Source organism: Notothenia rossii (assembly GCF_949606895.1).
Source record: "Notothenia rossii genome assembly, contig: scaffold_278, whole genome shotgun sequence".
NCBI lineage: Eukaryota > Metazoa > Chordata > Actinopteri > Perciformes > Nototheniidae > Notothenia > Notothenia rossii.
In genome coordinates, this window is record NW_027639889.1 from 1 (window position 1) to 53,872 (window position 53,872).

General features: G+C 42.0%; 2 protein-coding genes across 2 annotated transcripts; one reads left to right on the forward strand and one right to left on the reverse strand.

Moving 5' to 3' along the window:
- Positions 1-7,984: 7,984 nt before the first annotated feature.
- LOC307027287 (uncharacterized protein) lies at positions 7,985-16,507 on the forward strand. Its single transcript, XM_079695501.1, has 2 exons — positions 7,985-12,096; positions 13,359-16,507. The coding sequence occupies exon 1, from the start codon at positions 8,551-8,553 to the stop codon at positions 10,192-10,194; it is 1,644 nt and encodes a 547-aa protein (XP_079551627.1). The 5' UTR covers positions 7,985-8,550; the 3' UTR covers positions 10,195-12,096; positions 13,359-16,507.
- A 12,184-nt stretch (positions 16,508-28,691) lies between these two features.
- LOC307027289 (piggyBac transposable element-derived protein 3-like) lies at positions 28,692-31,629 on the reverse strand. The gene is made up of 2 exons (XM_079695502.1): positions 29,869-31,629; positions 28,692-29,705 (listed from the first exon to the last, which is right to left on the reverse strand). Exons 1-2 carry the CDS (start codon positions 30,920-30,922, stop codon positions 29,389-29,391), a joined length of 1,371 nt encoding a protein of 456 aa, XP_079551628.1. The 5' UTR covers positions 30,923-31,629; the 3' UTR covers positions 28,692-29,388.
- Between the last annotated feature and the right edge of the window lie 22,243 nt (positions 31,630-53,872).

The window sequence follows — 53,872 nt, forward strand, 5'->3', positions numbered from 1 at the left end:
CCTGCCTGCCTGCCTGCCTGCCTGCCTGCCCTGCCTGCCTGCCTGCCTGCCTGCCTGCCTGCCTGCCTGCCTGCCTGCCTGCCTGCCTGCCTGCCTGCCTGCCTGCCTGCCTGCCTGCCTGCACTGGTAAGGTAAAACTAGGGTAATTAATAAGATGTGAAGTGTTTTGTAACTTTGACCCGCTTGAATGACTACACAAACAATTTTGAAGAAAGACTTATCTCTGGGACTACTTCGCTGCCAGCTGTAGCCCCCCGGGACCCGAAAGTGGCGTGGCCTAAGTACTTCAACATCAATACATAATAATAATAATAATAATAGATTTAATTTGTTAGCGCTTTTACAGGTGCTCAAAGACGCTTTACAGATAATAGTGAAGAAAAAAAGAAAAGAGAAGAAAGGAACAACAAATAAATATATAGTTAAAGTTAAAGTCAAATAATACAAAAACAATCACACATGAAAAGCCAGATTGAAGAGGTGAGTTTTTGTGAGTTTTTTGAAGGTGGTGAGGTCGGTGCAGTCTCTGATGGGTTGTGGGAGTGAGTTCCAGAGGGAGGGGGCAGCGACGGAGAAGGCTCTGTCCCCCCAGGTCCGGTGATTGGTGCGGGTGGGGATGGATAGGAGGTTGGCTTCTGATGAGCGGAGGCAGCGGAAAGGGGTGTGGTGGTGCAGCAGGTCTGTGAGGTAGGGGGGGGGCCTGGTTGTTGAGGGCTTTGTAAGTTATGAGGAGGACTTTGAAGTGGATTCTTTGACGGACGGGGAGCCAGTGGAGGTTCTGGAGGATGGGAGTGATGTGGTCTCGGGAGCGGGTGTGGGTGAGGAGGCGGGCAGCAGAGTTCTGGATATGTTAGAGTTTATTGAGGAGGTTGGATAGTATGCCATAGAGGATGCTATTGCAGTAGTCGAGTCGTGAAGTGATGAATGCATGAATCAGGATTTCAGCAGCAGAGGAGGAGAGTGATGGGCGGAGACGGGCAATGTTTTTGAGGTGGAAAAAGGCGGTCCTGGTAATGTGATTTATGTGGTGGTTGAATTTGAGCTGACTGTCGAAAATGACTCCGAGGTTGCGGATGTGAGGGGGGGGAGATAGAGTGTGGCTGTCAATGGTGAAGTTGAAATTCTGGATGTCTTTGATACGGGATGGGGGGCCGATGATGATGATGTCTGATTTGACACTGTTCAGTTGGAGATAGTTTGTTTGCATCCATGCTTTTATTTCTGAGAGACAGTTGGTGAGAGTGGAGTGTGTTGTGGGGGTGATGGTTTTTGTTGAGATATAAAGTTGGATGTCATCGGCGTAGCAGTGAAATTGAAGGTTGTGGCGACAAATTATTTTGCCAAGGGGGAGCATGTAAAGGATGAAGAGGAGGGGGCCAAGCACCGAACCCTGGGGGACGCCTTGGGACAGAGGAGTAGTGGAGGAGGTGCAGTTGTTGATGTTGATAAACTGATGTCTGTCGGTGAGGTAGGATTTCAGCCAGGAGAGTGCAGTGTCACTGATGTTGAGTGATGATTCGAGGAGGGACAGCAGGATGGTGTGGTTGATGGTGTCGAATGCTGCGGTGAGGTCGAGGAGGATGAGGATGTTCAGGTTGCCGGAGTCAGAGGAGAGGAGGAGGTCGTTTGTGATTTTCAGAAGAGCTGTTTCTGTGCTGTGTTTTGATCGGAAACCGGATTGAAATGGCTCAAAGAGGTCATTGGAGCTGAGGTGGGATTTTAGTTGTGAGGCAATGACACGTTCAAGTATTTTTGATAGAAAGGGGAGATTTGAGATGGGCCGGAAGTTGGACATGATGTCAGGTGTGAGTCCAGGTCTTTTGAGAATGGGTGTGACAGCAGCCAGTTTGAGAGAGGGGGGAACTGATCCAGATCTGAGGGAGGAGTTAATGATGGTGGCGATGAGCTGGGACATGGCAGGGAGGCTCTCTTTAACACATTTGTAGGGCATTGGGTCAAGTGTGCAGGTGGAGTTAATTCCAGTCATGAAGTTGGACAGTTGCATGGGGGTCACAGGGGAGAAGTGGGACAGGGGCTGTGAGGTGAAGGGGGGGGAGCCAGGAGAGGAGGTGGGGGGTGCTGATGAGGGTGTCAGATTGCTGTAAATGTTGCTGATTTTGGTTTGGAAAAACGAAAGGAAGGAGTTGCACTGTTCGGTGGTGAAGGACGAGGTGGCGTTGTCACAGGGTTTGAGAAGTTTGCTGATGGTGGAGAACAGACGCTTGGGGTTGCTGGAGCCAGACTGAATGAGTTGTGAGTAGTAATTAGACCGGGCTGCTTTGAGTGCATTACTGTACTGCTGGAGATAGTCTTTGTAGATTTGAAGATGGACTGTTAGTGTGGTTTTCTTGTGTTGGCGTTCAAGTTGACGTTTCCTTGATTTCATTTGGCGGAGTTCGGGGGTATACCAGGGGGCGGAGTGTATGAAAGAGACATTTTTAGTTTTTGTGGGGGCCAGTTCATTGAGACAGAAGGAGAGGGTGCTGTTATAATAGTCCACAAGTTCAGATGGGTTTTCAGAAAGTGGGGGGGGGGGAGGCAGACATCTTGCAGGTAATGGAGGCAGTGATTGCTGAAGGTGAGATGGATTTGAGGTTTCTGTAGGTTATTGTGCGTTTTTGCTTTTGGGCGGGGATGGGGATGTTGATATCCATGATGATGGCCAGGTGATCAGAGATGTGGAGATTGAGGCCCATACGCATGTATGTGCTCGATATAGGCTGTATTGAACAAATAAACTAACTGTATCATTATAACATAATGGTCATAAAGAATCCACCTAACATACCGCTGTTCAGTGGCGGTTCTACAGGGTGGCACGGGGTGGCAGCTGCCACCTCAGAAAAATGCCTTGCCACCCCAGCTGCCACCCCATTTGGCAGCTTTGTTTTGAAAGAAAAGTTGTGGCTCACCGGACATTTATGAGAGAAAATCTCTAATGTCCGAGTGCAAGTGAATGCAGCACAAGACGCGAGCCTTGTAACCCCTCCCCCCCCCCCCCCCTGGCGCGAGCTTGGAAATATGATTGGCGGCGATTTCATTTGAACGGGAGGACAGCGCAAAACGAGAAGCATTTTGGATACAAGTAGACAGAAGGAATGAGGTATTTGCGGTCAGGGTATGGCTGGGGTAGGCTACAGCAATACCAATAAATGGCTTAGCCCCATCATGAACAATGATGTTAAAGTAAGCAAAATAAAGTCTTCCAACTCGCGCGGAGTAAATTGCACAGACAGCAGTTAGTAAGATTGATTTCAGTAGCCACTTGTCTGGAAATACCGAAGAGAAACGGTTTTGAAAACTTTTGTCACGTAGTGATCGTCTTCTCAATAGAACATCTTTGATAATGTCTTCTGGTCAATCAGAATCACGATAACGGCGTTGTGTTGTTGAAGGAAGTCCCGACGGAGAATACTTTTGCTGTAGTACATATCGATATACATCGGTACAACTATAAGACCCCACGGTTTGATGATCGATAGGTGTGTGGGCTGTCTTTCATTTTGACACACAGAACAATGGGGGCTATCCACCCTTATTCACAATGTAAAGTAATTCACACAGCCTCTTCCCTCTCCTCTCTGTGAGGAGCAGCAGGTTCAGCTTTCAGAACAAAGTAACACAAAACTAAAATGGCATTCATTTTTTAAAATACGTCGTGTAGTAATATATATTTATTTATTTTTCTTCTCAAGAGAGCACCAGAATGTGTATTTGATGTTAGTATTTCAAAAAATCTCCTGGGGGAGAATCCCCCCAGACCCCCCTGCAGGGGTTGGGTTTTCAACTCTTTCACCTGTGGGGAAATTGCAGGATTGGCTCCAGGTCGCCCTTTTTATTTACTACAAGACAAATGTGCCTTTTTATTTCATACAGTTCAATTTGGATTGAGACAGGGAAATAATCTAAACCTCACGCGTGGCGTTTCACTGTCAAGGGGAGCGTGTACTGTATGTAATTACATTGCAAATACTGACTTGAGCCCCACCACTGTATGGGTTAGCCCTACCACAGATTACCCAACACAAATACTCTGGCGCCGCAACTGTTTGCGGTCTACTATGACAAAGAAGAGCCTGTCAAGTTTGGCTGTACTCAGCATTGAATCAAAATGTACCATAGCTTTAAATCTTAATATGTTTGTGTGGCGTTTTGCTGATCAAGATGGTAATCGCCACATTCAGCTGTTATAGGCATGCCAACTTGATGCTCTGCTCACGGATGAGTCGATGAGAATAATAAACTGTTTAAGAAGATGAACTTACATGTGTAAATATAGGTTTCTTCTTTGTGGGGGTCTGCCCCCCCAAAAAAGTTTCAAGTCCTGAGAAAATCAAATAAGACGGTGTGTAAAACTTCACAGCCCAGCCAAAAAAAAGTAACCACTTTGATTTAACTAGGCCAGTAGGTACGGGCATTCCACTGGGTAATAACTGCAGCGATGTATGTTTTAGCTGAATACACGTTTTTTTTAACCCTAACTGATGCAGTTAGTCATTTCTTTAATGTTTGTTCTTTCTGATGTAAAGTCAAGGTTGTAACTGTTTGCAATGAAGTTGTGGGGCGCTGAACTGTTCCTTTGATTCTTTTGAATTATGATAGTAATTACTGGTCTTTCAAATTTGAAGGAGGGTGAGCAAGCATCTTGAGGAACGTTCATCATTAACTCCTCCAAAAAATATAGTTTATTTAATAATAACATTGAATATGTGAATCATAACAGTGATTGACAGCTGATAGGAATAATATGATTGTTAATATTATCATATTCATACAGACACAAATCGATGAGACAGTTAATAAATGTATTTATTGCAGCACTCTGCATATTTGGTACCCCTGCTGGTCTTAGAGTTAAACCAACTCATTCGGTTAAAATTAATTAAATCACGTGTGCCACCTTATATATTTATATTTAAGGCTTTACTGATGTGCCACAATGATGTCACCTAATTTATTGAGTCAAAATATCAATATTGTGGCTTTCCAAGTTAACATTGATTGATATGACTGCAATTAAATCAGCATATACTTCTGCCAGGGGATGCCATCCCTGAAATTCTCCTGCCACCCTCTTGCCACCCCATGAATATTTGTCTAGATCCGCCCCTGCCGCTGTTCATTATAGTAATACAAAAACGGGGCAATAACCCTCTTGATTCTTTTTTAGATGTCTCCTTAAATCACCTTTTAAATGTACTTGTTATACACCCCGCGTGTGTTACATATCAAAATGTTCTGGACAGTCTCTTTTCTTGGTATAAAGTCACTCACCTTAGAGCACTGTGTGATGAGATAATTAGCTCTAAAGCAGAACATTTGACATCCGATATTTTTAAAGTCTTCAAAACTCTTGTGAAAACTCAGACTTACTCATGTCATCCATTTTTCTCGTGTTTTAGATTTGGTTTACCAAAGTCTTAGGTTCACAAAAGTAGTGTAATATATGACTAACACTGTATACATTTGTAATTCATGTCTAAAATGAAAATGTTTAAATTCGAATTTTGAGTAAAATAGTAAAACTATTTGCATACTGTTAGAAATTAAAATCAATGTTTTAATGGGGAAATGTAGTTTAAACATGCCGTCAGTTTTAATGCTCTTTTATACTGAAACAAATTAAATTCTTGTGCACAAGCAGTTAAGCTTTTATTCTGAAAATCCTTCATCTACGGTTAGCATTTAGCATGTGGCTAATATACGATTTCCTAAAGAGGTGAATTTAGTAGCGAAATGATATGGACTGGTGCAAACCGAAGCCCTACTGATTTAACACTACAACTATAGATTTCGAGATACTACCATGCTGAATATTAAATGAAGGTAAAGTTTATTTGAATACATTATTGTTTACAGACGAGAGTAGCATGTGACAACATCCGGAATGACCGGAAACCAAACGAGCCGAGAAGTATTTTTTAGAGTATTGATTACAGCGTTTAGAATGTGTTAAATGAAAAACCATGAAAGAGAATATGAGGAGAAAAGGCGTGTTAAGCATATATTGAATGTGAAAAGAACCAATCCTCTGTTTAAATGCAACAACGGACATTGGAGACGAGGCGAGCCGGCAGGCGGGGAGGAGCCAGCAGAGGATATATAACAGCACCGTAGGAGAGATCCACTCTCTTCTCTTCCCTAACGAGGAGCGGATCACAGCTGTTTGTCTGACTGAACAATATCATGCTTGTGACCAACCCGCGCTTTTTTAAATTAAAGTACCCAATTGAACTTTCACAGAGACTCCATTTAGTCTCCTTTTAAAGCTTCTCTCCTGGACGGGAGACTAACGAACACAGTTTACAATCTGGTGAGTTCCCCGACGTGATCCCGCTGACCGAGGAGAGAAAACCAACCGGCTGTTTCCTGGAGACGCTTGCAGCCATTCGACACACAAGAGCTCAAATCAATCGGTACGAAGAGGCCTGTTATGACAAAGATTCTTCACTAGTTAAACTAGGCAATGTTAGATTTGTGTGTTTGACGGCAGCCGGCGGATCCTGAAAATAGCTGTGCATTTTAATGTTAAAACAACCCAAATTGATAAAATAATCACTCTAAAACAACGAGGCGTTGTTTTGTCACAAGCAGGGTGAGTTCACACTTTCTTTTGTTCCATTAACCCTGCATGCTATTAACCATGTGTGGGTGTTGAATTTTAAATATAAATGTGTGTGGACATTGTACTTCGGATAGGTGCCTTGCTGTTTTCACATAGGTGTCTTTTGTTACATTCCTAGTTAGTTAGCCTATGACGTAAGGGTATATAGCCCATTTGACGATTTTTGTTAAGATCTGGAGACATAGCGAATCGGTTAAGGGCCGAGTAAGTGAAAACCAGCAGGGCATAGTGAATCAACTCAGGGTTAAGTAACCGAAGTCAGTGCTTTAAAGAAAGTCCTTTTCAAGAAAAGGCTTGGTTAAGGTCTAAGCCTTTATCAGTGGTTAAAACTGTTCTGTTTAAAAAAAAGATATTGCAGGTGGGTTACGGTAATCGGAATTACAACAGCAGTGCAGTAATAAGACGACGGTCTATTATTAGTTGCTGATAGGTCTCCATATTGGTCCCGGTTTGGCGTGTCCAAATAGCAACAGTTAACCATAGTCGACTATAAAGTCAAATATTACGTGAACAGGTTTATAGCTAGTGCGTAAGGGTTCCTAACTTTAAGTGATGATATCAATAAGATAAAGCCCATAGTCGACTATAAAGTCAAATATTACGTGAACAGGTTTATAGCTAGTGCGTAAGGGTTCCTAACTTTAAGTGATGATATCAATAAGATAAAGCCCATTTTTTTCATAGTAAACTAGATAGAAATGTTGTTATTTTAAACTAAGTGTTGTTTTGGCTTGGATTTCAGGGTTTATAATACCACACCAGTGGTTTACTTTGTTACGGTTCGTTTAAAGATCACCTCGCCATTGTTTAAAATCCCACCTGAGAGCCGCATGGACAAATCTCTTTGTCTACAGGTCAGAGTGCGAAATAATCGGGTGCCATCTTGTTTACACCCCACATGTGGAAAAACAAAGACAGGGCAATCGCCATTTCGTGAAATGCAAATTCAAAGCACTCCTTTCTTTGTTCTTATGCAGCTGGTTTCACTCCAATGAGGCATTTTCCTGACCTCCATCTTGTGAAGAACGAATAATACTTCTGGTCACAGTTGGAACTAGAAGGCTGAATCAATTTTTGGATATTAAAGGGAAGGATTGTTGTATTTTCAAAGTTTTGAAGTATTGCTGCTGGCAAAAGTGTATTGGCGGATTATCGATCTAATTCTGCTGGCAAATGTGTTTTGGCGGTTTTTGAAATATTCCTGGTTGCAAATGTGTTTTGGCGGTTACTTGCTGCGTTGTTTAACCATAGTGTAATGTTCTTCCTATTTTAAAGATATTTTTAAGGAAAATAAGTTTCTCCTTGTTAAAAACAACTCAGTTTTGCAACAGCTATTCCCTAGTGGATTAAGCTAGGAAATTAAAATAGCGCACTCTGGTTGTAGTACAGAATTATTTACACAAATAGAAAAAACACCATACCATGTGAAGTATAATTTTAAGTGTTATAAATAAACATACGCTTGATCACCAGAATAGAATTGCAAAGTGGTTTCTAATTATAAGATGAGAAACTTTACAAAATAACATAACCTAGACTGTAGAATATTCAAACACCACTTTATTGAAGCTAACACAAGTTGAGACATTTGCATAATTTCATACACTTCGGTATGCACTGTACACAGTGGATTTAGATTTTTACCGCAGATTTCTATTTTCATATTTCAAAGTCAAAACCATACTGTACACTGTACAATTTTTAATTTTTAAACAATTTAAAATTTGCACAAATTTTATATTTTAATTTACTTTAATAATATTAACCCCAAACTCAAAAAAAAAACAAAAAAAAAAACTAACCTAACCTGATTTAAAGTTAAGATCGGATGACATAGGATATTTATCAGGAACAAAGGTGCTAGTCGGAGGATTAGTGCTTCAATCTTTGATAACTTCATAATTTCATTCAAATAGGAAGAGAACATGCCACTTACAGACACTAAGTTGAGACCAGACGCAGAGCCATGCACAACTGCAGATATTAAGGAAAGGGTAAAAATCAGATCAGATGCTACAACAGTTCCAAATCTTAGACGGAAGACATGGACCCAATATGAGAAACTGTTGGAACAGTGGCAAACGAGAGGACTGTTTCCAGCAGATGATCAGCCTGGACCAACGAAAGCCCATAGAAAAGCTGTAGTTGAACATGAGAATGCTGAATACCTACAACAGGAAAAAGCATGGATCAAAGCCGGACAACCCTCTTGGTATGGACCTGAAAACATTGCTATGAACAGAGCTGAAAAAAGAAAAGTTATGGTTGCAAGTCTGGTATTCCATCTGGAAGATGCCAGCCAAGGATTGACAAACAGCTTACATGTGGAAGAACTCCGCAGAAGATTGGAAGAGGAGACCAACAGAAGAATGGACGAACTCAGAAGAATGGAAGCAGAACTCTGCAGAAGAGAGGAAGAATCCAACAGAAGAATGGAAGAACTCGGCAGAATAATGGAAAAGGAACTCAACAGAAGAATGGAAGAGCAGCTCAACAGAGGAATGGAAGAGAGACGAAAGGCAGTTGAAGCCCATAATGACATTATTGAAGAGAGACGAAAGTCAGTTGAAGCCCATAATGACATTGTTGCAGAAAGACAAAGGGAGGAAGATAAAAACCAACAACTTCTGGCGGAAAGACGACAAGAAGATGTAAGATTCCAGGATATGATGGCAGATAGACAACGGAGAGAACAAGAAGAACGAAGAACCGGTGCACATACCTCCATGCCATTGATAGCGGCTGGAAGAGGAGGATTTCAATACAAATCATGGACTCACAGAGACATGGAAGCATTAGCGGCAAAACTACCTCCACTTACACAAGGAGGTCAGAAGTGGGTGAATGATCTGGAGAAATACACAGTCCAAGACCACCTGTGCTTGGGAGACATGAGGGCACTGCTTGGACGGATAGAAGGAAGACTAGAGGCAAGAGCAGTGGATTCCAAGGCCAAATGCACCAACTCTCCAGATTACATTTTCTTCAACAAAGTCAGGTCGAGGTATTGGGCTGCCATTCGTCAAATCTACCCAACAACACGGAGTTTACATGCCCTCAACAGCCTGAGAAAAGAACCGGGGGAAGACATGTATGCCTTCCTGAAGAGATGTGAAGGAGTTTGGGAGGACTGCACTGGAGAACGACATGACGTTTCACCGTCTGTCGTAATGCTGTGGAAAAACGCGGTCATTAACGCCCTTCCCCAATCAGTACAGGCAAGCCTGGGAGATGTGGTGGCATTAGATGCTATACCCATTGAAGAATGGAGACAACATCTCATTTACCACGATATGAAATACCAAGCAACCCAGAGGGAAAAAGATGAAGAAATTAAAACATTACAACTAAGACTCTTGAAGATACAAACGGCGGAGAAAGATACCGAAGCTAATAAAAACAAGAAAGCGGCAAGACAAATGGCAGCTACATCAGAGAAGGCAGGGCAGATTCCTCCAACAATTCAAGCTCAGGAAGAACCAGAGAATGCAGTGCAGACATCTCAAACAGTTGAATCTCAGATAGTGCCAGAGAATCAGATGGAGAACCAACAACCAGGAGGTTTCTGAGGAGGCAGAGGCAGAGGAAAAGTTCTCCGGTTCGAGGGATGCTACATATGCAATCAGCTGGGCCATTGGGCTAGAGATTGTCCACAACAACAAATGAAATACCCACCACATGCACCAAACAACGGCCCACCATGCAGTTTCCATGATGACGACGGAGGCAGGGGGTCCCAGAGATGTCAAAGACGCACAGGATTTCCAAACATGAACCAAATGCCACTGACAGCCTGGTATCATCCACAACAATGAGGAAACTTAGAGGACCAGACCATCAGGTGATGCATCTTCAGCACTAGAGTATTTAGAAAACCAGCTACATCGAGCCACATATGTCACCACAGGAGGGAGAGGTTGAATTTTATTTAAAAGATAGTGAGTAGAATATTGCATTTACACAGAGCATCCACAGATTAGAAGTAGCAGAGTAGAACATTTAGCAGACTATTTTTGTAATTATGAGAAGGATACAGATTACAAGTGATGTTGTTCCTCCACACAGAAAACTATTGTGTCCACACAACTAGTGAGGTCAAGAAGACGGGCTTCCACCCAAAATATGCAAGGGGCGGCGATACACCTGACGTGAAGCTGTCCAGACCTGAAAACAGAAACTCGATTCTGCTGTGGTGAAGTCTGGCTACAAAGGGAGGTGTCCGATAGGGTCGCTTGTCTCAAACCAGTGAAGAAGTCAACAAGAACCCAGCAGAACTAGAAAGTGACTGTTAGTGGGAGAACTGTGATGGAGCGACAGAGACTAGCCCAACATTTTCCAGCCAGTACATAGATAGACCCCGTCAGAAGACCGGGGCTGTGTTTACAGGGGAACTTCATTTATTCTTAGCCAGAAGTGCAGTTTTTAATCAAACAATTATGTGATTTATGGAGTCAGATTACATTTTTCTCATAAACACAATTTTATAATCGGTCTGAAGTGTCTGTTTTAAGGCATGAGCCGCAGATTAAATAACATAACACTGATTAAGAGCTTGGATGAAGAAGTTGTAGGGTTTTTACAACAGTTTCAAGAATCAGTCTTTATTTATTTATTCTTGAGTAACTTTACTGATTTATAGTGTAGTGCGTAAGGCAATATCTCATTCGAGTGAGGGGCACCAGCCCTTCATGCAGGTCACTCTCTGTGAGAATAGTTCATATTTTCCCTCCAGTTTGGAGAAATATTATTTTATCATATGTTAGTTCAGCAGTGTCAACCAATCCTCTAATCCTAGAGTTATTGAGACGCATTAGCGACACCAGGGGTATTGTTTTTCGCAGCAACGATGATTCATAATACCATTACAAAAGCCATTATTGAAACAAGTAAACTATTAGAAGTGCTAATGGGAAATGTTTTGTGAATATGCATTTATGCCATCAGAAAGCCACACATCATATGATATTTTTGTACGCCTTGTGGGTACACGGAGAATTTATATTTATTTAATGCAACGTTGTGGGATTTCCATGTCCTGTTCATAATACGGTAATCATTACAATATTAATTGAGCATTTTATGCTCAAAGGAGGGAGTGTCATGATTATACAGATATGTTGATTTCAGTGACGTTGTAGTTAATAAATAATAACATGTAGTCAACAATAAGTCATAAAACAACAAGAGGTATGCCGAAGCTTGGGCCTTCTCCAAGGAGGGAGTGGTCCAGTTTTAGATATTAGACAAATAGAAGTGGATGAATATGTCAGAACTCTGAGTAATATTATGCAAGTTTTGTCTACACAGCAGGCTAGGAAAACTACAGAGACACCAGAAGAGACACCAGAAGAGACTACTGTTCGGCCAGGTGATTGGGTGAGGGTGAAAGTTCACAAAAGACAGTGGGCTCATCCCCGGTGGACGGAAGCGTGAAAAGTTGTAACAAACTTCACACGCGCTCCGGTTTAAAGGTAAAGAAAAAGGAGCAAATTGACACCACCTCACACATTGTCACCCTTCACTGGCAACTTCCAGAACATTATTGGGAGTTAGGACTGATTTGGCAGAGCTGGAACAAAACAATAAATAGAAATAAGATAACGATAGAAATAGCTCAAAAGACAAATTGTCTATAGATTTTTATAGATTGTACATTAATGTGAAAACCTATTTTTTTTGTTTTACATCTGAAAAAGAGTCCAATTTTTTGTATGTTATTTTTGGACTCATTATTTAAATTCTGTAACAGACACAACCAGGGATAAAATAGAGATGATGACGAGAACAAAGCCAAACCAATTGTGGGGTCCCCTAGGGATAAGAGTCAGAATAGCATTGTTGATTGTGCTCATTACACTTGGCACCTTGTTGGTTGGATGGGGAGTACAATATCAAGTAAAACATGGAACCATTAGTTCACTCATAGAATGCCCACATCACTAACAAGACTCCAGCTGTGTTTCACAGACTTTCACTTATCCTCAGAGCCAAAAGATCAGCTGAGCAACAAGAGGAGGAGTTAGAAATACTCGGTCCCAAACAAGAGGCGGTTATAATCAAGATGATTCACCCCCCCTATATGCAGTTCTTGTATCAAATGATGAGATGGGTTTAAGTGATCGGGATATGTAAGTGATGGGGATTTACAGATTAGGGGAATCTCTAAATACACTGGATCCATGTTTTAGTCTGTACCAGAAACACCCCCTGTTAAGTTTATGAACAACCGACCGGTGACCTGAGTAGAATTATTGAAAATGATTACAGTTGAAACAGGCTACTAACCCAAAAGTACAGCTTTGTACGTACAAACTCTATGAACAAAATTTCCTAGCAGACAGTGGCGACTTTGCAGATATGACCAGTCACCAAAGTTACTTATGTTCTAAATAACAGTGAGATTTAAAGTGATGGAGAAAATATGGAGACGTTCCTTTATAGTTTGTGAAATATGTGGTGTTTGAAGCATCTAGGTATTTAAATTTATGGAAGAAAGTTGTTTCCTGAAAGAGTTAATTGGAGTAAACATGTTACAGTGGGTGAAAACAATGTTTAGGGATATGGTACAATTATTAGAAAACATTAACTGGGCTTAGATGACATTTAACATCAAAGAAAGATAGTATGGTTAGGAAAATAGAGTGGGAAAGATTGGATTTATTTTACCTCAGTGTGTTAGAATTAACTATAGATAATGCGTCCCGAGATCTCTCTCTATCTCTCCGCCTGTCAGAACGCTACGACCCCAACTTCCAAGCAGACAAAAGACCTCACCACGGAAGACTCCTCCTCCTCCATCGAACAGACAGAGAAGCAGAGCTGAACCATCTCCACCTGAGGAATCCAGAACTACAGGTGACATAAAAGGCACACTCTCATCGGTCCCCCACAGGACATGAAGTTCCAAGCTGAGCCACAAGATTTGGACACAAGAGCAGAGTGTGGGACATGAGAGCGGAATACGCCCTCCATGCAGCAAAGTAGAGACTGTAAAGGAGGAGATGAAATGCAAAGCAGATGGGACACTGAAAAGAGTTACAGCGGAAGGATCCAAGAGCAGATGGACTGAGGAGAAGGTGGACGGAGGAGAAGACAGGCCGGAGGAGTTGGCATGGTCCGGCAAAACGTGAGGGGGTCGTGGCTTGACAACCAGAGGGGGAGAGAAGGAAAACGGGAGTGAGTGAGTTTACACATAAACACACTTATTCACCAACGAGAAATACGGAAAAAAAAATATTTATTAGCCATGAATTAATCAATTGGTTAATTTATAAAGAAAGAAAGAGGAAACTATTAAATAACCCTAAAAACACACTGAGGGTAGAACATATTATTCAATCTTTTCATCATATGAACAAATTATTCTTTAAGAGTTTTTTTTTATTCATGTGTGAATTTGGGTAAGATTTAATTTGTTACAGTATAGACCTACAGTTTAAAGGGATGGTGTTAGTAACCACTCTATAAAAGCAGACACATTTTTATTTGTATGGAAAATGTTAAAGGTAGAGCTAGTACCAAGCCAAAGATAGTATTCCAATCTAGAGTATTGATTTCTCCATTGTAGCATGGTTATTACCTCAGGAGGGAAGATTAAGGTGGAAATAACAGTTGTTTTTCGTCCAAGATGTAGAGTTTTAAAAAGACAAAAGAGAGATTGCACATTTTAATAAAAAAAAACTAATATAATTGGGAGTAATATATGCGGGGCCTTGGATCACTCATTGTGATGGTGCATATTTTACAACAAATATCGTTCCGGGAGAAGGGGTCGCTCGACCCACCCTGCAGACGTTTTAAATCTTACTTGCAGCTTCAGAGGGAGCGCACGGCACCAGAGTATGAGTTTTAGAAGACAAGTGCCACCAGCTCCTAATGGTCATCCATTCAATCAGTGATGACCTGACATTTAGAGATGTTATTTAAAGGAGAAACATATCTGCCATAAGTGTAAATTCCTGAATTGAACTACAAACCATTAATGAAATGACTTCTGTTTTTAAAATCCTTGTTAAAGGAGGAATAATTATCACATGCTCGGGCACCCAAGGTTCCACACACTGTTAGAGGGGTTAGCATAGCATAGCATTTAAGTAGACAAGAATTGAAAATAAATTAGTATAATGAGTTATTGATATTCCACTGGTTCTCACACCATTTCAGGGACTTTATCACTGCATTAGAACAGACCACCCAAAGGTAATGAGAAGGAACTTTTACGTGATGAAACTCTACAACTGTTGTAACTGACCAAAATCTTCTCCCAGAAATGATTGTCTAGAATGCCGTACCCCAGAGTAGAACGTACCGATTGATCACGACGGCCCCTTCTAGAGAACATATTACTTTCATACCTTAAATGGTATGAAAGGAGGGAGGGTAAATTTCTCATGAGGAGATAATTACAAATGCTAGCAGAACAAGACGACCCACCCCGTATACAGATGTTGATGACAATGATGAGTTAGTTTAAATGATATGGATGTTCGGAGATGAGATTGATCAATGAATGTCCAGCTGATGTGATTCTTTACATTATGAAATCATGTGAAGAAGTGAGCAAAATAAAATGCTAAAATGGAGTGAATCCATTTCAATTTACTTTACACTATTCCAAGATAGTTTATTTTTATTTTTCAATTTACTTTACACTATTCCAAGATAGTTTATTTTTATTTTTCAATTTACTTTGCCAATCCAAGATATTTTATTTTATTCTTTATTACTTTATACTATTCTAATATGGTGGATCTCATGTTGTAAAAATCATTGCTATTCTAAAATGGTTTGTTTCTTTTCACTTTGTAAAAACAAGTGCCTTAACACTGAGCGTGGTATGAGAACGGTTTCTGTGAAAGGAGGGACGAAGAAATGTTCTGATACCAAGCCATTGCTGCTATTTTGAAGAATGATATTGAATGTAAACACTAGAACTTATGCACAAGGGAAAACTTTTATGTTTGAACACAGACAAGAATTTATTTTGTATTTTTGTAAAGCCGGCTGTAAAACCATTCCATTTGATTGTATGTTTGTTAATATGAGATATGTAATATGCAAAGTTCAGATGAAGAACTCGTTGATTTCAGTATTATACACACCTTTTAGGTGTGTAAGGAGGGACTGTTAGAAATTAAAATCAATGTTTTAATGGGGAAATGTAGTTTAAACATGCCGTCAGTTTTAATGCTCTTTTATACTGAAAAAACAGACATTCTTGTGCACAAGCAGTTAAGCTTTTATTCTGAAAATCCTTCATCTCCGGTTAGCATTTAGCATGTGGCTAATATACGATTTCCTAAAGAGGTGAATTTAGTAGCGAAATGATATGGAGTGGTGCAAACCGAAGCCTACTGATTTAACACTACAACTATAGATGTCAAGATACTACCATGCTGAATATTAAATGAAGGTAAAGTTTATTTGAATACATTATTGTTTACAGACGAGAGTAGCATGTGACAACATCCGGAATGACCGGAAACCAAACGAGCCGAGAAGTATTTTTTAGAGTATTGATTACAGCGTTTAGAATGTGTTAAATAAAAAACCATGAAAGAGAATATGAGGAGAAAAGGCGTGTTAAGCATATATTGAATGTGAAAAGAACCAATCCTCTGTTTAAATGCAACAACGGACATTGGAGACGAGGCGAGCCGGCAGGCGGGGAGGAGCCAGCAGAGGATATATAACAGCACCGTAGGAGAGATCCACTCTCTTCTCTTCCCTAACGAGGAGCGGATCACAGCTGTTTGTCTGACTGAACAATATCATGCTTGTGACCAACCCGCGCTTTTTTAAATTAAAGTACCCAATTGAACTTTCACAGAGACTCCATTTAGTCTCCTTTTAAAGCTTCTCTCCTGGACGGGAGAATAACGAACACAGTTTACAATACCAACTACTCATTATAAATGTAAAGACAGGGGGAGCAGTGGCAGGGTCTTTGTCCGTCTTCCAAGACAGTGGGACTGGCTGCTGTGCAGGTGGGGGTGCAGGGCTGCTGTGCGTGTGCTCTAAGAGACCTCCTTGCTGGCCGGGTTGATGGTGGTGGCTGTGGTGGAGCCTTTGTGCCGAGGTGTATCTTGACCTGGTAGCAGGCACATATGGAGGTGGAGGCAGCTGTAGTGATGCTGGTCCTTGGTGGTGATTGATTGGTGAAGGCCCTTGAGCCACAGTGTATCTTGACCTGGTGGCAGGCACAGGTGGAGGTTCTAGCTCCTGGATATATGCTGCCTGTGGGCCGCTAGGCCCAGGCAGATGTGAAACCTCTCTGTAAAACCAATTAAAATGTAGGAAAATAATTACTACTAAGTTCATTGAAATAAACTTCAAGTGGCATGTTGCTTAAGCACAAATAACAAGGCACAATTAAAAAGAAAGTTTGGGAGGTGGAGCTGGCAACCCGGTATCACGGCAAGACGTGAACATCTGACGATTTACCATGCTGGGAGACGTGAAGATGTCACGATTTCGTCCCTTCAAACGTGACAGTTACACGGTATTGTTAACATGACCCAACCAGTGGAGATATACCCGGATATGCCAAGCAAATGCTACCCCGACGGTCGGTTGTTATTGTCAATATTAATATAATAATGATTTATTTTGTAATAGTCACACTCAATTTTGCCGATGTTCTTGTTGCCCCAGCTGGTCGACACCTCTTTTAGCAGAAACAAAGGCTACATTAATGTATTAAATCGATGTTAATCCATGTGTGTGGATGTGGAATTAACGGACGTGACGTTGTGCGATTGCGTTGCCAGGCAGCAGCTTCGGTTCATGTTAATTTACAAACTCTTCAACTAGAACCGTAGTTAGATTTAAAAACATTTTAGAAGGCCTCACGAAATACTTTAATGTAAATAAAAATGTAAATGTGAAGGAATGTGTGTATAACAACATACAGGAAACAGACGTAGGCAAGATCCTCAGCTCGGTGATTCAATAGTTTAGCCGCAATGCACATTGGGTAATGGTGTTTATGCGATATGAAATATGAAAAAATAATACTTTGTTCCGAGTGTGCTTGCTTTTCTCTTTGAAAGTCATCACATAACGACATTGTAATACACGGTTCGGCTGCATTAAATATTACATATCTGCCGTAGTTCTCTATTTATAGAGCCCTGATGAGAAGACCTCTAGACAAACAGGAAGAACTGCCGCCAAAACTGAAAACGTGACGTGGATCATAAATATATCAGCAATTAAACAACATCTTCAATTTCACTTCACTTTGACCATATTTGATCCAAATGGTAGATAGGTTATATTTACACCATAACGGTGCACAGCTGATAGAAAAGGACTTGTAGTTTTGAAAGATATTACTGGTTTTCTTTGAATATAAGAATGTAAATACTGAGTTGAGAGAATAGTCAGGGGTTTTGGGTGATGGGAGACACATCTATGGATTCAGAATTGCAATAGCATACCATTAAATGACGGATATACCTTCTGATGTTCCATTTTCACAAGCGAAAATAATCTCTAGCGCGTCCCTAATTGTTATTTTTTTTTTAGCAATTTTCTCAGTCTCTCTCTTGTTTCCTCACATACGTTAACTGATGGGAGACACGTGGTTCATGTTTTTTTCTTGGTCGGTAGGTCCTTAGTGTAGTGTCCATTTGTCGTTTCAGACCAATTTAGCTGCAGCTGCCCTGGCCGATATTTACTTGACCGACATACGATACAACCAAATCCCACACAGTGTAACGGAAAGTCAAGCTGCTTTTGAGTGGCCTTATTGGCTGCTGTGAGTCGTCGGGTAAAGTCTCACAATAGGTACCGCTTGAAAGCTACAGTTCCAGCAATTCGGTGGTTATTTGCATGATATTTTTTGTGCTTATAATCGAAAATATCTGATTAAATACATAGAATATGCGTACTTCGAGATGGCGCTGCAAGCGTCGACTCCAGAGGGAAGCCATCATGCTCTTACTTTGAAACCTTGAAATGCGGAAATGTTGTCATCAGCAGGCCATCACGTGTTTTCCGAAAATAACCGAGTGACACGAGCATATTTCGGTCGAGACTGGCGGAAAGTTTGTCTCAAAACTCTGTGTGTGTAAAAAGACGTTCCACAAGCAGAGATTTGAGATCCACAAGCAGAGATTTGAGATCCACAAGCGCATCTTTGGTCAACAAATACAATACCTGATCGAAAGTTGTCAAAGTTAAAGAGATATTCACAGATCTTTTTTTTATTTGTGAAAATATTTTGCGTATTTGCAGATCCGTTTTACATTTGCAAATGTATTTGTGAGTTTGCAAATCTGTTAAATGCATTTGTGGATGATGTTTTACATTTACAAATCACATATTTACACACAGATTATTTTTATGTTCACACACATATTTATGAGACAAGTCTAAGCCCATACAGGGCCATCCCGCATAAACCGTGAGCTTTAGGAGAACAGTAATACAGCTGAGTAAAGCCAGCACGCCTTCCGTCATTCGGAGATCTCCAGCTTCACTATCAGCCGTGAAAAAGTGCCCAAAAAAAGCAAAACAAACACGTTTCTTCACAAAGAGACAGCAGGCCAGAAAGTTTAATTTCAGAGCATGCGGGAATGATGAGAAAGCTGTCACATGAGGGGCCTGGGATCACGGCCCCTTCGGATCAGGCTGAAAAGCTGTCCGACATTCAGTGCACGCTGTCTCTCAAACTTCACCAAACAGGAATTTTGGAGTGCATCCCTTATTATGCTATAAAAAGTCATTCCACTCTGGCCCAAATGTGAGAGGAAAATGTGATGCATTTACAGTGCACATAAGGTTAAGCATATACTGTAGGCCTGAGCCGTGCACTCGGAAGACCCGGGTGAAGTTTGCAGCGCTGGGCATTGAACACATGTTTTTGTTTTTTTCCTACACCAGAGCACATTCTTTATGGCACAACTTGAGTACACAAATATAGAATTGACTAAGTAGACATGTTAATCTAGCTCTTTATGCCTATTGTTCTACAGCCTGAGAGACTTAAGAGGCTGCTTTAAATATACTGCTAGAGAAAAAACAACCCTTGGAGCAGAAGTGACTCAAATAGCTCAAAACAAATATAGGTGTGTAGAATTTGTATTAGTCAATAGACTAAATACGTTTTTTAAATACTAAGGATGGGAATCTCCTTGTGGCATGTTTTACATAGGCACACCTAGGCTGAAGTAGTTTTCTTAATTTGCCAAGTCAATGTGTTTTGAAAAGCATCGTATGCTTCCAAATTACAGTCGGCATAAGAATATCTTTCCACTGAGAAAAGACTTGATATTCTCTGTAATCATTTGAAAAAAACTTGTGCATATCAGTTTCAGCATCTGTTATAAGGGTAACAAGTTTATTTAAATTACTGTAGATAGGATATTGGGAAACAAAATCCAATATTGTGCAGTTTGTATAGCCTAAAACGAAAATATTTTCCTGAACCTTAACAAGAAATATTGTTCCTAAAACAAGTTTTACACTGAAGGAGCTGGTACGGGCATAAAAAGTCATATAGCCTGGTAGAAAGAGTTTATTTTTTATTTTCTAACAAACACAAGGTAGCTATTTACAGTCTTTACGCTAAGCTAGGTTAACTGGCTCCTGATTGATGCCATATATTTACTGTACAGACATGGGGTTGGTATTAGTTGTCTCATCTTACTATATTAATTAAACCATTTATTTCGATTTTATTTATTTAATCTCCAAACGTTTTTTTCTATTTTATGGTATGGGTCACGTTATGGACTACTCCTTTGGGTGCAATTATTTCCTGGTGACTTTCTGTTACTATGAAACTCCAAAGGCCCCATTTTTGTTGAAAGATATCAGAGTGCTATTACCTTCTCTTCTCAAGCATTGGCAAGAAAGCAAATATTGAAAATGCCACAGTATTTCTTTCAAAAAATTCAATTATATATACAGTACATCCCTCAACTGAATAATTAAAAAGTATCCTGAATCTGACAGTTTTCCTTACCGCAACTGCCCCAGTGAGGCTCCAAAGACATATATGTAGACCCATCTCTGGCAGCAGCATGCCTGGAAATAAATGATTACCAGCTTTGGTTGCAGCTCCACAGGCATTCCTGTTACCTTCCAATGTCAGTAGAATGCTAATATGCTCGTACAGCTTCATCGGACATGCAGGGAATGCCGGGGACACCAGCCCGAGCATGAACAGGGTCCCCTCCTGGAATGTTTTCCAAGGTGTCATTTTCTCATTCCTTCCACTGTCTTTGAGTGCAAGAGGTCAGGGGAGCTCAAGTACACTGAAATAGCATTACACAGTATACACTATGATGCCTTTGGCCTGAATCCAGTTGACCCACAGTAGTGAAACCTTTATTGAGCCTCAATTAATAAATAAACAAAACAACAAAACATTTATGTGTTATCGTTCTATCAAAAGAAAAAACAGAGTGCTAACATTTTTTCACGGTACATCAGTGTTGTTTAGTGTTTCTTTAGAACAGAACTATGAGTTGCCATACGTTTTATGAAAAGTGGTTAAAAGAAGCTTGAGGCCCATCATCTCTAATTTGATGTACTGGAATGAAGGTTGGAACCAACAGCAGTTTTATTGTGCGTCTAGAAGCTTTTGGCACAGGCTTAAAAACCAATGACCATTACAAAACACGTTAGTTTCCATGGTCATGTCAAAATATGTATTCCAAATGTTGGACAGTGCTGTAAAAACAGTTGCAGTGTGCAATGAGACACATTTGATAAAAACAGTGCAAGGAGTTGAGATTAAAATGGTTCATTTTGTATTTTTCAACCTGAGCCCTATTTTACTCCTATGTTTTGGTTTCTTAGAGGAAAGCAATGTTGGAAATGATTTCTATTCTGAGTAGGAGCAGACAGTATCCAAGAAATGGACTACAATGTAATCGAAATTCATTCTTCAATGAAAAGGGGGGGGAAAAAAAGTTTTTCTGTAGCTTAAGCTTGTTTTGATCTGTTTGTTGTTGTGTCTAACCAATTTAACTCAAGAAGAAGTCTTTTTCTGTAAACTCGCATGGCATCTACTTTTTTTAACCTGTTAACCTCAGGGCTTCTTAACATTTAACAACCTATTAATGTGTCAAACCCACTTAACGGGAAGAAACTCAACTAACTGGCGGTATGACACATTTTTACCGAAAGAAAACCCAGGCACGTCCAGCTGGGAAGAGACCAAGGGGTAGACCTAGGACCAGGTGGAGGGATTATATCTCTTCGCTGGCCTGGGAGTGCCTTGGGATCCCCCAGTCAGAGCTGGTTGATGTGGCCAGGGAAAAGAAAGTTTGGGGCTCTCTGCTGGAACTGCTACCTCCGCAACCCGACCAGGGATAAGCGGGAGAAGATGGATGGATGGATGAAAACACAACTCTAACGCCAAGACTCTGAATTAGCACTAAGCGAAAGAGTGCTAACTCACCTAGCACATAACTCACGGTAGAAATATTTTATACTTCATCGATTCTGCACAACAAGATATCATATGAAAGCTGAGATTTCAAAGATTCCAATGGTATAAGTATCATCACTGTGCGAAGAAGAGACCAGACAACACACAACTTAACCTTACAGGGCCAAAACGGTACGTCTTACCTTCGCTGTTTTCCGATCGAAAGTTGTGTTCAATGGCATTAAAATGCATACAAACGCTGCTGAAGGTTAATCCAATGTGTGTGTGTCACTTTGAAATGATTACTGATAATCCTTCATAAGGTTTAGGTCAAAAACTGAGTTTTCATATATAGCTGCTATGAGAGCTACGAGAGCTGTAACCCAGCTTCCGGTTTTGGGCATTCTGGCTAAGTGAAGTGTTTTTTTTTCTTCTAAATTTCTCTAAAAAGGTCAAATGTCTCTTGTTTTGCATCAATTTTGATACAGGGTACTTATTATATGTTATAGTTTGGATTCCTAAAGATTTTAGTCTACTATCTCATCTTTCAAGGGTGGTTTTCACTGTAAGTAATGGGTTTTTTTTGGACGGAAACTATAGTTTACATTTTTTACTATGTTCAATTTTGAATTAACTTAAACAATTCAAAAATCAAAACATTTTATATTGATTCTGACTTTTTTACATCCAACTCACAGGTTTATCATTGCTTTGAGAAAAAAGATTATTAATTTACCCCTTTTAGAAGTGAAGATATAGTCATTTGTTCTGGGAAGGTCATTTTCGAGCCTGAGACCTAAATTATCTAGATATTACATTTGAAACATTTCTATGAGATCGCAAATCTTTTAAATAACTCAAAGCTTCTATTCCTCCAACACAACAAACTCTGACGAGTCCATATTTTTCAAAATACTTATGAGCTGGCCATTTTGCTTTCCAATAGTCTTTTTATTTGGCAAATACACAGTGTTTCATCATTTAATTCTTAAAACATGGTCTGCATCTTTTCCTAGGCTTTTGGGTTACAGACACTGCAGAACAAATTTAGTATAATTAATGTATTAACTACAGCTGATAACATATTTCAGGGATGGGTTTTAGTGACAGCCAAGGAAACGGAAGATGGCCAACTAAAAATGAAAAGCCTTGTGTTTATGATTCCCTGCATTTTCATTCCCATGACCAAGTCCATTTGAATCTGTTGAAAGCTTAAATCGCCTCAAGTATTCTCATGCTAACCTCAGAAACACAAAGCCATGGTTAGCACAAGAACATACAGTAATACAAAAAAAACCTTACAAGTGTAAATATACACCAGAACATCAGATTCTCTAAAACTGAAATATAGGCCATAATGTTAGCTTTTACAACTATGGTTAAAGTATATTGCTGCAACATTTGATAGCATTTCTTCTTCTACAAATTACATTGAATCTATCCAGTGCCAGACAAAGTTCATATCTTGGAGGTGACTGACCTCTACTATTGTATGAAAAACTGCTGACTGCACTGGTCAGCATTACTCAACATGTCGGTAAACACAGACATTGTTCTTTGTCCTGAAACAACATAATTAAAGCAAAAGAGCTTTTTCAAATCCTACTTAAAATGAGGTCCATTTTAGGTGAATATAAGTGTAAACAGGGAAGTTAATGTTAGGGGATTTCTAAACTGTTCTGCTCCCTTCGCTACTATGTATTATGAGATGCGCCGATGAAGACAGCCGCATTTTCTTTTGGCTCCTCTCCAACTTTGCCCTTATTCGTATTTTTTTAGTGTTTATTCACTTTTTGCTTTTAACATTGTTCGCAACATGCAAGCCGACCGCACCAACTCTGCTATACAATATAGCAGAGAGGAATTTCTTCACATCAGAAACTTTGTGGACAATAGCCCACCGACAGACAATGGAGATTCGCCATGGCTACCTGTTGTCCTACCTGAGAGACGCAAGAGGAAGTCCAAGCGGGGGTCCCGCGCCGGGCTGCTGGTCAGACTGAGGAAACGAGAAAACCGACCCCGTCTTCCGAGTATTCTTCTGGCTAATGTTCAATCGATTGGAAATAAGATAGATGAACCCAGGAGTCGGATTGCTTTTCAACGGGACATTAAGAACTGTAACGCCATTCTCACCGAGACTTGGCTAAACCTCCCTATCCCGGACTCCACCATTGTTCCAGACGGATTCACTATTTTTCGCCATGACCGGACAGTTAACTCAGGGAAAAGTAAGGGAGGTGGTGTGTGCATCATGATAAATAACAACTGGTGTACAGATGTGAGGATTATTTCGTCGGACTGTTCCGCTCATTTAGAGCACCTCATGATCACATGCCGGGCTTTTCACCTGCCGAGAGAATTCACATCTGTTGTGATTACAGCAGTGTATATTCCGCAGCTCGCCGACAACAACACGGCACTCGATCAGCTGTTTGGGATTATCGACAAGACCGAGACTTCGCGGCGTTCGTTGTGGCCGGGGATTTTAGCACCGCTAACATGAAGAAGGTCCTGCCGAAGTACTACCAACACATCAGCTGCCCGACGCGTAGGGGAAACATATACTTGACCATGTTTATTCCCCTTCTCGACATGGATATAAGGCTCTCCCTCGCCCTCCCTTCGGCAAATCAGACCACATCTCACTGCTGCTGCTGCCTGCTCACAGGCAGAAACTTAACTTAACATAACATCAAGACAACATATTCGAGGTGGTTTTAAATAACATATCCGTATATATATTTCTCCAAGTTACATTTTTGTGTGCACTGAGGAGTCTCAAACAGGCGTTTGTTTAATCATTTTAAGATTGGCTTCAATCAAATTTTGCGAATGAATTCTTCATATATGATACATGAGAGGTAACATTATATTTATGGTATTATTTTCACATATTTCTCTCCATTCTTCCTTCTGCCGGTGTCGCAGTTTCTCGTCTCTCCCGTTTTTGTTCTTAGTGCGTACGCATGGGTCAGAGTTTGCGTGGAGGACCGCATATTTTCCAGTCAAGTTTGTTCTTTATAAATCGCAAACATTGCTTACAAACTGGCGTACGTCATCTTTTGAGCGTACGCACCGTTTATAAATGAGGCCCCTGAACTGTTGAAGCAAAATCTGTTAAACACCTGAACTGTTGAAACAACATCCATAATATTCATCTGGCTGCTACTTAGAAATTATTTATCTATTTACCTAATATATCATATTCCAATAACTTGCATATAGACTCTTATTGCACTATTTCACTATTTCAAATCTTTTTTTTTCTTTTCTTTTTTTCCAAAATATTTTTATTCACATGTAAGACAAAAGTGTAACAGTGCATTACAGCAATTAAGGCATTTTCATTTTTTTCCCGCACAAAAGAACCCTTACTCACTTTCCTTTAACCCCGCCCCATCCCATCCCATCCCATCCCAACCACCCCTCTCCCGGAGCACTGAGGCAACAGTACATCAATACAATACAAAATGATAGATACAATAATATACATGCACATACCTGCATACATACATACATATATACATACTAACACATATTCAGGGATGTCACACGAGCTGCATGTGTGGCGGACAGGGGAGTAATCATATCTGAATTATAGATGGATAAATAAGGGAGAATCCCTACAGCGACACCATATCAGGGGGAAGACGGTCTACATAGCTGATCAGTGGCCTCCAATGAGCGTAAAACTTATCCGAGGAACCCCGGAGAGTAAACTTAATTTTTTACAACTTTAGAAGAGACATAGTATCACTGAGCCACATTTTAAAAGAGGGAGGTAAAGGAGATTTCAACAAAAGAAGGATTTTCCTACGAGCAATCAAGGCGGTAAAGGCAATGACAATGGTTTGAGCGTTTGTAAAGTTGATTTCATCTGGGGTCCTACCGAAAATAGCTACATGAGGGGATGGAGAGATTTTTAGACCTACAATTTCAGAAATACACTCGAAGAAAGATTGCCAGAAGCTAGATAATTTAGGGCATGACCAGAACATGTGAGTCAGGTCGCAGGGGGCCTATCACACCGGTTATCTAATCTATCTGGATAAATCTTGCAGAGCCTTGCTATAATGTAGTCTATGGAGAACTTTAAACTGTATTAGGCTGAGTCTAGCGCAACTGGAGGATGAGTTAACGGCTCTCAGGGCCTCCTTCCAAAAGTCATCAGAGAAGGTGAACTGTAGTTCCTTTTCCCAATTAGTTCTAATCTTGTTAATGGCAGATTCATCAACCGCAGAAAAAAGTTCATAAAAATAAGAGACATGGCGCCTAGACAAAGTTCTTGCTCTAAGTACAAGATCCACTCCACTGGGAGGCAGGGATTGGGGGAATTGTGGAGAGTGGGTCTTAGCAAAATCCCTTAGTTGAAAGTATCTAAAGAAATCAAATCCTCTTAGATTAAAGGCAACCCGTAGTTGGTCAAAACTGGCAAACAGGCTATCAATGTATAACTCCCCTATGCAGCGGAGGCCTTCCCTCTCCAAGTGAGAAAATCGGGGGTCAATTGTGGCTTGTAAAAATAGATGGTTGTTACAGACATGAGTCGCTTGAGGAAGAGTAAGCCAACCAAAGTGACGTCTAACTTGTGCCCAGATCTTTAAAGTGCCAATTACAACGGAGCTAGATGTGAATTGTGAGGGGGAAAGGGGCAGAGTGCTACACGCGAGGGCTTGAAGTGACGTGGATCGACATGAGTTGGCCTCCACAAGACACCAGTCACTCTGGGGTGAAGTAAACCAGAGCATGATCTTGTGTGTGTTTGTGGCCCAGTAGTAACCCATAAGGTTAGGTAAACCAAGCCCACCCAGGAACCTGTCCCTCTGCAGTAATGGTCTATTAGCTCTTGCATGTTTACCAGCCCAAATAAATGAGGAAATAATATTATCAATAGCAGTGAAAAAAGATTTAGGCAAAAGAATAGGTAGGCATTGGAAGATGTATAGATATCTGGGCAGTACATTCATTTGTATCGTCTGAACTCTTCCTGCTAAAGAGAGTGCCAGATGGCCCCACCTCTGTAGTTCCGATTTGACTGTTGCCGTCAGAACAGTAAGATTTTGTTCCCGTAGCGCACTAAAAGACTGTGTGATTGCAATGCCCAGATATTTAAACCCTGAGTTGGATATTCTAAAAGGCAACGACAACGGAGGTAATTCTGCAGCCAATTGGTTGATAGGGAAACATTCACTCTTTTGGATGTTTAATTTGTATCCTGAAAATGAACCAAAAGTGGGAGTATGTGTGGATTACTAGCTATAGGATCGCGCACATACAGAAGAAGGTCGTCAGCATATAATGAGACCCTGTGTTCGATATCCCAGGTCGCAATATCACAGGTCGCAGTCTCGCCCCTGGCTGCGGCCTAGCAGCCGGCGCTCTGTGTGCACGGTCCAGCTCGGGAGGGGATTGGAGAGTTTCATCGCCGAGCAGCTCGACCAAAAGTTCAGAAAAGAAGGTTGTAGGCCGGGGTCCCTCAATAGACTCAGGAAGTCCAATGATTCTAATGTTATTTCTGCGGCTCCGACCTTCCAGATCTGCGGTCTTCGCAGCCAGCTTAGCATTGCTATCTGCTAATACCGCACACTTCTCCTCGAGTATACGGAGTCGCTGATCTTGCAGATTGGCATTGGTCTCAAGAGAGTCTATTTGTTCCCCATGTTCTGCTACTGTGGTCTGCGTTTGGTTCAGCTTCGCCTCCAGTACCGCAAAGGCAGCTTTGAAGTCAGCTGAAATGCTAGCTCTGTGCTCCCTCTGTTCTAGCTCTGAGCTAGCTCTGTGCTCTTCAAGCAGGCTAATTATCCCATAAGAACCTGGACCAATTTCTGGCTCAATAAAAATTAGTGGGAGCATAACACAGGTTGAATAGAGCACATAGAACACATGTCTAAAAAAAAAATCTAAATTCCACCACCAGATGACAGAGATCTGAAAAGTGACATCAGTGTCACTGCAGTCTTATTTGATTGTTAAATTAAATTATTAAATGTACAGTGTTTTCTGACATTTCTGACATTCCTGAGCACATTCCATTAACTCTGAAGCTTCCAAAGATGTTACCATAGGCATATTATGTATGGTTGGAAAGCTGGAAGGAATGGAATCCATTTCAGATGACTTAGTCATGGTCAAACCATCTCAGAAAGAGCACAGAGAGAGAAAGGAGTATTTGCATTTTCCGACTGCCCCCAAAAGGGCCCGCATGCCATTATTGGCCCCAAAAGTGCCCCCACCAAACATCTCTACACCTAGGCATGCCATATGTTTTTTAACATCTACATTTCCCAAGGAACAATTATATCAAGTCCATTCCCCAAGGTCCATAAGACCTTCCCAGAAGGAGTTATCATCAAATAAAGGTCAAGTGTTGTCGCCAGAGCACCACACCTGCAGCAAGGGACTGATCATTAGTGCTCACCTGACTCACCTGTGTTGATAACGCAATTGCACTCTATTCAAAGACCATGTCCATGTCCCACACTGTCCTCAAGAGACAATACAATATGTATTATATCTATTATATGTAATATGCCATGTATTACTAGTGTAGAACAAGTGCCATTCATTCATTTTTCACACCAGGTGTCTGACATTTCAAACTGGACCAGGTGAGAGGTGGATCTTTGTCTGTTAGGTCAATGTCAATCTTCATTTGTCTAAAATTAATCAGACTGAGAATGTAGCTGACTTTTTATTTTTATCAACATCCAATGCCACTTGAATAATAAAAAAAACAATGTCCGGCTAGAAATTATTTCAGATCAACAGCAGGAAAAGTACAATCTGAACAATAGAAAACATGTTGCCTGGTAGATTTGGAACCATTTGGAACACGTGAAACAGAGGGTCAATAATCACCAGGAATATTTTTAATTCCACAACACCTAAATCTCAACAACTTCCCGTTCCTCTTCTCCTCCCAGTCATCCTACACTATCCTTTCCAAGCCTACTGCTGGCTGTTTAGAAATGGTAGCCTTTGAAGCAGTTTCTCTCTTCTGTGAAGCAGAGACGCACGTCGCATTTCTCACACAGGGTGGTGGTTGCATTTGTTTTGCAGACTGTGCAGCGGCCACGCTTGGTAGATTTCACGGGCCAGTGTCCAAAGTGGTCCTTACGGACATCATCAGGAACTCCAACACGGACTCTCTTTCTCGTGGGAGGTGCTGAAGGAGATGGAGTGTTCATGTCAAGTGATGGGCGCCCCCTTCTTGCCTGGATGAGGATGAGGCAAGTTGCCACCTCTGCCTGGAATCTTCTTAGATTCAGTGCTCTCTCACCGATCAGCTTGCAGTCGTTCTTGTAGATCAGCCACGCGTTGACCAGGGCTACCATGATGGTGTGCCAGAAGAGGTAGATGTACCATCTCCGTGATCTCATGTGGTATTTGTACCGGAGAAGGCATCTATCCATGAGATCCACCCCCCCATGAAGGTGTTGTACTCTTTGACGACATTGGGCCGGATGACGTCAAGGAATGCCTTCTGGGGTTTGCTCCAGCGCCTAGCTTTGTCTTGTGGTTCCACTGCTGTTTGAGAGGAGATCAAGGTGACAGGTCTGTTGTCATGCCACTTTACTATGGCCATGGACCCCTCTTTCTCCACCCGGCAATCGAAAGATCCTCTGCCTCTCTTGGCAAGACTCTTGTCATCCTCAAGCTGACATCCAGCCAGGCGATTGCTGCGGACTGTTCCTGTAATACATAAAGAATAAGACAAGATGAGTCAAAACTAGAAACAAAGGAGAATGAGACCATAGGTATGTTGTTATTACCTGTGTGTGTGTGTGTGTGTGTGTGTGTGTGTGTGTGTTTGTGTGTGTGTGCGTGTATGTATGTGTGTGTGTGTGTGTGTTACCTGTGTAGAAGATCTGCCGCTGACGAAGCTCTCGCACCAGTGCGGCTGAAGAGAAGAGGTTGTCGGCGAACACTTTGTAGTTCTGGCCTGATGGAAGAGTTTCACACAACTTGACGACCACATCTCCTCCCATTCCAAGTGTGGTTCTTTTCCCAGTGCCACCTTCATAGACCTGGAAATCACATAGGATTCCGTCGGATGAGCAACGGGCCCAGATCTTGAATCCCCAGGGGTGGGGTTTGCCCTTCACATATTGCCTGATGGGGCAGCGCGTTCCTCTGAACGAGACCATCTGTTCATCGATGGAGTTGTGCTCCATCGGGGTGATCTGGAGACATTGTTTGCGGAACATGTCAAGCCATGGACGGATCTTCCAGCACTTATCCCCTTTTTGCCTGTTGGATGGAGCCTCGTTGTCGGTGAAGTGGAGAGATGTGAGGAGGGTCTGGAAACGGTCGCGTGACATGTTGTCAGCGACCATGCCAATCCTTGTGTCGTTTTCCCAGTAGACACGGTTTCCTGGAAGCTGGCAAAGTCCCATGCGCAGGTACATGCCGATTAGGATTTCCAGCTCCTTTACTGTGGTCTGCACGTTCTTGTGGGTGGCAGAGGTTTGAACGCTGTAGAGGTTGGTTTGCTCCATCATTGCCACAAGCATCTCATCTGTAATGAACCTCCTGAAGTACTGCAGGGGAGTGGGGAGCTCATCTGGAGGTTGGACCCTCTCTCCTTTGAAGGTGTGGTCTGGTGTTTCAAAAGCTTTTTTTCGCCATAAGAATCTTTCTTGGCCAGTAGAACGGTGGGATGCTGCAGTCGGAGGTTCTTCATTAGGAGGTTCTTCTCCCTCTGGTTGAGGTGGTTCCTCTTCCCCTATGTCGCTTTCCGACTCATATGGCTCCTCCTGATAATCAGGATCTAAGACAGGATCATCAAATTCATCCTCATCTTCATTCTCACCACCTAATCCCTCCACCTCACTTTCGTTTCCATCCAGGATTATTTCCAGGATCTTCTGGATGTCCTTGTCTCCATCCCACCTATTTTTCCTGTTCATCTAGAGAAGAAAATATGGAAAATAATCATGACTTTCAGCTGATGTCATCATGTAACGTTGGTAGCACTTTACCCTACAGCACGGTAATTATCATTTCCAGCTGTGAGGTAAAGTGCCACATGACGTTAGTCCTAAACCTGCCATGTTGTAGGTAGCTAGCTAGATAGTAGTATAAGTAACTAGTTATTACTAGTTATAGCTAGCTATATATATATAATATAATAACAATATATTACTGAGTATAATTGAATTAAGTAAACTGATCAGATAATGACAAGTTTTCTAATTGTGACATATAGGTCACAACACTTATTTTTTTTACCAGTTTAGTCTAAATGCCTGCAGTGACGTCTATGTCACACACATATTTACTTGCTCTTTTACCACAGAATAAAAAATAAAAAGTCTAAACAATGATTTATATTCGACAAACAACATGTTATCCAATATTTCAACCATAGGATTTGATGGATCTTACCTTTTATCCTCAGGATGGGCAGAGGGGCAAATTAGCTGGCAGACTGAAGTTAGCTTGTGGAGAAAACAGTCAGGAAAGGTGGCTGCTAATTGAACATGAGGTCATCCCAATGGTCACATGACCTTTCAGAAAAGTGATTTGGGTGTCGCTTCAGGACTATATGAGTTGAAATTAAGGGTATACTTGAAGTGACACCCCTGCTACACCCTAAAATTGTGTGTGACATGCGCGTCACCTCAGGTTCTTAAGAGAGTCTATTTGTTCCCCATGTTCTGCTACTGTGGTCTGCGTTTGGTTCAGCTTCGCCTCCAGTACCGCAAAGGCAGCTTTGTAGTCAGCTGAAATGCTAGCTCTGTGCTCCCTCTGTTCTAGCTCTGAGCTAGCTCTGTGCTCTTCAAGCAGGCTAATTATGCTAGCCATGTCTGAGACAGCAGTTTCGGTCTTTTTTGCCTGTTTCGTCTCCGTTTTCAATGCAGATTTCGGCATCACATCGGCTTTTTCTGATCTATATTCCAAATTATGTTCACACAATACGGGTTTAATTCATCTTCGGTGGTTTTAAATTAAATGTAGAAAGTAAAGTCGTGGGAGAACGAGACAACGCAGCCCTCACATGTTCGTCCAACCGGAAGTCTCACTATTTCACTTTTTTAAACTATTTTTCTTTGTGTTTAATATATACTTGCACTATATTTTTCTGTTTATCTGTGTTTTGTGTTGCACTGTTGGAGAAGCCTGTGACCTAAGATTGTCATCGGCATAACTACACTGTAGCTATGTTTGTGTGACTAAATAATGAACCTTGAACCTATGTAAGGCCTTAAATGTCTTCTTCATGGGGATGGGTCAAATAAAACTCCACTTAAAATGTATCTAAGGAGGCTTTGCAGTCTTTACCGATCAACACAACATAAATGACAACATTACTTATAGTAAAAGTACAAGATAGACAATCCAAATCACAAAATGATAAATATATATTGTTTAAACAGACCCAGGAGAATGTTCATGAGAAGCCTGAGCCGTTTGGGTCCAAGTACCATAAATTCAGTTTTGTCTGTGTTTAACATTAGGAATTGCAGGTCATCCAAGTTTTTGCTGTCCATAAGGCATTCTTGAAGTCGGTTTAATAATTGGTTTTATCTAGCTTTTTAGAGAGATATAATTTGAGTATCTTCGGCATAACTGTGAACGTTTTTGGAGGGATTCTTTCTGAGATTGCCCAAATAAAAGAAAAACACAATAGGCCCAAGTACGGAGCCTTGTGGTACTCCATGACTGACTGGTTATCATGGAGGATTTATAGTTTACAGGTAAAAACGGAGACCTTCCGGATAAATACTTTTTTAAATCAGCTAACGTAAAGTAAAGTTTAAACTGTTTTTGCTTACATAAGGGAATTAATGTAACTGACATCATTCACTTTAGGTACAAACATGTAGGTAAAGGTATTTGAATTGGAATCATGATAACTTACACAAACATGAATGCGTAGTTTTGCTTAACCTAAGGTCACTGAGAGGACAACCTAACAAAACTGTGACTCTTTCACAACTGTGGATATGCACCTGCTGGCCTACTGCTGGGTGCAGTTAGCCTCTTCTGAAGCGTTGTAATCGTAGCGAAAACAATGCGAAACAGCCATTTAATTACTCTAAAAATGGGCAATAGGAGGAAAGATCTGAGGTTGGTTAAGGTGTGGCGCATCTTGCACTTATTTCCCCCGGGTCTTACATTTTAGGTAATAAACATTCCAGAAAATAATTCTTTATTTACAGTTAATATTCTCTTAAAAAGATGGCAGGATTGAACAACAGTCACATATTAGATAGTGAAGCATAATACCTTATGTTGTGAATACAGCCAACAAATATCCTTTCCACTTTGTATTTATGCATGAGAAATACTATACTAGATACTTCAAGCATTAGTTACACTTTTTTAAATGATTTCTACTAATTTTATATGACGATGAAAATGTATTAGCCAGGACTATTGTACGGGGGTATTATGGTAATATGGATGCTTTACACAAAAGATCTATAAGACTATGAAGACAATGGCCTTGAAAATCGAGGTCAAGTTCTAATAAATGAATTTAAAAGCTATTATGTTGTACAACAATAAAGTAAAAAATATGAATTTCTAAGCCGATGATATTGATACATTTAAATTGGCAATAATGTATAGCGCTGGCAACTCTAACTAATTGTTAAAGCCTAATTTCTGTCTACGATAATATTACTATCTATAGAAATAATTCATCCTTCTTCTCTAAACTCCAGATCGTTGAAAATTCCTCACTGTGTCCAAAGCCCTCTGGGAAATAGGGCACATGATTTGTTTTATGGCCTTTAAAATTGAAGCTTAATAGCTTCAATTAATATCAACAACTCAGCTATGTAGTGCAGGGACAGAAATCACAACATCAACTACTCAAAACAAACACATGAACCATGTCAGTGAATGCTTACATGCTGGTTGCCAAGTGACATTTTCTATTCACTTTAAATGTCAATTGCCACAAATTATTACCAAAGTGTAGCTATATGATACTTGATACTAAATGCATCACTGACAAAGGATGATGCAGAAATAGATGTACTTGTGTGACTTATTTGCCATTGACCCTTGCGTTGAGAAATTCTCAGCTCTTTATTTCTCAAGACCATGTCCTTGAGGCAGAGTGGATTGGGGGGATTCATAAGGGAAGTCTGGTGGACTACAAAGACTAAGCTATACCCTATTCGATTTTTCATCCAAGCAGTCTATGGATTTTTGCCAAACTTGTAAAACCTGTATTTTGATAAAGACAGTTACCCTTGAGTATCAGCAAATCTTAAAAAAACATTGAATTCAGTTCCCTGAAGCCTATGTTTAATTTACCAAGGTCTCAAATATGTTTCTTTCCTGCTGGCGTAATATCAGTTGTAACTTGTTTTGTAGCTGCAGGCGGTTGTGAGACATTACACATATACAAGTGAGACTGGTGCAACACGCAGAATAATGCTGAGTTTCACTTAGCCCCATCATAGCTGTGGTGAACATTGTTGTTACTGCTAGCATCAGTAGTAAGTAATCTAATAATGAACAAGCATTAATTTTGGCCAAAACTCTTTTGATTTGACAAAACTGAAATGGATCCAGGTCACATTAACTGATTCATAATATTTACCAGGAGTTATTGTTGTTGAGAAAATTAGGATTTACATTTTCTATAAATATTTCAAATGTAATGATTGGCCAGGGAAAGGAAAACCGCCAGGGATGTATACTGGCAACTTCTAATTATGGGAAATACGAAAACGTCTTTTAAAACTACAATTCCCAGTGGAGATGTGCCATAGAACATGTGGCGAAAAACAATTAGCCAGCATATATAGTTCTGGGGGTAGTCAGTAAAGCATTTTAATGGCCAAACTTAGAGGGTTATTTGTGAATATACAAGCCTCCGGAGCGTTTGCAATCAACGGGAGCATCAGCCCGTATGCCGCAAATTGTTGTTTCTTACACTACCACTAGAGGTGCTAAACTTTAAAACGTGATTAGGTCGTAATAAGCTGCTGAACAATCGACCTATTTGGTACTTTTTTGGAGGAGGACGGGCTGTGTGTTTCACTGTATTCACAGTCGGCTTTATAGAAAAAAAACTACTGTCCCAATTTGTAATAATCGTGTTGGAAGGGTGTAGCATGGGCCAAGGATGTAACCATTACATGTTTGAGCAGATCTGCATGGCAGATACAGACCTTCATTTTCACTTTTGATGACTTGGAGAGGTACACTGAAAAGCTTTAGTATGGTAAACCTAGGCTAGGCTACTAATTTTAGAAGCCTTTTTTGTTATTTGTTGTAATTCTCTTGACATCCCAACAGAAATAAATACATGAAATGGGGGATTTATTATTTGAATGTTGAGTCTTGTTTATGCTGCATTCACCTGGTGTCAAAATAATTGGAAAAGTGATTTCCCAATTGGCAAAATGGAAACAAGTTGGAACAACAACTGCTCTGAGCAATAAATTACAATACATGTAATGATCGACCATGTTGTTTCCATATTATGACTTAAAGTTCATGAACACACTAAAGTCAGGAAAACGACTTCCCAATACAGGAGATAAGAACATCCGAGGAGCAAGTGAATGCACCATCTGCCTTAACAGTGGTCTGCACTCTGCTTTTGCTATTTTATTTGTATGATGAAGTCAGGCCTTTTGGGATCTTCATTTCAAAAAGTTAAGACAAACACACCAATCTCTAAAAAATGGCTATCATCAGATCTCCCTCTCTATATGTGATATTATATCTGAATACAAGAAACAAACTAACAGAGAGAGAGCGATTGGCAAATTAATGAGTGCCAACTAATCTTAAACTGAAGCATTGTCTGACCTGCTTTCATTTTCCCATTTCTTCATATTGCTACCTTCCTTCCACTGTGAATTCCCCTCCCACCCACTTACTTACCTCCCTTCCTTCCTCCCTCCCTACCTTCCCCTCCCAATTAGAGATATTTACTTCCCGAATGCTAATCTCTAAAACATCGGCAGAGGTTTATCCGTGGCTCCCTGGAGGAAGCTCTGCTCCTCTTCCTCGCTCTGTCTTTTGTTCTGCCTGATGAGGTCATGTTCGAACCATTCCTCTTCAGGACTTTGTGTGATACAAGCCCAAACAGAGGGGAGCCAAACCTCTGTTCACACATGAGATCAAGATAGTCGGGGGCATGTTTCCACACATTGCCCCTGGGACTCCGTCTGCGAAGGTGTGTCTGCAAACGGGAGGAAAACTCACAAGACCTGATCATTAGCTTGTTATTATAATGACGCTAATGATAATGGAAATGTAATAAGTCTTTCATTAGACACTCTTTTGAAAACTCAGTTGTGTCATGAGAAAGGAATCCTAAACATACCGTAAGGGCCTTAATTAAAGAAGTACAAGACATGGTTATCTGGGGTTCTATTTAAAGGAATGCAGAATGCCACATAATACATCATACTTCATAATTGCTGCTTGGTAATGTGTTACTGATGACTGTTTTATTTTCTCACACAATGTTGTGAGGTGTTGGGCATTTTAGTAATTGCTATAGAGGTTTGTGGATGAACGTTTGGGGTTTACCTTGGGGGTGAATTACAACTCGTATGGTACCAACTCTCCAAATGCTTTTTTTATGCATGACAAACTTAAGTCTCTCAACCAAAAATAGAACGCCATAAAGCCCAATCTTGATACAGTCAAAATATAGCTAAATATAATTTCGGACATATAAGGACAGTCTGAACATCAAGCTTTTCTCCACATTTAGCAGCGTTAGTAACTTCAAGTACAGTGTTAAACATTTGGATAGTCGACAATTTTATTAATCGTTTAACTCATTATTCATGAAAAAATTACAAAAATGTAAGTTTTCCAGCTTCTCAAATGAGAGGATTTGCTGATTATTCTTTTATTATTTGAATCTGCTGTATTGACGTATCTGCACTGAGTTATTTGTACTATTTTTAATAGAGGATTTAGGCTTTTATTGGAATATTCTCACAATTTGCACAAGTGCTTAAAATAAAGTAGAGGATGTAATTACTTGCTCCATCACTGATTTTACACTCACAGCTCTGGTGTTGATGCCAACTCTCTGATACAGAATTGGCAGTCACATATCTCCACACAAAGCATATCCTTCTTTTGGCTCTGTGTTGCTGTACCTCATTTGGGATAAGGGTGCAACAACAGTTTACTGTACTAGCTCACTGAACACATTACCATACTCTTTCACAGCCATTGGTCTGTATTGTTTATTAGCTGTGTCTGTGCGGCTCTCTCTTCCTGTGTTGATATTACGTAGGTCATCATCTCTCAGATCCCCAAAGGTCAGCAGGTCGACTGGCTTGGGTGAGAAACTCTGCATAAAACAAGAAACAAAGATGTTGAATATTTGTTTTCAATCCTATTGGGTACCATTTACAAAATTATGGGAACAATTTTCCAATTCATATTTATTTGTTTTCATACTGAAGCTGTATACCGGAACATCCTGTGTTATTTTTCTAGAAAATGTTGCATATATTATTTTAACAACGAACAGATATCCGTGATTAAAATAATATCAATAGAAAAATGACCAAAAAATATTACAATTATTGTTTAAAATAATCATAATTAAATACACACAAATGTTATAATAATATAATACTATTTAAAAATTATATTTTATCATATTATTATTATTATTATTATTATTGTATTCATATTTTTCTATTATGAATTTCAATAATAACAATCATAGACCTACGTTAATACATCTAATGTAAAGTATTTTTATATATTTAGACGTTCTTTTAAGTCTTCATTCCGGAAGAAGATATTTGCTTTTCACTAAACCAACAAATAAATCTGTATCATTCCATGCAAACGTAAATAGAACTAATAGGAGAACAATTAGCTCCAGTTTGTAATGAAAGGTTATCTGATGTTGATGTGTGTTGTGACATGTAGTGTGTCAGGTTTTGAAGTCCAGCCCAGGGCTAGGGTTAGATCTGAGTCATGACTTCCAGCCTACATAGCCTGCTTACATCAGCTGGCAGGAGAAGGTGTGGAGTCCACTGCCTGAGGCTGACTGATCAGGTCCAGCAGCCTATCACACGTAGACACTGTCCTTAAATATTCACACCAACGTTTCCTCCACCCACTGCAGGATATCACTCCGTTGTTGATCACCACAAACCGCAGGCCCTTTCTCTGTTCAAGCAGCCCTATCAGTCCAGGCTCCTGAGTTTCATCTGGTTAAATCAGGAGTTTGTCCCCACTGCAGATGCCTCCCGGAAGACCACCTGGTGTTCAAGATGCAGAACGCCATGACCTGTAGGAGGTGAAACCACACAGGAAACATATCACACACAGCGGGAGGCAGCTGGAGAAAAAACCCAACTGCTGTTTACATGTTAAAGGGCCATCCTCACCAAGAATGATAACTATAAGGCTAACCAGAAATATGTTTTTAAAATCAGCAGTTCCTGTTTGCAATTCACATGGCTGTATAGACCAAAAAACCCAAAAGTAACCTTTGTCAGGCTATCTCTGGAGTTTATATATATCTATAATTTATGAACATCGATGTCCATTGCAAATACATATTCCCCTACATGTTGCTCTTGTGTTTCTATACAATAATCCTCTGAAGTAGTAGAAACTGTTTAACAAAAGAGTCAATACAGTTATAAATCGTTACAAATTCATCTTTTGAACAATTTGTGTAAATACATTATCCCATTATCATCCAAGCTAAGCTAAGGACTTGCCCTGTGTGAAGTCACTACATTGTGAAGCCCATGATTCCTTTCTGTGAATGTCACTTTGCCGTTTGACTGACTGCCCTTACTGATGAGAAATTGACAACACTGAACCTAAGGAAGAAGTAGCTTCACTTCAGAAAATGTACTTTGATGTTTGACAGAAAGTGATGACATTAAGTTATGCATGTGACACGTCATATTGCATCTACAGGTCAGGGACCTGGGTCCGGATTAAAATACTCCCCAATATTATTTAATTAGGAGTGAAAACTCAGTACTGTACTCAAGCACAGTGTGACCATCACATAAAAAGTGGTCCTCGATAAAGTTTATGGGTTATTGGGTATGGTTGGCATCAGTTGTGAAAACCCACTGTATCGTTGACTGCATTCATTTGGGAGTAGCATTCGGTGGTGAGATTCCGTGAGTAGAGTCTATTTAAATTTGAGCATATCAGAATCGGCTTTATTGCCAAGGTGTACACATACTGTACTTCTTAACACGCAGGTACCCTCCCACAGGAGCAGGGTCATTCTTGACAGGGTCATTCTTGACATTTACTACAGAGTTTAAACATTTTTCTAAATGAATTGCTTTTATATAAGGCTTAGCCAGCCGTGCGACCATTCAAAGTACCCAGAATTCACCCATTGACACACATTCATAAAGAAGTGCCTCCTGTTTAGTAGGAAATAACAGGCATACACACCATTAGCCATGCCATTTGGAGTTCAGTATCTGGCCCAAGGACACCTGACTGCAGGGGCTGGGGATCCAACCACAAGTTTCTGGACAACCATCTACTCCCTGAGCAACAGCTGCCTGTAGTTTTATGTAAAATCGGCCTAAAGCAAAGGTCAACTCCATTGTATGGGCTCAATCCTGTCATTTGTGCACTTTTCTACACTGTAGCAACAACAAATGTCACATAGATGATGACGCAACTGTACTTAACTAACCCCCAGGAGTATCTTTGTTTGATGCTCATACAGTAATCACTGTTTGCCCCATTAATGCCACCATTTCACTTTTCAACGCGACACACTGGCCTGTCTTGGCTTGTAACTCGGAGCATACACCTATTAAAGCAGACTGCTCCCTTTTGTTGTGCCCTTGTCCTACACTCCCACGTCCCACAAAGCCAGTAACAGGGACTCATAAACACTTGGTAACACATGTAGTTCTTGAATGAAGTGCAAAGTCACTGCCTCTGAGTAATGGGTGTTTTTTTTTTCTCTTCTCTGTGGCTGCCTATAACATTTCTTCAAGTCTTTACTGTGGTTTATTTGCAGTGTTTCTCCAACACAAGGAATTGGGAGAAAGAGCCCATCTCTGCAATGCATGGGTGGCTTTAAATGTAAACTTAAATATATAAAACCATGTATTTGCTCTGTTGACTTTATAAGCAAGTCATAGCAGGTCATGAAGCTGTAGAATAATATCTTGGCATACTCATTTTTTGAATCTATTTCTGAAGTGTTTATCCCTGTTTCAATTGGGTTGGCATCAAGACCAGCAAATATTTATGAAAATGAGGTTCAAAGCCAATGATTGGGCAGGAGTTATGTCATCAGCAACAAATTCATATTTTATATTGTTTTACAGATGTAACTGTGGAAACTGCAGTTTCAGTGTGTGTGTATCAGCCTCAACACATGTTGCTGGTTTTGTTTTGGTTTCCAATCTTGGCCAATGAACCCCATCTCCACAGCTGAAGGTTTTGGCTGCAGTGAGTAAAGTGCTTCAGAAACGAGACACCAGCCTCTAACCTCCACTCACCTTGGGCTGAAGATTTTGACGGATCAAAAAAGTTAAGCAGGCTCTTTGCTGTCTGCACGCTGACACCGTCTCCTATTAAGCTAGAGGGCTTTGTCACGTGGCCCCTGCTTGTTCTGGTTTATTTTTTGGAACTGACATTGGGAGTCTTGGAAGCAGTGAAAGATTAAAAATGCATGCCCCTGCCTGTCTCTGTGTAAGAGCAAATGCATGTTAGCAGTCCAACTCCATTTCACTTTAGGCGATCACCGTTTTCATTTTCATATCACTGACACTTAACACATTAATGAGATGTTGGAAGCGATTGGGAGATGTGGATGACTGCATGGGTTTTACATCTCCCCTCAAATCTCTGATGTGGTGCTTGGCCGAGGGCTGAGACAGCGCCTGACACGTCATCCTGAAAGTTTCTTAGTTGGCGGGTGGTCCACCATGGGTCAACGGAGATCTGGACTGTCATGCTGATATTGACTCTCAGAGACTTAACTGGGACTTCCCAGAGTTTTCAAACTAGATAGTTAAATATTAAAGAGACTCCTCATTCTCTCTTATTTGTCCAACTCCACTTTTAGATTTAACTGTTCGCACTTCCGCATGAAAAAAGCATCGTTGGGCTCAGCGCAACTGCGTCATGGTTGTATAAATAAAACGCTGACGTCCCCATAGAAAAAAACAACGCATGATATCACGTCTACTGTAGGTTGGGAAAAAAAACGATATAGGCCACGAAATTTGATACATTTACAGTTTATCAGACCACACAAAATTACACCTTCGTTAGCAAATCATGCTGCAAATGTTACAGCAATGTTGGATAAGTGAAATATTTAATATAGGCTAACAGTGTTGGAAAACTGCGAAGTACATAGTTCTGGACTTATTTTGTTGTAATACTTGTTTGCTAATGTATTCTTCTTAAACTCAAGGTGAGTTATATTAAATTCCCTTACATTTCATGAGTTCTAATTGGATAGCTCTCCAATCTCTGTAACTGGAACCAGATTTGGAAATGCATTTAGACATCTTAAACATCTGGCTAGAAGGCTAGTTTCGCCATATGTGATATTACCTCCTCCCAACTGTCACTACATCAGTAAGCACTCTGTGATAAATAGACATCCACAAGGTATTTCCCCTATGATAACAGCAGCTAAAGTTACACTATAACTGAACTAAAATTAGCTGTCATTCTTCCTGACTCGTTAAAGAGACGGGATAAATGCAGCTCCAGAGATTTCAACACATACAGTTTGATCAAACAGAGGCACATTGAGCTTTATCTGATCCCTGATCGGAATGATCTGCATGAGTTGGAGAGCAGTTATCTCTATGGGTGAGTGAGCGGTATGAATGACAGATTGTGAAAAATGATCTTGGGTCTTTCATACAAAACAATCCATATAGTACAAATGTATCTAGAGCTCACAAGCACCACAAGTTATTACCGGGACAAAAAGATCAGATTATAAATCTCCAGTCCTCAGAAAACCTCTATTGGTTACCTTTTTCTTTCAAAATAGAACTCAAAATCCTATTTTTGGTTTACATAGCATATGCTAATATGGCTATATTGTACATTGCAAACTTTGCCATTCATACAGTGGAAATCTACCTCATGTGCTTTACACTTTCTAAGTCTGGAAGCGTGTGGCGCAGTGGTCTAGTGCGTTGGTGTTTGGATCAGGGGAGTGCAGGTTCAAACCCCACTGCAATCAGCATGTCGTTGTGTCCCTGAGACACCTCACCCCAAATTGCTCCTGTGGGGATTGTCCACAGTATTGAGTATGTAAGTTGCTTTGGATAAAAGCGACTAAGAAGTGACAAGTAATGTGAAAGGGTGTTTGGTATTTATGCAACCAAAGAGCTGATCTAACACTTACCCTGACATTGTGCTAATTTAAATCCAAACTAAGGTCCTTCTTGAAAACATTAGGCCCTATTGTGCTTTTTGATATTTCACTTTACTGTAGTGTGTACACTATAGGTGTTTGTGCATGTAAATGGTCTGCACTGGTGCTCAAACACATGTACGTGATAGGCTAAGGGGCGAGACATTTCCAACCAATCACATCAGAGCCGGCCAGCTAACCAATCAGAGCAGACTGGGCTCTGGTTTCAGACAGAGGGTGAAAAGGGGTGCTGCAGCACAGGCAGTATGAGAACAATAAAGAGCTTTTTGAACATTAAAGCATGGAGACAGTAGAGGCACAAAATACTAATATGAACCTGTAAATTAACATTATAGATCCCCTTTAAATATACTTGCTGTATTTTTGAAGGGGCTCTGTTTATTTGCACACTTTTGCCGTTTTATTTCGTTTTTATGTAAAGCATTCTAGGCTTCTATTTTATGATATGATGCTTATGTACTAATGTTGAATTGACTGATTTTGTTGCTCTGCTAAAATCACAATGCTGTAAGCGCATAGGTTTTTTATTTTGTATTTGCCAAACAGCTTCATGTGCATTACTTCCACCATATGAACAGAAGTAGGCTAGATTACTGGATTGTACATTTTCATGTAGCCTGTAAAAACCGAGTGATTGCAATGTAGCAAATGGACACACACATGTGGTTAAATATATGGGTGTCTTTTCACACATGAATTCTGCTTGCAAGGCACTTGAAATGACAAATGTTAAAAGGGTCCGGAGAGATAAGCCTGGAAAGGGCCGGCTGAAGGATTGTTTTATAATGTTACATTAAAGGGTGCAATGAAATGAGCTGAGAAAGAAACTTAAGCTGGGAGCTCCGGAGCAGGGGCGGGTTGGGTTATTTGTCAGGTTGGCACTTCAGCGCAGACAGCTCATATCTCCATGTCAGCAGTGGCAGTGTTTGTTTTGGATACTGTCCGTATTAAATAGACGTGTCCAGCAGCCAGCTTTTCTTGACAATTAGTGACATGTAAGAATTTTCTTTGGCACCCCGTCAGCTGGTTTGTTTTCGTAGCCTCGTATGAAAAGGAAAATCTTTTTATTTTTTTAGTCCCAGAAAAGATGGGTTGGTGTGATAACCCTGGGTAAGAGCAGGGCAGAATTTCACCCTTTGTGTGAGTTAATCCCTACGCCAGCACAGTTGCTACATCCCAGCGCTACATCAGTCGTAACTCAATACAGCCAATAAAAAAAGGTCTCTGCTAATGTTTAAAGGGCGCTGTCTGGAGACAATGGTAATATAATACCAGCAGTAACATGGACGCTGGCATTGCTGGTGCCAGCGCGGATAAACTGCCTCATAACCACTGGGAAGAGTCAACTGAAGGACTGGCAAAGGGATGTGTCTTTTGACCATAGGGCGGAGGGTGGAAACCATGCAGGAATTTAAGTCAGTAAAGTGGCAAGATGGACAGCGGGATACCATTTTAGGGCAGTGCCCCTGAGAAATCCAAGGGTGATGGTCAAGAAAAGAATGCATGGTTGTGCCAAGGAGCCTCGGTGGCGGCGAAGGTTTCCACACCACAGAGCTCGCCAGGCATGTACACAGATATGCCTTTTGGGGGTGGGGGTGACCTCTTAGCCTCTTGCTTGATCATATATTGAAGGGCCTGCCAAAGCCAAAGACTGACATGTCCGTCATGAGGTGATGTAAACATGAATGACTCAGTCAGTTCCTGGGATTGTGATTACACCAGCAGTGAAACAGTATCACAAGACTTTCACAAAAGTTGGCATGCATACACACACACTAGTCTGGTCCAAGTGTATTGATATTTGTGTTTCATTGTGTGGGTAATGACTTCAAAGTTACTCTCAAATCAATCACAGTAAATGTCCACAGGGGAGAAGGTTTTCCCCTTCAAGCTGCTACTGTATAACCAATCAATTTAAACCAAAACTGTATATGTGACCTGCCCCACCGGGGAGGGGGGGGGGCTGCGATAATAAAAGGGGGTTAGGATACTTAACGCTAACCTGGGTTCCCCAATACGAGCACTTAGGACAAGTCACGCAGATAAGAATAAAAGGATGGACAGGGACGCGGCCTCAAGTTCAAATGTTTACAAAAGTTTATTATATAAATAATCAGGTAAAGTTCAGTAATATAAAATGCAGATTAAAACGTATTCAGCTTCCCCAGTCAACACACCTAAGTCCCACGATTGAAGGCTGGCAAATCAATACCTAGGCAACAAATAGCCTGTAGGCATGGTAAAATACAGCTAAAACCTAAGATCAAGAAAAGGAAAGGCAAAACGGTAGCAAACTAATCCTAAAAGAAATGGAGAAAGGAGATTAGAAATTGTATAAAGACTTGTATGAATGTCCTTCAATGTACATACAATTAATCTCCTACCTCTGATGCAACCGCATCCACTCATATACAGTAGTGTGGCGTGGGGAAAAAATTAGGGGAAGCCAATAATACGTCCTTTCTTTTGGGGTTGGGGGGGGGGGGGGGGGGTGGGGGGTGTGGTGGTCAATTTAATAACGTAACCAGATGAGTGATTACAGCGCCCAGTATGATTTTACACACATTTGTATCATACAGATGCAGGACTTACACACGCCTGTTATCTGACCGACAGGTCCGCACACACTCTCCAGCCGAAACTCTAATAAGCATTCATTCACAAACTAAATCAGGAGACCTTTAACGTTTTACGTCCGGTTCGCTCCTTTGTTCCTCGCTGTACACAGCTCCAGTTTGGGCATTGGCCTGTCATCAGATTGTATTTGTTGTTGCTGCTGCAGCGGAAGTTTAGTCCAATTATTTTTGATTCAATACTCCAAATCTCCACCCTCCATAATTGCACTTGCTTCAGTTGCTTGCTACTTTCTAACGGCGGTGAGAGTGCTGCAGTGACGCTATCTATCTTCTATCGATTAGATTTATGATTAGAAAATTATAAAAGTAGGGTAGACATGTGGATATTATCCGACTGAACAAAACGTGCATTTATCTAACAGGTTCGTTTTCCACTGACCTTTTTTCGAGCTATTTTCCAAAATCCTATGGAGAAATCCCATTGCTATTTTGTCGAGGGAAACCGGGCGCTGCTTACTTCCGCTTTTTGGGACGCGTCACTGCACCACTAAGTTGATGCGATTTGATTGGATTGTGAGGCAAGGGAAGCCAGCCGCCTCTGGCTTCCCTTGGCATGGCCCTGACCAATCACAGGTTGGCAGGGGCATGACGTGAGCCTCATCTGATTGGTCAATCCCTCCATTTTTTTTCACCAAGGGAAGCAAATTTCGGCTGGCCTCCTCTCGCAACAGAGATTGCAATCTACTGTTTCACCATAACATCTAGAGGGGCGCTGTTTCACTCTTTGTAAAATACTCAATGAGAATGGGGGAGAGACGGCCCGGCAGCAACACACAACAAAGAATTTCCGAAACTAAACGAAGTGTTTTTATTTATTTATTAAAATTATAACTACAATCCGAAAAAACAGGGGAAGCCTGGCTTCCCTTTGCCTCCAGGAGAAAACGCCACTGCTCATATATCACCTCACTGGACACCTCCGCAACGGCGATTCTTTACAGAGTCTTTGCTGGGGCTGTCAAACAACGATGACCGGAACAAGAACACTCGTAATAGTCACAGCTGATTTGGGTGAGGTGTCAGTGGGCATTTAAAGTGTAGCGGCCTAGCGGGAGATGCTGAACTACGTAAAGCTGACTAAAGAAGGAGGGGGGCGTCTTAAAGGGGCAGTGGCGGCCCAGCCACGTGAAGAAATGATCTGACAGCTAATCCAGAAAACAGTAGCGCCGGCTACATACATTTAACGTTCATCTTACGTGTAAGGTTGTGTGGTGTAGTGGTTTATTTGTAAAACACCAATACCTTTTCAAGTAAGCTGTTTTTGTTATCTGGGGGAAAAAAGCAGAAAGACGGGATTGTTCCTCTTTTATTCACCATATTGTGGTGACTCTAGTTAACCATAATTCACTTTTGGGTCACAGTTCCTACACGGACCTGGTTTAGCGTAACAACGGAGATATAGGTTGCCAAGCTAGAGCTAGCAACGCACTCTAACTTGACTCTCCTCACTGAGTACATGTCTGATACTACTATTGCTTGATGGAAAATAAAGAGTGGAAATCCCTTTTAAATACTCCGCCTCCGACTCCTTCTTACCGGCACTATACTGGTGACCCTGAGTTTTTCGAGATAGTTTCAGAAAAAAATTTGAACATGGCTGAACGAGATGTTTTCGTTAAGCTGCCGGAGTTTTGGGAGCATGCCGCGGAGGCATGGTTTGCACAAGTGGAGGCTCACTTCGCTTGCAAGCATCTCCACGACAAAGATCTGAGATATTACCACGTGGTGGCTTCGCTGGGGGTTTCTACTTCAGCCAGCTTGGTGGGTTTCATCGCAGCACCCCCACGCCTCGGCAAATACAAGGCTATCAAGGCTCTTCTCCTGAAGACATTTGGTTTATCGACGAGAGAAAGAGCCCGCCAAATTATGGACATTCAGGGCCTCGGAGATGGCAAGCCATCTCAGTTAATGGAGAAGATGCTAAGCCTGCTAGGAGGGGAAGATACCCAGATTTTGTTCATGGAGATGTTTCTTCAACACTTACCTCCCCGGGTCCAGACAGCGTTGGCCAACACATCCATCACGGAGCCCCGCGCGCTGGCCGGAGAAGCGGACCGTTTCTTCGTGGCTACACGACAGTCTGGTGCGGAGGCGTTGGCTGTGGCGCACAGCGGCCCTTCTGCGGGCGAGAAAGCATGGCGGAGGCCGGACACAGCGGCGGCGAGTCGGCGAGGGGATACCGGTGAGTGCTTCCACCATGCACGTTTCGGGACGATGGCAAAGAGGTGCATCGCTCCATGCAGCTACAAGCCTCCGGGAAACGGAGGTGCCGACGCTCAGTAGTGGCTCCGAGCGTCGGCGGCACGGGCAGGCTCCTTTTCGTCAAAGACAGTGTTTCAGGGAGCCTGTTTCTGTGCGACACGGGCGCGCAGCGAAGTGTGGTTCCCGCGTCAAGAGAATACATCACTCGAGGCGGGCACGGCCCACGGCTAACAACGGCTAACGGCGGGCCCATTCGCACGTACGGATTACGGCTTATGTGTTTGTGCATCGGTGGACAGCGTTTCAGCTGGGAGTTTGTAACAGCGGACATTTTTTTTCCTCTTCATGGGGCGGACTTTTTGTGTGCTCATGGGCTGTTGGTGGACATTCAAAATAAACGTTTAGTGGATGCCTTAACGTTTTTTTCTCTCGTGTGCACACTCGGCAGCGCAGCGTACGACGGGCTGTCGGGCTCGCTGTCGGGGGAGGACATTTTTCTCAGACATTTGGCCGAGTTTGCTGATCTGTCGCTGCCCACTTTCTCCGCGCTCACCAATAAACATGGCGTGGAGCACCACGTCACCACGGAGGGGCCTTCAGTCTACGCCAGGGCCTGACGGTTGAACCCTTCTAAGCTAACCGTAGCAAGGGCGGAATTCGCAAACATGGAACGCCTGGGCATCGTCCGCCGCTCCAACAGCCCTTGGGCCTCTCCTCTGCAGATCGTGCCCAAGCCGAATGGCGGTTTACCGCCGACTCAACGATGCCACCACACCTGACCGCTACCCGGTGCCGCACATACAGGACTTTTCAGCGCATCGGGCCAGCCAGAAGGTGTTCTCCAAGGTGGACCTGGTGCGTGGATACCACCAGGTGCCCATGCACCCCCTGGACATTTCCAAAACGGCAGTGATAACGCCTTTTAGACTCTTTGAGTTCCTGAGGATGCCTTTTGGGCTCAAGAATGGCGCCCAGACGTTCCAGCGCCTGATGGATTCGGTGCTGCGGGACCTGCCGTTCGTGTTCGTGTACCTGGACGACATCCTCGTCGCCAGCGTTTCAGTGGAGGAGCACCTGTCTCTCCTCCGGGCCCTGTTCACGCGGCTCAGCGAACATGGATTGATCATCAACCCTGCAAAGTGCCAGTTCGGGATGTCGGACATTAACTTCCTCGGGCACCGCGTCACGAAGGACGGTGCAACACCCCTGCCGGTGAAGGTGGAGGCTGTTGCGGCCTTTCCTCGCCTGCTTACAGCGCGGTCACTGCGTGAGTTCCTGGGGATGGTGACTTTCTACCACCGTTTCATCCCCCGAGCCGCCCACATCATGCGGCCATTGTATGAGGCTCTGAAAGGCAAGACCCCCGTTCAGGTGATCGACTGGACATCAGAGGCGGAAGTCGCTTTCACTGAAGTTAAAGACCGCGCTGGCTCAAGCGGCTTTGCTGGCACAAGCGGCTTTGCTGGCACACCCTTCATCCACGGCTCCCATCTCCATCACTACGGACGCTTCGGACTACGCAGCCGGCGCGGTGCACGAACAGTGGCTGGACGGAGCTTGGCAACCGCTCGCCTTTTTCAGCAGGCAGCTGACGCCGAGGGAACGCAAGTACAGCGCTTTTGACCGGGAGCTCCTGGGTCTTTATTTGGCTGTGCGGCACTTCCGTTTCCTTTTGGAAGGCCGTGAGTTCACGGCGTTTGTAGACCACAAACCGCTCACCTTCGCCATGTCAAAGAGGGCGGAGCCTTGGTCGGCACGTCAGCAGCGGCAGCTCTCCTACATTTCGAAGTTTACCACAGACATTAAACACGTGGCTGGCAAGTCGAAATTGGTTGCCGATTGCCTCTCCAGGGTCGTCATCGGAGCCGTCCAGCTGGGCCACGATTATGCTCGTATGGCGGCGGACCAGGTCACCGACTCCGGCGTCCAGAGTCTGAAGACAGAGAGCGCTGGGCTGCGCCTGGAGGACGTGGTGTTCGGCGACGCGGGCATCACCCTTCTGTGCGACGTCTCTACGGGCCTGTCACGACCGGTCGTCCCCGCCAACTGGAGGCGTCCTGTTTTCGAGGCGATGCACGGCTTGTCTCATCATGGCGTTAAACCTTCGGTGCGCTTGGTGGCCGCAAAGTTTGTCTGGCGTGGGCTGAAAAAGGATGTAAGAGCTTGGGCTGGGGGGTGCGTGGCTTGTCAGCGCGCTAAGGTGCACCGCCACACTAAGGCCCCTTTGCAGCGGTTCCTAGTGCCAGAACGGAGGTTTGATCATGTTAACATCGACCTGGTAGGTCCGTTGCCCTCCTCTCAGGGTTTTTCCTACCTCCTCACCATGGTGGATAGGACGACCCGTTGGCCGGAGGCGGTTCCTCTTGTGTCGACTTCAGCGGCTGACATGGCTAGGGCTTTTATCGCAACGTGGGTGTGTCGTTTTGGCAACCCGTCAGACATTTCCTTGGACAGGGGCTCACAGTTCACTTCACGGATCTGGGGCTCTGTTGCAGACAGTTTGGAGGTCAAACTTCACAGGTCTACCGCTTACCACCCCCAGGCTAACAGCCTCTGCGAGCGCTTGCATCGCTCCATGAAGGCGGCGCTCAAGGCCGGCCTTACGGACGGTAACTGGGTCGACAAGCTGCCCTGGGTGATGTTGGGCCTGAGGACCGCGCCTAAGGAGGATTTGCAGTGCTCCACGGCGGAGATGGTTTACGGTCAACCCCTGAGAGTCCCAGGGGAATTCCTACCCAAGGCATCAGTTCCTTGGTCTCCTACGGCTCAACGGGTTTTCCTGCAAGATGCGGCGGAGGCTTTCGTTCCGGTTCCGACTTCTCAGCACGGCGCGCCGGGGTCTCAGGTGCCACGCTCGGCTGGGCACGTTTTCATCCGCCACGATGCGCACAGGGGCCCCCTACAGCCCCCTTACGATGGGCCTTTCCGGGTTTTGGAGCAGGGGGACAAGCACCTGGTGGTCGACATGGGTGGCAAGGCGGAGACCGTCTTGGTTGACCAGGTTAAGGCTGCTCATTTGGACTTGGAGCAGCCGGTGGTGTTGGCCCGTCCACCACGACGGGGTCGTCCCCCGTCTTCGATTCCCGCTACAGGTTTGAGTCCTTTGGTCCCGGTTCCCACTTTGCCGGGAACCGCACGTTCAGAGGTTATTTTGCCTGCCCCCATACTCAGGAGTAGAGGGGGTCGGCGTGTTGTTCCTCCCCGCCGCACGGACTTTGTTTATCTGTGAATTCTGGGGGGGCTTGTGTGGTGACTCTAGTTAACCATAATTCACTTTTGGGTCACAGTTCCTACACGGACCTGGTTTAGCGTAACACCGGAGATATAGGTTGCCAAGCTAGAGCTAGCAACGCACTCTAACTTGACTCTCCTCACTGAGTACATGTCTGACACTACTATTGCTTGATGGAAAATAAAGAGTGAATATCCCTTTTAAATACTCCGCCTCCGACTCCTTCTTTCCGGCTCTACAATATCCTCTTATCAGTTCAGTGTGTTTTATACAAGCTTAGTAAGGGTCCAGCACAGTAGCCTATAAGAGATATTTTGGCTATAGCTGTTTAGTTCATGCTCTAAAGCTCAAAACTGACTTGAATTAATTTACTTCACTATCCAACTGGATTTAGCTGTCAATGCTATACAGTGTATTGTTTCTGTACATGCTAACTGAGAGACGGACATAAACAGTGTTTGAATAGGCGTAGCATTACTGAAAAGAACTGTGTATATCAGCTAACTATACACTATGCCCACTACATTACAAACAGTGACACTATCCATTACTGAGATTATTGCTATTGTTTAGTTAAACTGTGATGGCTTTTTTTGGGGAAATATCAACACAATCGGTGACTACAAACCTTTAACTGAACTAAAGGAAACAATCTGAATGAACATATTGTCTACCGCTCGCTCTGACCTGGTGTTATCAAAAGGGTTGTGTATCAACTATTGGGTACATTGAATCAATCAATTGTAGGATAGGCAGCCTGAGATAGAGACTAGGTCCCCCTGCAGCTGGTTTAGTTATAGCTAGCCATAAAGCAAGTTGAACGAAATTGCTAAAAAACATATTTATGCAACACAATTACATTATGCTGATAATGTTGTATTTGTAGGTTGAGCTATCAGTTATTTGATGTTCGAAAGATTAAAAAGCTCTCATAAGAACATCCTTATTGAAAAACCCCAGGTTCACACGGATGTTTGTCTGGAAAATAACGGCGGAAAATCCCAGGAATAACTGGGATGTCATTTCCCAGTATTCAACCCTACCCATCCACCCACAGAACAGCTGATTGTGACAAAATTGTGAACCTTGCCAATATGAATAGACAAGCTCCCCATAAAAGCATCTCTACAAGCAGCACATCCCTGAAGACATTTAAAAGAGAGCACAGGGGTCTGTTGGTATCTATTTTATCTCCTGTCAACCATTTATTATTTATTACGTGCAGTATGTCAGCAGATCGGATCTTGATCTCAGCTGAGTCATACGAAACAGGAATAATATGCTTTTTCTGTCATCCTGTCTCCACAGGCCTATTCAGAAAATACGTCAGCGGATGGGATGAGTGGGTTTACCCAAACACCCCTGCGCTAACACAGGATATCCCTGTGTGACCTTTGAGCCTTATCAAAATAGTCAAATGAAGGGTTGTTCACATGGACACAGTGTAATTGCTGTATGACGTCATTGTTCTGAAAGACAAAAAAGACAAGAAAAAGAGCTTTACAGGGCCCAGCTGATCCTGGTTTGGCCTTTTGAACCCTGTAGTGGCCACATTATTTGTTCCTCTTTCTTGAGAGGAAATAAAAGCTATTGGAGGTATTAGTTGAAACAGCTTATTTTCAGCCTGTACACCCTTTTTGATAAAAATAAAAATAAGAATGAATAAATTATGAATTCATTAGAACTGAAGTTATATTACCACACATTTAGTGCATTTCCACACAGGTATTCTAATGGAATGGTGCAGTGATGAGGTATTTTTGTAGGCCAACCTGGAAGTAACCATGGCAACCACGACAAAAAGCAATTGGATTTTTCCGTTGGCTTTTAGTAGTAAGTGGTTGTGTTCACAACGATAATCCCCAAATATTTACACAACTATTTAGATTTTTGTAGCGCAAAGGCAATTCTTAAAGTAAAAAGTTAACGTTAAAAGTGTTAAAATGCTAATTTTCTTATTTTCTATTGGGATCAAAGGTATAGAGAAATCAGAATAAACACTAATGTTATGTTGGTTATACTGATTAATAAAAAAACGGTATTTTAATCTCAGCTGGATTTTTCCCCATCATAACCTTTTTTAGTATAACCAATAGAGAACCAAATAACAGAACATCAAAAAACATCAACAAAAAAAACTTGAATACCTCAGAAATCTCCACACACCTATCTCCTCACACACATATTTTCCTTCCATCATCATAACCCTCAAAAACCATGCAAACATGAGCCAAAAGAGAGCCAGTTAAATATCTAGTTGAAAGCACAACTCCAAACAGTCCAGTAGCAAAACCAAAACCAAATTGAACATGCTTCCTAAAACTAAATGTATTCTCTCCTAGAAAGGTGGCATTTTGGAGCATGACCAGAATAGGCATAAGATCCCATCTTCCACTCACATGTCACATTTAGTGGGGATGAAGGGTGGATTTGCAGCTTGACCTTTGCTCTACGGTGCATTGCTTTACATTGTATGAGTAATTGTCACGTTGACAGAATATTCCTTTATTCTACCTAGCTCTTTTTCCAGAATCTCAAGAGGTAATTTGGAGCCTATTTCCCTGCGAGATATACATCGGAAATATTCTAAACTCTGGTTTACCCTATTGGTTGTAATATAAGTAGCAGAACTGCTTGAAGCAGAGAAGACATCTAGAAGTCAAAAAAATGTTTGGCACTTATCTCATTCCTTTTTAACACTGCAGTTGCAAAATGCCATATTGCATTACTAAACATCCTCAAATGTATAATTACAAGGTAATTATATTGCATTACATCAAGACCAACCCAGTGTGTAATTGAAGCCGAACAGCTAAACAAGCTTTCCAATCCTTATCACAACAGTAATCCTTCAATTCGATTTACTGTAACCCGACACCATGAGGTATTTTCTTTTCATATGTTACAGTGGTGGACAACCTTTGCGTGCACCTCACCCCTCCACCCCTGCGCACACACATATACACACCTTCTCTGCTCATGCAAACATCCTGAACACACAATCACTTCCTGCTCCTGTCCTATGACAAAATTAACTCTAGATTTCTCTTTTGTGATTTCCGCAGTTTCCCACTGTGGACGGCAGAAACACCCATAAATGCTATGCTCATTTTCACCATAAGAAAGCTCTTGATACTTCTGTTGGACAAATGTACTGTATCTGGTTTTGCTTTTAAACCATATAATTGGAACACGGTTCATTTAGGCCTCCTACTGTGTATAACTACATGAGTACGCATTAAATTGGGAAACTGTATTGTTCTATGAAACCCTATCCTCTTCAGATACAGATGGCGTGAATAACCACACGAATCAGAGCAGTGGGGTAAACCACTACATTATCATCCAACCAAGATGTTTTTATTATTAGTGGGGGGGCTAAATGGAACCTTGTAAAACGTCACTGACATCTTTCAAGTCA

What these genes read in the sequence shown, in the direction of transcription:
- LOC307027287 (XM_079695501.1), top strand. Translation starts at nt 8,551, where the DNA reads ATGCCACTTACAGACACTAAGTTGAGACCAGACGCAGAGCCATGCACA.
- LOC307027289 (XM_079695502.1), bottom strand. Translation starts at nt 30,922, where the DNA reads ATGAACAGGAAAAATAGGTGGGATGGAGACAAGGACATCCAGAAGATC. An exon ending in GCGGCAGATCTTCTACACAG is followed by an intron (nt 29,706 to 29,868) that starts GTAACACACACA and finishes TATGTATTACAG; the next exon opens with GAACAGTCCGCAGCAATCGC.